At 47.4% G+C, this 72,089-nt stretch overlaps 1 long non-coding RNA gene across 1 annotated transcript; it reads left to right on the forward strand.

Moving 5' to 3' along the window:
* Nucleotides 1-34,494: 34,494 nt before the first annotated feature.
* LOC129060148 (uncharacterized) lies at nt 34,495-49,357 on the forward strand. Its single transcript, XR_008526597.2, has 3 exons — nt 34,495-34,758; nt 35,063-35,151; nt 49,033-49,357. It is a non-coding gene; the product is annotated as an uncharacterized LOC129060148 (long non-coding RNA).
* The last annotated feature ends 22,732 nt before the right edge of the window (nt 49,358-72,089 follow it).

Here is a 72,089-nt window from a genome sequence, read left to right on the forward strand (position 1 = left end):
CGGAGCTTTCTTAGTTTTTTCTCTGAGTTTCATGAATTCATCAGTGGCCAGGCATTGTTTTAACAGATGTGCCAAACGCTGATAAGGACACAGTTCGCCCTTTCTATTTGAATTTAAATTCTTTCTCTGGTCTCACTTCTTGAGCCAGCAGGATTTATTTCTGCCCTGGCATCTGGTGAGCTGTCCTCCCGGTGACTGCTGCCTTCCTGGGTACATTTCAGTCTCCAGGCTCTTCTAGCCACAGGGACCCTGGGGACATCTCCAAGGCAAGTCCTAATATAGCTCATTTCATCCCTCTGTCAATATCCTCCACGCTTTAAATAATTATCATGCGAAAACCTTTGAGAGCAGAGCACCCCTGATTCTGATTCTCCCCAGCTAGATAGATTCCCACGCCGTCTGTCTTTGAGCCAGCTCTGGGCCAGGGAGCCAGGCAGAATTTGCAGACAGGTTCTCAGTCACCCACGCTGTCCCTGAACTCAACAATGAGACCATCCACCCAGGGCAGCTGCATTCAGTCTCCAGCCACCTCCCATCTCCTGCCGCCACTGTCTTGCCGTTGTTTATAGTGTGACACTCTCCACAATGAATCTAATCCATAAAAAACAACACCCAGCTACGTACAGAATTTTACAAATAAATCCACAGATGCCCCTACCATGACATGAAAGAAAAATAAAATGAAAATAACTAATGAAAAAAATCCTGTGCTTATGTATTTAGTATGTAAATTCTCAAGCATGACTACCCTAGAGGAAAGGGCTCCAATCTTATCCGAAACCCCTGAGTGAAGATGTGTTTCAGAATTCCTATTTCTAAGGACTTTTTCATGGAAATGGCCTCCTTACATTGCACATTTGATCAACTCTGTTAGGGCCTGGGGCAGCGTCTTCTAATCAAACACATTAATGGTTCCCAAGCACAATGTGTAATCACACAGAGCAGGATTTTAGAAATTGGCTATTAATAGCCTCACATGAGCGCAGCACAGACTCCCCTTGGGTTGGGCATGCAGCCTCCGGCCCTGGGCCCTGGCCCCAAGCCCCTGACCACCACCTCATGGAAGCACGTGCTCTGATCTGCCGTGTCTCCGAGTGACAGGGCTGGTCCACACAGCAGTGCCACCCGGGGGGAGTAGCACCAGGAGCCCCACCTAAGCCCACATAGGCCCTGTTCCCATTTCTCCTCTGGGTGGACCCTCCGACCCTGTAGTCCATGTATGGGGCTGACCAGCTCTGGGACTTGACCCTGGGGGTTGTCCTGGGGCCAATGGCCGAGCCCTGTTCCAGGCTGACAGCCTGGCCCAGGATGGCTCCCACTGGTAGACACAGTATGTCTCCCACACAATCGTGTGAGACTGGGCTGCCAGAATGGGGCTGACGAGCTGGTTGTAGGTGATTCAAATAGTTTAAATAATCAGGGCTCTTCAGAAGAGGCTTTGCCTGGGGCCTTGCACACCCCAGTCGTGTCCTGTTGGTTCAGGTCAGATTTTGCCACCAAATGGATTAAGAAAAGAACTTTGGGTTTTCAAGGCTGTTTAGAATTCTGAGCTACAGGTAAGGAATTATAGATCAATAGACATATGCTTTTATTTCTGTACACCATCTTGTGACTGTGAGAATTACAAGCATGAGAGTACAGGGTACCAGCCACCAGAGGACTGCAGGGCCATTGACATCAACGACGTGATTTCCCAAGATGGTAAATGATTCCCAGAAAATCCTCAAACAAAACAAAGTTCAATCTTTATACTAGTTACATTCTTGGAACATTCAGTGTGTGCTAAAGCCATGCAAAAAATCCTTTATGTTTACATATAAAAAGGAGTCAGGTTCCAGTGCAAATAATTACAAGCCAACTTCTAGCTCCCTAGGGACCCAGTGAGACATCTGGAAGGTATGAAGGATATAACTCAGAGGCAGCTTGATATGATTTATCTGTGTCCCCACCCAAATCTCATCTTGAATTATAGTTCCCATGATCCCATGTCGTGGGGGGAGCCTGGTGGGAGGTAATTGAATCATGGGGATGGGTTCCCCCATGCTGCTGTTCTCGTGATAGTGAGTGAGTTCTCACGACATCTGGCGGTTTTATAAGGGGCTTTTTCCCCTTTGCTTGGCACTTCTCCTTCCTGCCGTCATGTGAAGAAGGACGTGTTTGCTTCCCCTTCCGCCATGATTGTCAGTTTCCTGAGCCCTCTCCAGCCATGCGGAACTGTGAGTTAATTAAACCTCTTTCCTGTAAAAATTACCCAGTTTTGGGCAGTCCTTTACAGCAGTGTGGAACAGACTAATACACAGCTCTTCTCTATTAGGTGTCCCCACTCTGTGGGACAAGCACCCCGGCCTCCACCCACTAAATGATGAGAGTGCACCCCAATCATCTCCGCAGCCTTGCACAGCCGCACAAATTCCCACCCAGCTCCTTATGGTGGTTCTGCCCCTTCCCCCTCCTCATCTGCATGGCGGAGCCCCTCACAAGATCCTCCCACGATGGCTGGGCTGGAGACCAGCAACAAATACCAGGCACCCTTGCACTGGCCCTGTTAGGAGTTAAACTGTGTCTCCCTAAAAAGACATGTTGGAGTCCTAAGTTACCCCAGAATGTGACTGTGTGTGAAAACCTGGCCTTAATGAGGAAATCAAGTTAAAAATGAGGTCATTCAGGCGGGCCCCAATCTAATACCATCAAAGTCCTCATGAGAAGGGGGAATTTGGACGCAGAGACGGGTGCACAGGGAAGGTGACGTGAAAGGGGTCAGGGAGAAGCCACAGCCCAGTGAGGAGCCTGGAGCAGACCCTGCCTCCAAGCCTCTGAGGGAGCCAGCCCTCCACTCTTGGATTTGGGACCAAGAGAGAGAATTCCTTTCATTAGACCAGCCTGCGGCTCTCTGTTAAGCATCCTGGGGACACCCCTGCAGCCCACTCACCCTCCCCACAGGCCTCCCCTCCCAGCACTCTCCTGGCCCTCCCACCCCTGGCTGCAGGTGCTGTGTGTGTTCACTGTTCTCTCCGAGGCTCCTGCTGAGGAGACAGGACAGCACCAGGCCTCCCGTCTGTTCCTGGTCCAAGAGAAGAGCTTGCACCCAGCCAGCAGGTCCTGGGCGAGGTGCTCCCAGGAACACGTGAACGAGCGCCTCACAGAAACAACAAGTGAGATTCAATGCTAAGGACTCTTTGTTAATAATAATAATAATAATAATAATAAAATACTTTTAGAGAAAATGTGTAAGTTAAAAAAATAGGTGAACATTTATAAAGATGATTTTATTCCATTATCTGTCACTAAGAAATAATATGTCATAACTGTGATCCTTGGACAACCGTCTCCTGCACAAAGTATCAGAGTCCAAGCTGCCCACGTTGCGTACACATTGACCAGTCAATCATCAGTCTGCACTTTATCCTTTTCAAGGTCACTGTGTACGGGCTTCCAATTTCAGCAGGTATCTGGGATATTATTTGTATAATATAATGAGTCAAATTCTGAGCGTTCTTTGTGCACTTATTTCATCTAAGCTTCAGTCCATATTCCCACTGCAGCTGCCCTTTCCTGCAGGCATCTGTCTGTCTGTGTTGAACCTTCCTGGCACAAGGAAGGGCAGTGCTATCTTGGGTTGGCTTCCTCCTTCCGGGTTCTGCAAGCCTCAGCTGTCATAGCCATTGCCAAACTGGACCCTGGATTACCTAGGGGTTGTCATTTCCCATAGCAGAGGAGGAGACAAACCCCAGTCATGGCAGGTGACACAGGCCACAGAGGCCTCCAGGTGCCATAGGTGGCACGAAACCTTCTCACTTCTGAGTGTCACCCAGACCTGTAATCATATGTGCTCCCAAAGATATTACCAGACATTATGGCTTTCCTATTTCCTGCTTTTCACCCCATTCCTCCGGAGTGAAGCAAACTTACTCCTCTGCTGATATGATGGGGCCTCTTTACTGCACACTGACAGGCAATGGGGAGAGGTGCTTCTGATTCTTCTAGGGCCCACCCCTAGAGCCCGCCCTGCTCACCCCTAGGGCCCGCCCTGCTCGCCCCTAGGGCCCGCGCAGCTCGCCCCTAGGGCCCGGGCTTTCAAGTGGAAACAGAAGTTGGAGAAGAACCAGTTCTCTGAGCTGCAGGGTGGCACAATAGGAGAAGGGAGTGGGGTGGAGAAACTGAGATACAGGATGCCTCTCCTCAAAGCCCTGCCCCTCCCCAGTCTCCAGAGTCATCCACATTAGCCCTGGGTCCGCACAGCCCCCGCCCATGGCAAACCTCAGTCTCACTGCTGAGACTGAGGATGAGGCCGACACCACCTCCCACGGCCTCCATGGCCAGGGCCATGGTCACCACGGAGCCTGGGGGCTGAAGTACTCAGCTGCTGGACTCCGGCCACAGACCTCCTGCCCTGGGTGCTGACTCCGGCCCCAGCCTTCGTGCCCCAGCTGGCACTGGTGCTCTCCTCCCAGACAGTGCAGTGCTATCTAAGGGAGAACCAAGACAATGCACAATCCTCCTTTTTAATTCAAAGAACACAAATTTGAGACCTCATACAAGCCAAAAATGTGTCTCCAGTGATTCCTGTCGGTGGGCAGTGGTAGGTGGAATAAAGCAATGACAGGAGGGCTGCATTCAGCTGAGCTGGCTGGGTCCCTTTAGTGGCTCATCCTGCCCTCCTTCTGGGCTCCTGTGTGCTCACACCTTGGGCACCACCAGTGTTTAGACTTTGGAGAGAGCAGGCGTTGTCCCCTCAAGCTTGAGAGCAACATGAACGAGACCTCCCATGTGGGAACCAACACATGCATTGAGTCAGATGTGCTGGCTGAGCACAGCCCACTATGTTGAGGGAGAGAAGGCCACGTGCACCGCAGACATCTGACCCATGGAGAAGAGAATTCGGGAAGAGACCAGCCATGGGGGGTTTGTTAAGACTGGAACCTCGGAACTGACTTTCTGTTGGCCCCACCAGGAGGAAGTAACTTTCTGCAGTGCCTGTGGCTTGGTCTGGAAGTTGCATCTCAGCAAAGCCCCCTGAGGTGTGGTTGTCAGCCAGCACATTTGACTCAGTGCATGGGTGGCAAATCCACATGACCCTGTAGCCCGCAGGTCCACAGGCTCCTCCTCATGAGCCAACTCCCTGCATCGGATGCAGCTGCAGGGAGCACTGTGTTGGGAAGAGATCTAGGACAAGGCACCGAGACACATTGGTGATGTTTGCTGTGCACAGGGAAGGCAGCGTGGGAAATTTTGTCAGGCACACGTCTGAAGTGACACTGGAATCTCACAATCAGAAGAACCCAGACTACGCAATCAATTTGTCTATCGTTGACTCAGAAACAGTTACTGCCACACACCGGGGTTCCCAGCACCTTCACATGAGTGCAGCAGGAGGCAGCAGAGAACAGAATCCAGGTGCCCATATTCTCATCTGCACATCTGCCAGTGGGTGAGGGAGGGCCACAGACTGGGAGGGAAGGCAGAAGAGAACGTCTCCGTGATTTCAAACAGCCAGCCCTCACCTTTCCAGCAGTCACCAAGCAGTGAGGTCCCGCTCACATCGACTGACACATACGTGCTTCTTGGGCATTCTTCTGTGGTGGTGCAAGGTAATTGTTGGGTTTTTTTCTTTAGTCTTTATATCCTTTCAACTGTCTGGAAGTGTCCTACAAATAAGTGCCTCCCTGGGCAGAACTTCCAAATAGTCACCCCTTTGTCCCCACTCCCCTCCACCCTGGGCCTGCCCTGACCCAACTCCCATGGTCCTGCTCGAAGCCACTAACAAGCCCAAGAGGATATTTCAAGCAGCCAGGAAACGTGTCCACACTGGGAAGCAGCACCGGAGGCTTCATTCGAGTCCATGTTGATGCACGAGCGCTGCACCCCTTTCAGCCTTCCACTGTTTCCTGGGGCATGGTGTTCATGGAGCTAATCAGAGTCCTCTGCCATCTGGAGCCCGCAGGTGCCACAGGTGTTAAAAAGTGGATTTACAGACTCTGCCATTGTCCAGGGCAAGCGCTGGCCTCCAGCTCCTGCTTTAGCAAGTATTTGGCAAATGTTTTAGAATGTTTAACTCCTTGCTGGTGCTTAAAGAACTGGTTGGAGAAACGTGATTCAAGATGCAGGTGTTCTGAGAGCAGTAGGAACAGCACAGGAGGGAGAGCCAGAGGACGGTTGGCGTCAACCTCGGAGCCCCACTTCCTCCAAGTCTCTTTCCTCACCTACAAAATGAGGATGGCCAGTCTTTTGGGAAAACTCAAATATCATAAATAAATACTTCTTCAATTCTTATCACCAAACTGCTCCACAAATAAATATGGGGGCTGTCGGCCCGGACTGCACAGGAACTGGTTTAATTCCAGCATCACCTGGATTGATCAGTCACATCAATGTGAGTGACAAGCCCACCAGCTTTGCTCCCTGTCCATGAAGACAGGTCTCTTTCCCCCTTTTCTTTTGTATAACCCACAGGCTTCTTACAATGAGTTACCACCTCATGTTCTGAAAATTACAGCTTCTGAAGGACAACTTCTTAGAAGCAAGATTTGTCACCAAGAAAAGAATGTGTTGTTGATAAAAACTATACTCCCAAGGATTGGTGGCCACCTGCCTGAGCAGTTTCCAGGTTTACCCCAAGGAGGCCCCAGAAGGTACTTGACAGTTGCGCCAGTTAAGGGTAAAGGGATGCTCTCATATTCTTTACTTTGAGATGAAGAATTTAAACTCGGACCAAGTAATTGTCAGGTGGGCGTATGCCCTGCTAAGAGAAGAGGTGGGCTAAAAACAATCAGCATCATCCATCTCCTTGTACCATACATGAAGCCTATAAGCACCAATCCCTCCCTGGGGTGGGGGCCGAGCAGGGATGCAGCACAGCACAGCCTGGACCTCACCATGCCACCCATCTCCAGCCACTGCCTCCCTCCACCCCTTCTCTCCCGGCTTATCTCTGTGAACTCGCATCTCCCGATGTCATTTATGTCGCTGCTTTTGGCACTTCTCTTCCAGCCCCCTCTGCTCCCTGAGCCACCCTCTACTCTAGTGCCTTATTCCTGAATGCAAAGCACAAAAACCCAGGAGCCGCTGCCTCGAGCTAGATGGGAATTCCTTGTGCCATCCTACCATAGACATATCTTGGCTTGCTCAGGGTTGAATTGACTTTCCTGAGACATTGGTTTTGGCCATGTCATAAATCTCCCTTTCTTGAAAGATTCTATCTCACGAATATTTTGGAGCCCCAGCACTGAACCAGGTACTTGGTTTGGTGATGGAGGCAGAGAGATCCAGATGATAGCTCCTGCCTGCAGAAAGTTCACCATGGGGCAGGGTCTAATCACGGATGTACAGGGTCTACTTTCAGGAGGAAGCTGATTCCAGGACCTTCCAACCAAGTGGACAGAAGCAATGGCATAGGCAGCCTCTCGTGCAAGAAAACAAAACAGGAAACATTGTGCTATGTTTGGAGACGTGGAAACAAACAGCTAGGAGACTCCTTTAAAAGTAGTGGACCTCAGTAGCAGACAATCAGGAGAATTGCTCATCCCAGCAGCATGAAGACGAGCAGAGGATGATGGGAGCCAGGTGGTGGGAGGGGTGGGGGCTTGGTGTGAAGAGCAGCAGCGTGGCATTTTTGAGGTGACGGTCCAGTAAAGACCCAAAGGAATTGGAGAAGCAGGCCGTGAAAACATCTGGAGGAAGCATGTTTCAGGAAGAGGAAGAGAACAAAGGCCTTGAGAGGGTCAGGGAGTCAGGACTGCTCAGACGGCGAAGGTCACGTCCACTCTTGTCTCATTAAGCAGAGCTGGTCATACAGTCAAGTCGAAAGTCAACAAGGCAGGGTCCATGCTTCTCTCATGGAGATGTTGGGGCCAAGACACAAGGCAGGGGTGGGGAACCATAATCTTATGACTCAGAGGAAGTGAACATTTGGGAACAACTCTTCCATCTGCCATTGCAGATGGCTTGGGCTGCCGACTAGACAGGTGGTACAGAAGCAAATGGTTGGAGGTGGAAGCTCAGGAGAAAGATTGGGCCTGGGTCCTAAATGATCAACTGGTAAATGGTATTTACAGTCATAGACCGGGTGAGATTACCCAGAGAGGAAAAAAAAGGAGAAAAAGCCTTCAGAGAAGATATTGAGAATATTGGAAATCATCATTGAAGATCTGAAAAAAAAATAGAAGTGGTTGGTAGGTGAGAAATTAGGTAAAATTAGAGCCAAGCTTCTCACACTGCAGTGCGTCAGAGCACTGGGAAGGCCATTACCCAACAGAGGCTCAGTTTCACCCCCAGAGCTTCTGGTTCTGTGGGTCTGGAGTGAGGCCCAGGTGACGCTGACAATGCTGGTGGGTCTGAGGATCTCAGATATGGAGCGAGTCAGATGGTGTTGGCCGACGTCAGAGGGTTGGACTGCAGTGGGTCTGGGGTCCTCAGGGAGTTCTGGAGCCCCTCGAGGGAAAGCAGAGCTCAGTGTAACACGCAGCCCAGAGAATTTGCTGGGGAGAAGATAAGGACCACAGGCATGGCTCAGCCCACACTCCCGCCAGCAGGCCTATCACAGGGATCGGCAGATTGTGCAAGAGCCTCTGACTTCACAGGGCCTGAGGTGCACAGATCTATGGATGGCAGGAGGCCCCCTGGGTACTGCTGGCACAGTGATGCCCACAGGCTGAGAAGGGCTCACCTGGAACTCAAACCATCAATACCGAATTCCTTCCACAGTTTGAAAATTGGCATGGCCACATCCAAAAATAACTCATAAGAATTCACATTAGCATTTGGCATTTCCAGCTTGCTCCTGTCAGCCCCATGAGCTCCTCAAACTAGAAATGTCTGTCCTACGTCTCTGCCCTTGCAGAGATCTTTCAGTGTGTCTGGGCCTCTGATATCCTCTCTTTCTCACATGCTCTTCCACAGCCCAGCCCCTACTGCTTCTCTGAACACAAACACCCGCGACATGCCACCTGTGCAGCTTCCTCCTGAGGGGACTCCCCGCGGAAAAGGCAGCCTTCTGAGCCCCTTCATCCTCCAGGTTGCCATTGGTCAGGGAAGGGTTTGTACCTCCCTCAGGGGGTGGGGCACACAGGGGCAGTTCACAGGCAGGGGTCAGGAGAGGTGCCCTGAATCCATTCCACTTTCTCTTTCCAATTCTCAGGGCATTTCGCCAGGTGCTCAGGGCTGGGTCCATTATTCCACAAGGCAGGGACGGGGTCTAATCCGTCCTCGCTGCCCCACATCAGGCAGCTGCTGAACGGAAGCCCAGGAGCCCAGGGGAGCTCTGGGGGTGCAGACACCAGCTCAGGCTGCACAGCCTCTCCCTGCCTGGTCCGGAGGCTCCTGCTCGGCCTGGGAGCTGCCTGCAGAGACTTGATCCTGAGTCTCCTTTCTGGGCGCCTGCTGTCACCATGGCACAGGCCATGTGGGACCATCCCGATTGCTTCTCCATCTTCCGGGTTGGTTATGGGGGAGATATGGTTGGTTATGGGGGAGATATGGTTGGGGCAAGCACAGCTTTGCGTTTATGAGAGCGTGAGACAGCAATGGATCTTCAGAAAGCTCTAGAACAGGTGGGCTGCTGTGGCTGGTGACCCAGCCTGGTTAGGACATAAAACCTGAGATGGGCTGCTGGAGGAGAGCGCACGGTCTCTGGGCATGCAGGGGAACTCCAGTGTGAGGGCACACCCGCTGACCTCGAGTGTGGGAACACTGCGGGCCTGTGTTCCCTCTGGACCATGAGTTTCCACGTTTTCATTATTTTCCCCTTCATCTTAAGACTCTCGAGATTTGAGTAGCCCCGCATGTCATAAAGAACCCTGCTTACGTGCATGGCACCTACCTGCCTACGTTCAGCAGGGCACCTCCAGGAATCACAGGGAAAGCAACTGTCTAAACAAGAGGAAAGGAACTCGCCCCTGGTGCACTTTGGATCTGGCCGGTCCCAGCTTCTGCCTACACATTGGGCTGGCTGGGGTGGGGCTGCGGTTTCTGGGGACACAGGGACCCAGGCTTCTCCCAGGTCCCCCTGAACTGCTTGGGGAGCCCGTCATTCCGCGTTTGTGTGTCACACACGATTTCCTTGAGACCTCCACCCCTCTCTCCTCGTAAACTCCTCTCCAACAGAGAAAGGAAGCCCTTGCTCATGAGATAACGGCTCCCCTCTCTCCAGTCAGGAACTGAAGCAGAGGTTTCATCAGCCTGGAGAAAAACAGCCCCTTTGGTTCTCAGTGTGGCCATCTCTCTTGATGGGCACGTAACCGGCCGCCAGGGTCCCGCAGAGCCTCCCAGACTTGCTCTCCACGCCCCACGCCTGCAGGATGTGAGCTGTGGTCCTTAGCATGGTCCTGGGCCAGAGGCGGATGGGGTGGTCCTGCGCTCCTTAAATGAAGGGTAAACAAAGGTGCTTCCTCAAAGTGAATTACTCTGCGTAAACACATATGAGTCTGCTTCCTTTGCTTTTGATCCAAGGACTTGGTCCCATGGAGTTGAAAGCATTTCTTGTCAGATCCGGCCCGATCTCAAAGTTGGAGGCAACACTGTGAAAGGTGTGTGACTATGCTTGGTTCCTTACGTTGTTCTCTGTCCACCCCACCTGCACCCCCATGACATCAGATCCCACCCCGAGTTGGTGGTCACTTTAGGACTGAGCCTTCTCCTCAGGCTGTGGAGGGTGGGGCCTCTGCCAGGAAGCACTGGAGCCATGTCACCAAGGGCCAGGCCTTACACTCGGCCTCCGGTGATCCTGGAGTTGCACCTGCATCCTCTGAGAAGCCAGCTTCCTCAACATAGCAGAATGCACACATCTGAAGAAAGCGGTCTCCCCTCCTCTTAGCATCCCAAAGAAACAACAGCTGCCAGGAAGCCACACCAAACCAAAGAAACCCTGACGAGATGACTGACCAAGTGTGTGGAGCCCCAACCTCCCCTCCCCGTCCCCTTCCCTCCCCATTCCCTCCCTTCCCCGTCCCCTCTTCTACCCACCCGTCCCTTCCCCTGTCACCTCTCCTCCCCATCCCCTCCCCTCCCCGTCCCCTTCCCTCCCCATTCCCTCCCTTCCCCGTCCCCTCTTCTACCCACTCCTCCCTTCCCCTGTCACCTCTCCTCCCCATCCCCTCTCCTCCCCGTCCCCTCTCCTCCCCTTCCCCTCTCCTTCCCCCTTCCCCTCTCCTGCCCTGTCCCTTCCCTTTCCCTGTCCCCTCTCCTTCCCGTCTCCTCCCTTCCCCTGTCAGCTCCCTTCCCCATCCCCTCTCCTCCCGATCCCCTCCCCTCCCCGTCCCCTCTCCTCCCCCTCCCCTCTCCTCCCTGTCCCCTCCCCTCCCCGTCCCCTCCCCTCCCCGTCCCCTCCCTTCCCCTGTCCCCTCTTCTCCCCACCCCTCCCTTCCTCTGTCAACTCTCCTTCCCATCACCTCTCTTACCCTGTCACCTCTCCTCCCTGTCACGTCACCTCCCTTCTCGTCGCCTCTCCTCCTCCACCCATCGCCTCTCTTCCCCATCACCTCTCCTCCCTGTCACCTCCATCCCCCGTCATCTCCCTCTCCGTTGCCTCTCCTCCCTGTCACCTCACCTCCCCCATCACCTCTCCTTCCTGTCACCTCCCTCCCCCTCACCTCCCTCACACACTCATGCACTCCCACCTACTTGCTCATCAACTATCCCACAGCCAGGTGCTCACACACCCACCAACTCACCCACAGCCACAGACACTCACACACCCCCCAACTCACCCACAGCCAAACTCACACACCCCCCAACTCACCCACAGCCACACTCACACACCCCCCTACTCACCCACAGCCACAGACACTCACACACCCCCCAACTCACCCACAGCCAGGCACTCTCACATCACAGCACTCCGCAGACACATCCCGCCGCCCGCACACGCACTCACACTCACACACGTGCACACACGTCCAGCTGCCGCCCCAAGTCTATCATGGGAACCCACTGATGCCCCGACTCCATTCATGTTCAGAGACGTGTGGGGCTTTTCTGTCCACAGGCGTGACCAGACGTCCTGTACAGCGTGGAGCTGTCCCCCACTTGGAGGTGACTGTCAGTTCCAGGCGGAGAGGAGAAGGGTTGCTCCGTGGAGAGGAAGCTGCAGATGGGGGTTCTGGTGCTGAATTGGGAAGAGAGCCTCTGAGCACGTCTGTCTCCGGGAACATTTCTGGGGAAGGGTGCACTCGGCTCCGTGCCTCTTCTCAGGTCCCAAGTGAGGTGTGGGGAGGCGCAGCCTGGCCCAGTTCTCACCACTGGGTCAGGCCTGGCAGAGGCACAGCCAGCAGGACTCAGGTGCTGGGTTGTGGACAGTGGCCTGCGGGGGCCCTGCCATGGGTCGCAGCAGCAACACACCCTTGGCAGCCACAGAAGAAGTCAGGAGGGAGACGCTGCAAGCCCCCTCTCCTTCCTGAGCCCAGGCCCCCAACACTCACACATTGTTTTGAGAGCCGGAAGACCCCTGAGTATGCAGGAGAGCCACCAAATGAAAAGGCCTTTGAAGAAAGAGGTTGGGTGCAAGAGACTTGGACACGCACAGCATCCACCCCATCTCACAGGGACACAGGGCCCCCACCCTGAGCCTGGCAAAGACGCCCCGTGCTTTCTGTGGTCTGATGTTTAGCAAAGGTACAATGGCTGTCTGAGGGGCTGTGATTGGAATTTTACAAAATGTGGTGCGAGCAGGTTCCGAGTCCCTGGTTTTCCTCCTCGCTCAGTCCCCCATGAAATTGAGAATGCTTTTGATTTAACCAGCCCCAAATGATCTCTTTATTTCTTTAACACCACACTAATTGCAGCAAAAGTGCATCTGTCTATCTTTTGGTAAGCCTTTGGTTTGTAACATGATAGAATCACTTGAAGCAAAATACTGCAGGGAAGGGAAAGCGCTCACAAACAAAGTTTCCCTCCCAGGCAGCACTTTGTCCTCCTGGCAGAGGCGCCCTCCACGGGAGGTTCTGCTTCCCACCAGGGCCCCTCCCCTCCTTGGCTCTGTAGTTCCTGGCAAAGGAGGTCCTGGGAAGGTGAGAGCATCTGCATTTATGATTCCTAGTGGGTCAAACAGCAGCGGCAATGGAGCGGAGGCAGTTCGGCCCTGGGATGGGCCACAGCTGAGCACGGCCCAGGGAGTTCAACAGCCTGAGGCTCGCTAATCCCCAGGGAAACACTCGCACTTCCTGGTGTTACCGTGTGCTTACTGGGCATGAAAGCCTTTTTTTAATGCCTATTTTTAATGATTAATTATATATCACATAATATATTCACAAATAAGAAAGAAATTATCAGACGACATGCTACACTTTTTTTGGTGGGGAAAATACAATCAGTATAACAACATTTACCACAATATATTTTGGTATAGATTTAAAAAAAGATTGTATGGAGGCATGTTTTGCATATCATATAATTTGCCTAATTCAACTATTATTTATTTTGTTTGTTCGTTTTTGTTTTTGAGGTGGAGTTTCGCTCTTGTTGCCCAGGCTGGAGTGCAATGGTCTTAGCTCACTGCAACCTCCACCTCCCAGGTACAGGTGATTCTCCTGCCTCCTGTAGATCCCACTGTGGCTTGGATTGCAGGCACCTGCCACCATGCCTGGCTAATTTTTTTGTATTTTTAGTAGAGACGGGGTTTCACCATTTTGGCCAGGCTGGTCTTGAACTCTTGACCGCAGGTGATCCGCCTGCCTCAGCCTCCCAAAGTGCTGGGATTATAGGTGTGAGCCACCACGCCCAGCCCCCAGTTCAATTATTTTTTAAACAATTTACCAAGTTGTGCAACTACCACCATCCATTGATTTTAGCACCTTTTCATCCCGCCAATAAGACCCCTCATGCCATTTCTAGGGAATCCCCGTCCTTGGCAACTGCTGATCTGTCATTTCTAGAGTGGTGCCCTTTTCGGTGGTTGCATGTGAATGGAACCATATGTCATGTGGTCTGGCTTCTTTCATTTAGTACAATTTTTTGAGGTTTTTCTTCTCATGTCATTACATGTATTAGTACTTTATCTAAATCCCAAAGTGCTGGGATTAAAGGCATGAGCCACCATGCCTGGCCAGGTATTTCTTTATAGCAGTGTGTGAACTGACTAATACAGTCATTATGCAAAGATGTGACACATTACAAAAAACGTGGCTTGTACAGAGCTGTTGTCACTTTTGTTCACAGCAGCCGTATTCTCCCGTCTGGCTGTGCTGCTGTTCCTTCCCCCCGTCCGGAGTAACAACAACAAAAAAGAGCCTCCTCTTCCCTTACAGACTAAACCATCATTTGGGAGTTAAAGAGTTTGATGACTGGCTGGGATCTGAGAAATTTACACAGATATATATTAATCCACAGAATCCAATGCGACGAGGAACATGCAGAATCACCCACATGGCACTGGTGGGTCATTTTTGGGAGGCAGGGAGAGGGGGTGGGAGAGACAGCTGGCCCAATAACTGAAAAGAAATGAAATGGGAAGATTTCAGGGAAGCTTGTCTAGGCCAGAGCACACATGTAGGTCCAAATTTGAGAACTGGCAGGAATCACAATTCCAATTTGTGCAGTAATAATTCACACCAAGTCACTTCCCTACGTGCCAGGCACCATTTGAGGGCGTGGGGTGCATTTACTCATTGAGTCCTCACCGTGGCCTTGTAGTAGGTGCCATCACTTTCCTGTTCACAGACAGGAAGACTTGGGCACAGGGGCTGAGTGCCCCATTGAAAGGGCACGCTAGCGAATGGCACGTTTGAAGTTTGAGTTCAGATGTCCAGGCACTTATCCACCAGCGACCCTAAGGTCTTTCTGCCTGTCCTAAGATGGAATGCAAAACTAGGCAATGCAAAGGCTACCACGACAACAGTGAGTCCTGAATAAACATGACTCCTGGCCTTCCTCAATCCTTACGGTTTGTGCCCCCTGAAATCTGACTGTCCCAGCTTGCACATCGGGCGGGCCTAGGTCACAGTTTTGAGCGGGAAAAGATGGTGCAGAGAGGCAGCTTCTCCTCATTACACGGGGCCTCCTTTCTTACTTTATAAAGGGCCCATGCACGTCATAATTGCCTAACATCAAATTCTGATTTGGTAAATTCTGCTGCTCCACAGGGCATGATCTAGCTCCACAATGCTGGCAAAGCATCGCATCACCTCCAAATGCTACTGCACTGTATTTATCTCTGCACCACTGAGCCCACGCATGGCTCCGGGGAGACAGGACAGGCCCTGGCCACAGCAATGCACAGCTCAGGATGCAGTCACTTTTATCAAAACAACTGTTGATGGCCTGAGATTTGATGACAGATGTCCTAAGTTCTTACCTCAGCTCTGACACTTCCTCATTTGGTGACCCAGCAGAGAAGTTCCTCTTTCTCTCCCAGCCTGGGGGTTTCATAATTTGTAAAATAGGGGGGAGTCATGAAACCTGCTATGTAGATTCATGACGAGGACTAAATCAGTCAGAACACTTGGCACGATGCCTGATGTATAGATGTTAGCAATGACAGCACTGTGTTGAATCTTGGCAGCCGTCATTTACATAACACACAATTATTTGGGTGCTGTTAAGGAAAGAAAATGCTGGAAATGAAACGACACTCCATCAACTATAAGACATATCCCAATTTTGGAGCTAGTGGAATGTGAGAAAAGTATATATGTTGAGATGGGTGAGACAGTACTGGGGTTGTTGGGGTGAATCACTCTGCCAGGACCTGGGGGCAGCAGACGACGGTGCCTGGCTGAACAGCATCTTTTAACATAATCAGAGGGTGAGGCTGGATATGAGATAGTAGGATAAGCAACAGAAAATAGCCCTCTGGTTTGAAGGATGGTAGCACTGCCTCCTGCATCATCTTATTTCTTTGTCCTTATTTATCTTTTGCTCCAGATCCCCCAATTATTTATTTTTATCTTAGTATGGCTGATGTATTTTTGTAAGCCTCTTTAAATATTTCCTAGGACAATGTGGGAAGATAATACATAAGCAAAACAAAATCACATATATCACAATGCTTTCTTCTAAGGTTGAAAAATGTCTCCCTGTATTCCTTCATTTCTATTTTTAAGAGCAGTGGTGGGAGGGAGAGGAAAGGAAAGAAAAGGACGCGACAGGGCCATGCTTCATTGTACTTCAGTAAAACAGCAGAATAACGTGTTATTCAGCTATTCTGCATAAAATTATTAAGAATATGCGGAGACAGGGAGCAGGAAACGCTTTGCATGTTTCAATTATTTATTGCTCCGTAACTAACCACCCCAAGGCTCAGCGGTGAAGCAACAATGGATCATTTCCCACCACTCTGGCTGGCTGGACAGCTTCCACTATCTCACCTGGTTCTTCAGTGTGACTGGGGGGTGGTGGGGGTGGGGCTGGGGGACTCGGGGGCCGGGAGCTGGCAGGGCTGGGGGAATGGGGGCCTGGGGGAGATGGGGGGCTGGTGGGTCTGGGGTGCTAGCAGGGCTGGGGTCTCAGGGGCCTGGGAGCTGACGGGGCTGGGGACTGGCAGGGCTTGGGGACCGGGGGGCTGGGGGAGCTGGGGGCTGGCAGGGCTGGGGGCCTGGGGGCCCGGGGGGCTGGGAGCTGGCAGGGCTTGGGGACTGGGGGCCTGGAGGGCTGGGAACTGGCAGGGCTGGGGGACTGGGGGCCTGGGGGCTGGCAGAGCTGGGATACTGGGGGCTGACAGGGCTGGGGGACTGGGGGCCTGGGGGGTCTGGGAACTGGCAGGGCTTGGGGACTGGGGTCCTAGGGGGCTGGAAGCTGGCAGGGCTGGGGGACTGGGGGCCTGGGTGCTAGCAGACAAGGCTGCACCTCTGTCCCAAGTCCTTTCTTTTCAGGCTTCTTCACAGCACAGGAGACTCAGGGTTCCAAGAGAGTAAGAACAAAGCTCAAAGCTCTGCAACCCCAGCTCCAAGATATACATGACATCCTTTTACTACATTCTATGATGGAAGAAACTCCAAGGCAAAGCGAGCCCGCCTGTCAGTCGAGGGGTAGCAAAGCACTGGGGTCATGGGTCATGTTTGTCATCTACCACGTGAGACAATGTGAGGGTGGTGAGCTAGAATTAGGTGAAAATTAAAAAAATTAAAATAGGCTGTCTAATACTGATTTTCTCCTCTTCACATTTCCTTCAACATATACAGGTTGAGCATTTCAAATCCAAAAATCCATAATTTGAAACCTGTGAATGCCGACATGAAGCTCAAAGGAAATGCTCATTGGAGCATTTCTGATTTCAGATTTATGGATTAGGGATACTCAGCTGCTAAGTATAATGCAAAATTCCAAAGTCCAGAAAAATCCAAACTCCAGAATGCTTCCGGTCCCAAGCATTTTGGATAAGGGATACTCAACTTGTACTGATAAATCATTTTTCTTGAAAAAAAAAAAGATTTCCCAAGATGTAGCTGATGTGAACACCATGCCCTGGCAGCTGGGCTGCCTCTAAGCAGTGGAGCTGCTCTCGGGCTCTGTGCTGATGAGAAGATGTCAGAGAGAGGGACATAGAGTGGGAGAAGGGGAAAGAGCTGCATGGCCTGGGGTACCTGTGGACTCAGGAAGGAGGAGTGATCCACCTGTTCACCAGTAACCAACATGATGTTCATGATGGAACAGTTTCACACTCCATTAACATAGAATGCTTTTTAAAGAACCTCAGTCATCCAACAGTAAGAAGACCCAGTCAGGCAGCATTTGCAGGGCCCCAGGAGACCCAGGCACTGAAGGGGTCAAAACGCTTTCACCATTTGGCTGGAGCGGGTTACCTTCAGAAAATGATGAGTCAAATATGGGCCATTTGAACTCTCTCAGAAGGGATTCTCTTTTTCCACCTCCCACATGGAGCCACTCAACATGTATAAATACCCGCAAAAGGCCCAAGCTTAGAGTTATGTTTAGAAATTCTGACAAATTAGGATTGATAAAAACAAGGGATCCAAGGAAAAGAGGATTATAGTCACAGCACCAAAGTCTCAAGCAAATGACAGATATTATATGCAAAATACATGCTATATAGAGTGGAAAGCATAAAAACAGACTTGTTAAAGGTGGTCTCTTTCCTTAAATAACTAGTTAGAAAGAAAAATGTATGCTAATAGAAAATTATAAATAAAAATGGCAACATATTGTCCTAACTCAAGACCTTGTACAGATGCTAATGCATCATCACCATCACCATCATCACTGCCACCACCATCATCATCATTGTCACCACCACCATCACTATCATCACCATCACTGTCATTATCACCTCATCACCATCCTTATCACCACCATCGTCATCATCACCATAATCACCACCATTGCCATCATCACTGTAGTCATCATCTCCATTACTATTATCATTATCACCATCATTATTATCATCACCATCATCATTGTCACCAACATCACTATCATCACCATCACTGTCATCACCATCATCATGACCACCTCCATCACCATCATCATCACTACCACTGTCATTATCACTTCATCACCATCATCATCATCACCATCATTATCACCACCATCATCAACATCACCATCATCACCACCATCACCATCATCACTGTCATCATCATCATCATTATCACTATCATTATCACCTAATCACCATCATTATCACCTCATCACCATCATTATCACCACCATCATCATCATCACCATCATCACCATCATCACTGTCATCATCATCATCATTATCACTATCATTATCACCTCATCACCATCATTATCACCACCATCATCATCATCACCATCATCACCATCATCACTGTCATCATCATCATCATTATCACTATCATTATCACCTAATCACCATCATTATCACCTCATCACCATCATCATCACCATCATCACCGTCATTATCACCACCATCATCATCACCATCATCACTGTCATCATCATCATCTCCATTACCATTATCATTATCACCGTCACTATCATCACAATCATCATCACCATCACCATCAACACCACCACCATCACAGTCATCACTATCACCATCAGCATCAGGAGCACCCCACATTCAAGTAAGCCTCCTGGGTGTCAGGCACTGTGCCAAGTGCTTTCACACACTGTTTCATATGAGCTTCACAAAACTCTTATAGCTTTAACCTGACCTTTTATAGATAAAGTCATATAGATTCAGGAAGCAACTAACTGGACCAGGATCACCAGCTGGCCAATGTAGTTATGGGACGTGAGCCAGGGGTGACTGATTCCAACACCTGTATTCCTAACCACTGTGCTTCCCTACTCTACAGCAGGCAGTGCCAAAAGTGCTCAGAGTTGGCAAAAATGAAAATGATAGAAAAAACTTATCCTCTAAATATGTTGTACAGTGTACATCTGTGCTGTCTTTTATTCTGCCGATGGTTTAGTTTTTGAAAAACAACCCATTTCATCTAAGCAACTTATTTTTAAAAATAAACCATCACCTATTCAGATTTAATAAGTGGCATACACAAAGTTGAAACTAAAGTCAATGGAAATCAGTTCAAAAAATCTTTGGGAAAAATTGAAGCAATCAGTCGTGACAAGGCTGGAACTGAAGATACATTTGGCTGGGTTGCCCTCACAATCCCACACTGCATAAATCATCCTTGTTTTCTGCCACCCTGAGTTTATCAGGGACATTCTTGCCCTGTAATTCACCCTGAACCATCAGGCTTTACTTTCAAAAAAGTAATTAAGCACTGCCCAGATAAGAGAGATAAAGATTTAGAATGCATTATACAAGCAGATTAGAATGTAGACACAGAAATCTCAATTAACCTTCTAATCTGTAGGTCAGAAGGAGGGGTCTCTGAGTTACAAGGAGAATACAATGCCAATTTCCTACAGACCCCATTGAGCTGGTGACAAAATTCAGGTCACAGCTACTAGTTATAATAACAGGAAGAAAACAAAAGATTGTGCGGTTTATTTCTGAAAAGAGTGGTGCCCAGACAAAGCCAACCGCAAATGCTGCGCATGAGGCGGGGTGGGAGACAGCCTTTTCAGCCAGCTGCAAAGTAACCTTTGAGTTTCCTAAAAATCACTTTCTAGAGGAAAGGAGGATCGGCATGAGCACGTGTGATAAGCAAGGGGAACTTCTCAAGCCCAAAGCGCAGTGTGGCGGTGGAAGTTCAGGTTCATGTCAAGGCGTGTCCTGCACGGCTACTGAAGACTGGCCAACCTGGGCACAATGCCACAGGACCTCTGTCTCCCAGCCTCCGTTTTCCATGTGCTGGGCGGTCAGGATCCCTTGAAGAACTGTTTGGTTGGTAGCTTGGGGAGGTTATTGTTTAGTTATCACAATCACTCATTCAAGGTCTTGGGCATTCTTGAGATGTGCTCGAGTGTCCTTACAGATCCCCACAGTGCCTTCTAAAGGTCAGCTGGAAGAGGGAAGCAGGCAGCCTGTCTTGGAGGTGAGGTGCTCAGATGTGCTCAGCAACAGGCAGCCTGCATTTGCCCCTAGTTCCTCCCACAGCCTCAGCCCAGAGGACAGGGCGAGTCTTTTCTTCTTGTGGGACCCTGGCCTGAGCTTTCTCTCACTCCCTCCCACTCTCCAGTAATTTACCAGCTCATCCCTGTCTCAGCCAGACCTTCAGAAAATGGAGCCTCCTTTACTAGTGTGTTCTTGAGCTTGGGTGAAACCGTGTATGTAGGTACTGGTTGAATAGTGTCCCCCAGACTTCACCTTATTCGAAAGATGTTGTTACGGATGTAGTCAGTTAACATGGGGTCACACTGGAGTTGGGTGGGTCCTAGGCCCGTGCACCTGGTGTCCTTGTGAGAGGGAGGAAGAGCACGAACACACGTAAAGGCAGCAGGAAAATGAAGGCAGAGCGTGGAGGGGTGCGGCCACAAGCCAGGAGCACCAAGCATCAATGCCACCACCGTAAACCGGGAGACACATGGAACAGGTTCTCCCTCGGGGGCCCCAAAAGGAACCCACCCTGACCCCACCTTGACTTCAGCCCTCTGGTCTCCAGACCTGTGAGACAATGCATTTCTGCTGTTTACAGCACGGCAGTGCAGCAGCCCCGGGAATCCATCACACAACTGAAAGCCAAGCATGAGAGTTTGCCCTGGCATGAGTCAACCTCAATCAGCCCAGAGTCCCCAGCTGCTTCACATGGAAGCTGGTGAGCCTGGCCTTCGCCGGTGGGCGACAGCCGGACTCAGAGACGTGACTGGGCCCTTGCAGTCCTCTGAGCAGGTCCCCTTGCCCACACACCATGCCCAGTGCTGCTTGAGAAAGCCCAACTGTCCCTGCAGCTTATTCTTGAACCTCTTCCCCTTGTAGGCAAGTATTTTTCACCTACATGTCCCTCGCTGCCTTCTTCTAACTTCCTGTCCAAAGCCATCAACTCCCTGGCAATTAGCCTCTCAAGCATTTTAAAATATCCTTTCAGGGGCCCCCATCTACTTGCAGTATTTATAGCACAGCATCTGGCCATGGTAGATGTTTTATTAGTTGAATAAATAAATGAGTGGATAAACAAGCAAATGAGAAATAAAATACAGTCATCCCTTAGTATGCACAGGAGATTGGTTCAGGACCCCCGCAATTACCACAACCTGCAGATATTCAAGATGACATTGTGTGTGTGGATGATCCGCTCACAGCCTCCCACATTTACATCATCCCTAGACGATCTTGTAACACCCAATGCAATGTAAACGGTGTGTAAATAGTTGCTATGCTGTCTTTTTATTTATATTATTTTGTATTGTTGCATTGTTATGTTTTCTGAATATTTTGGATCCAAGGTTGGTTGTGGATCCTGCAGGTTTGGAGGCCCAACTGTATTACTCATCTATTTATAAAATAAGTTAAAGTTTCAATATGCACATGTCATCAGCAGGGTCCTCTTCCCAATCACCTTCCTTTCCTCTGTCTCCCATCCACCCACCAACACCACCCATGTTCTGTCGAAGGGGACCCAAACCAACCAGTTACTGAAGCCAAGGCAGAGGGTGCAGTGGCCAGGAAGGCTCAGCCTTCAGAGGAAAGGGAGTTCCGTGAAAGGAGAACTCAGAGTGCAGAATTGTTCAGGGGACACCCCCATTTCTTTTTTCTTTAATTTTTAGTTGACACATAATAATTGTACATATTTATGAGTTATTTACTTATTTATTTATTTAGTTAGTTACTTAGTTGTTTTGAGACACAGTCTCGCTCTGTCGCCCAGGCTGGAGTGCAGTGGCACGATCTCGGCTCACTGCAACCTCTGCCTCCCGGGTTCAAGTGATTCTCCTGCCTCAGCCTCCCAAGTAACTGGGATTACAGGCACCCACCACCATGCCCGACTAATTTTTGTATTTTTACTAGAGACAGGGTTTCGCCATATTGGCCAGGCTGGTCTCGAACTCCTGACTTCAGATGATCTGCCTGACTCAGCCTCCTAAAGTGCTGGGATTGCAGGCGTGTGGCGCCGCACCGGGCCATATTTGATACATGTATACAATGTACAATGATCAAATCAGGGAAATTAGCATATCCATTACCTCAAACGTTTATAATTTCTTTGTGTTTGGAACATTCAAAAACCTCGACTCTAGCTTTTTGAACATGTACAATAAATCACTGTTAACTATATTTGGCCTACAACGCTGTAAAACACTAGAACCTGTTTCTCTAGCTGTCATGATCTGGCTGTAATTTCTTATCTATTAGCTAACCTCGCCCTATCCTTCTCCCTTTCCCAGCCTCCAATATTCATGGTTCTACTCTCTGTTTCTAGGAGCTCACACGTGTGAATGAGAACATGCAGCATTGATCTTTCTGTGCCTCAGTTATTTCATGTAACCTAACATCCTCCAGGAGTGTCTGTGTTGCTGTGAAGGACAGGATCTCATTCCTGTTTACGACTGAAATGGACTCTGTTGTGTATATAGACTCTGTGTTCTTTATCCATGCACCCATTACAGTTTCTTATTCTGCACTTATAATGGATTGTGTACTGTCACAGCTCTGTCCGAAAGAGCAAGCATCGTTGCATTCAGTGAATTTTTAAAATTTTCTGTCAAGCTCTATGCTATGCAGGAATGATCCTTAGGCCATAGGAGCACAGGGAGCTTCACTGCTGTCTCGCTGATCAGCCCGTCATCATCAATACTGAATTCAGGTGCACATTGTGCTTCCTTAGTATCTGTGCTGTTTCCCGGAACAGACTCCAAAATGACCCTAACAGTCGGAATTCTCCCCAGGAATGTTGCATCTGTATCTTCAACATTTACCTAAGTGTCTGTCGTGTGCTAGATGCAGGAAGAAATGTAAAGGCAAGGAATTTTTCCCCTTCAAAATGTGTTTAGAATCCACTTGGAGGGGTGTTTACAACCTAAAGATGAAGACACACACACCATCCACAATTATACAAGAGGAACTCTGGAAGGGCAGGGGTTCTGCAGAAGCACGGGGGGTATGCTGAGGAGGAACGTGGAGCACTGGCAGGTGATTTGACCACACCACACAGAATGACAGCACAAACTCACATTTCCTGAGAAGCAGTCAAATGCCCCCTTGATCTAAATCTCTCCCCTAGGAATGAGTCTTAGTGACTGAAATACCCTCATGAGCCTCGTTCCTTGAAGGCCATAATGATGAGTGTGTGATAGCAAACTAAAGGCAATGTGATTCCCATTACCAACAGGCCACTCACACCAGTGAGCTTGTCCGAGCACTTTCATGCAGACTCGCAGGGCTCTGGGGCCTGCAGCACAGAGCAGGTGACTTAGGACTGCAGGAGGATGCTGGGCTGGGATGCATCCCAGAGATCACAGGCTCAGAAGACACCCGCAGGGCTCCCTGGCATGCAGCACACAGCAGGTGACTTAGGACTGCAGGAGGATGCTGGGACGGGGTGGCTCCCAGAGATCACAGGCTCAGGAAACACCAACAAAGAAGAAGGAAGAGCCGAGGGCAGCTGTCTCCTGCTGCAGAATGCTTCCTGGAACCCCTTCTACCTGTTCTTCCCCATCCACAGCCAACTCAACAACATTCCCTGAGTAGAAAGTTTGCTTTTTCAGCCATGCTGGATGCTAATAGCTGGGATCCCTGTCTCAGGTTCCCTGCCCCTCAAGGAGCCACAAGAGCTGATCATTCCCATTCGTCCCTAAGCCAACTGTCCATTGAGTGGCAACATTACAACCAGTGGTACCTGGGAATGTGTGCCTTCCTGGTTTTTTAATTCCCTCAGCATCTCTTTAATGTTTAATTTTATGTGTTCACGGGGCCAGGCCATGGTGTCCTGTTGCCTGGTCAAGCCCCGGCTAGGTGTCGCTGTGAAGGTGTTTTTTAGATGAGATTGACATTGAAGTCAGTCTACTTGGAATAAAGCAGAGGACCGTCCATAGTGTGGATGAGCCTCATTCAGTCTGTTGAAGGCCTTAAGAGGGAAAGTCCACAGTCCTCCGGAGTGGAAGGAATTCTGTCTCCAGGCCACCTTCAGACTCCAGACTGCAATATCAGCTCCTGCTGGAACTGCCAGCCTGCCCACCTGCCTTACAAATTTCAGACTTGCCGGTCCCATGATTCCATAAAATAAGCCCTTAAGGTCCACCTCTCTCTGTGTGTCTTGCTCTTTATGTACAAACACACCCATATCCACGCCCTCTCTACTCTGTTCCTCTGGAGAACCTTGACAAACAGCTCAGATGGATGGTGTACAGTGAGTCTACTTCCCTCTTTGGCCTTTAATTTGCTCATCTATAGAATAGGGATAATATTACCTATCCCTGGCAGAGGAGACGGGCTCCCTGGCCCTGGCTTTGGGGAGCATCATATGAGAAGCAGAGATCAGGCCCCAATGAGAGGATGAAGAGCCCGAGGCCCTGTAACCAGCACAAGGTCACGCTGCTGGTTGGGAGACGACGCCAGCTCTCTAGCACTGGTGAGCAAATGCCTGCAGGGACTAAGCTACCTGGGGAAGACATAAATGCACTTTGTAATAAAACTTTCCCTAAAAGTTATGATTTTCAATGTTCAATTCCCCAGAACAAATGAATGGTTCTGTTGCTTTATTTAAAGCAAGGCGCAGTGGCCCCCGGGGCTGTCTCCAGAAGTCCTGATGGCTGCTCTCCCCTGTCCCTCACCTCCACCAGGCATGACACACTTCATCCTGCTGTTTTCAGTCCCTGCAAACATCTCTCAGGAAAACAAGCTGCATTGCACTTGAGGTAATGAATCAGGGCACAGTGACCTGGCAGGAAAGGCCCAGAGTAATTGTGGGCATATTCAAGCAAGCATATAGCATCCAAGACAAAGCAAGCAAGCACATAGCACCCAAGACAAAGCAAGAAAGCACATAGCATTCAAGACAAAGGCTTCTCGAGGTGGTGTTATTTGTTTGCAAGATGCTTGTCTGGGGCACCTTCGGGGTTGATCAGACCCTGAAGGTGAACATGTGAGAGCCTGACTTCAGCTTGTCAAATACAGACAAGGCAATTGAAGGTGGCTGAAGTGTGCTGGGTCCCGTCTCCCCAGCTGGCTCTGGGCTGGCCATCCCATTGCACACCTGAACTGTGGTAGACGAGCTCCTGTTTGTCCTGCTCAGCTGTCCTGGGAGCCCAGGACAGAGGTGGGCTGGACTGATGTTTTCCGAAGAGCTATTTCCCAACCAAATGGTGGGACAGCAATGGCCAGTTGCCAGTACATGGCTGGCATCCACAGATCAGCTTCGAATCAGTCTGAGTCCATACAGGAATCCATCATGACAGACGTTTTTGCACCGCAAGGATCATGGAGAGCAGACATAGACTCCGTGGCTGGGACAGAGCAACAGAGAACGCTGTCACCTGAGCACAGGAATCGCCTGTCCAGTTCATCTCACCGTTCACTAAGAACATTGCACTCCTGACCCAGGAGTGATTTATAAATAACAGGAGAGCCTGCTACGAACGCACATTCCTAGGTCTCCCGTTCAAGAGATCAGAGGTGGGTCTGGAATCTTCACTTTCCACCAGGGCTTCCGGTGGTAATGGTGCTGGTTGTCTGCAAAATCACCTCCAAAGACAGAAGCCTTAACCCTGTCTCCTATGGATGCACCTCTTCCGGTTCAGGAGGATGCAGTTAACACAGCGTCATGGAGTGTGAGGTTGGGAAGGGTCCTTGGAACATACCCAGGATGGTTTACTTCAAATGTGGGGAGAAGAGACCACAGAGTCCTGTGTTCAAGTACAATTTTCCCTGCAGTATAAATAAATAAAACTCACAAAAGCACTTTGAAAGTGGTGGTTGGCAGGTTGGTGAAGGAAAGACAGAGAAGAGCAGGGATGGGGCCATGCCTCCCACACTCCCTGGCAGTCGAGAGGGGCTCCCTGGCTCCAGCTTTGGGGAGCACCACCTGAGAAGCAGTGATCAGGCCCCAATGACAGGATGAAGAGCCTGAGGCTCCGTAACCAGCACAATGTTACACTGCTGGTTGGGAGGCGATGCCAGCTCTCTAGCAGTGGTGAGCCAGTGCCCGCAGGGACAAAACTAGCCTGATACACCACCCCGAGAGGGCCTCCCACCAGAGGGAGAGCACGCGCCAGCCCACCACTACATGGGAGATTCCCCTCCATTTCTGAAATGGATCCAAGCCGTCACTATAACGGGCAGATATTTGGGCAGAACTTCAAAACCAACACAATCAGAAAGTAACCATTTTTCCCTTCCTGAATGAGCTCCTCCCTCTGAGCTTCCTGTGTCTTTCGTCCACTCTCCTCGAGCCGGGATCCACAGAAGCCTCCTGGAAGAAGTGTTGTGTAGAAGTGAAGAGCATGGTTTAGAATCAGAACACGGGTTTTGAAGCTTAGCTGCACTGCTTATTGGCTCTATAAGCACTGTCAAGTCACCCAGCTTCACTGGACAGCAGCTTCCTCAGCTACAGAAAGGAATGAATAAAACCATGTTCATGGTATCCGTGTTTGGACACACTCCACAGATATCCGCCAAGTGCCTGCCATACGCCACGTAGCAATCATAGACACTTCATCAGCATTATCTTTCCTGCTGCCCCCTCCTTCCCCTGCAGCGTCCCTGGATCTTACCAGCCTCCGCCTTGCTGTCCACTCATTCCCTTGTTCTCCATTGTCCCTGCTGCCTCAATCATTCAGTTCCTGGTTATCCATTTTTATGCCAAAGGATAGCTCTGTCCCTGGCTTCAAGACACTCCATTTTCATCACACCTCCTCAATCATTATGCATTTTCAAGTGGCTCCTCATTACCTAGTGGTTAAAAACCAGCTTTCCAACCAGGCATTCAAGAATATCCATGATCTGATTCTACCTTATAGACCAGCGTCACCTCCCTTCCTCCCCAACACCACTAAGCACTAGCTCCTCCTCCTCCCTCCCGCCTGAGTCCGGGGAATCCCAGTGCCACGCCTCTGCTCAGGCTGACCCCTCTCCCAGAAACGCCCTCCCTGCCTTGTATCCAAATACCTTACCTCCTGAAATCAGCTCAGGTTGCATCTCCTGCATCCTCACTGATACCCTCTGGCCTGACTCCTTCATATGTGTATCCTTGAGACCTCATAAGCCGTATTTCACAACAGTGAGGCCTCCAAACCAATGGGCCAGTACTCAAATTAACATTCAGCTCCTCCGAGTCCATCCATGTCATCAAAAATGGCAGAATCTCCTCTTTTAAGGCTGAGTAACATGCCATCGTGTGTGTGTGTGTGTGTGTGTGTGTGTGTCTGTGTGTGACAATTTATTTTGGTAAGTGAAATATATAGGAAGTGAAGAAAATATAAACAAAAACACAGGAAGAAAAATGCCACCTGACCCCACTTATATGTGAAATGCAAAGAAGCTGAAGACACAGAAGCAGAGAGAAGGTGGGGACCAGAGCTTGGAGGTGGGAGATGGGGAGATGTTGGTGAAAAGGCACAGAGCTGCAGCTGCGTGGAGACCTACTGCGCAGCACCAGGCCTGCCGCTGATGACAGCGTCCATGCGCTCACCATGGTAATCCTTCCACAATGTGTCACATCAGCACATCATACACTTTAAATACATGCAGTGTTATTTGTCAATTATACCTCAGTAAAGCTAAAACATTTTTTATTTAATTTTAAAAATTAAGTTCCTATATTTATTAGCAGCTCTCAAAGAGCATTAAAGGGAATCCAGTTCATAGCTACAAACCTTCTAAACAATTCCTATTTCTCTCCTTCCCAATTCCCTTTCCTCCTGGAGTCCCCAGACCCTGCCACTCTCTGAACTCACTCTCAACTCTGTCCCGGGTCACCCCCGAGATTTCCCATACAGGGGTCTCTTCCTCCTTTCTGCCTCACACCTCTCCCCTGAGCCTGCACCAGATCCCCCAAGACAGCTGGAAGATCCCAAACCTCCACGATCCCTCTTGGGGTCTCACTCCACTGGAATGAAGCTGGGAGCTCCCTGGAAACTGTATTTTTTTCTGTCATCTCATGAGAAGCCCCCATGGTGAATTTCTAGTAAATAATATGCTTCGTCTCATTACAAATTTATTGTCTGTAACGTTCCCTTGTGACAGTGGATCCCACCCTGTCCTACGGTAACTGAATGGCCTCTTGCATAAGCCTTTTCTTCCCAAACACGCTGTGAGCTCCTGAGAGGAGCAGGATGAGTCTTGTTTCCTGGGAGGCCCCGTCACCGCCCACACCACACATCCGAGGCCATGGTGGAGTCCGACGGAGCCGAGCAGAAGGAAGTGGTGCCTGCTGGAGCCGGAAGGGACGCACACCTCGTCTTTACCACACCACGCAAGCCTACAACACTGCACGTTAAATCACATCGCGGCAAGACATGAGTTATTTCCAGATCACAAAAGAATGCCGGTGCAATTGAATAGTAACTAGAATAGGCTGTGTGATTTCCTTCACCACCAAATTCTCAGACTGTCATTAAACACATAGGACACAATACAATTCAGCGTGAATTCAGACATCTGTGAAAAATCCTTCGTGGGAGTGGGAGTGACTGGGATCCCGTATGTCGGGTGCACAGTATGTGCCTACACGTACAGCTGGAGCCCAGAATTTTAAAATAGCAACGTGAACATCTGGTGTAGGAATTGTGGCTTCTCCTGGATGAGCAGCCTTTAAATGCCATGCTCTGTTGGGTGCTTTCTGGGGCCAGAAATCTTGCAAATCAGGGTTTTTTCCAAGGTTCCCATTGAGTTACATGTCACAGGCCCAGTCAGCAGAAATTTATTGACCAATTAATGTTGCAGGAATATTTATAACTGCTGAACTCCTCAAGTCAGGCATTTCCCCATGATTACTATTTTAAAGTATAATCTTTTCAACATTCTTTTAAGGGAGGCTGACATTATGCAATTAAATATAACGTGACATGGTGCAATGCTGTTATTTTGTGGGAAAAGTTTTAAAAATGCTATAAAGGGAAAACATTCCAATTTGGTACGGGATTGCAGCAGATTCTGATAACAGTGTCTATCCTATGTTCCAAAGGCAAACCAGCGCATCTTACTCAGAGTTTTTTGAGGGCAATAAGCAAGACTGTCAAAATAATTTTGTAAAAAGTGAATCTGCACAGGAGGCACCAGAATCCCACTCAATAAACACCAAGAAAAGTCTTGCTGGCTTCGTTCATGCTGGGATTGGCTGTGCTTTGCAAGCAGCATGACAGAAGTTAGGGCAAGTGAGTCCACGAATGCATCCTGGTCTCTGTGTGGACAGCAAAGTGTGTCTCCTAGAAAGTGCTCTTCAGCTTGGATCCCCACGCACCTGGGGAAGGAGCTGGTGATTTCCTCAGGGCGGATAGTGATGGGCATCATGATTCAGAGCCTTGACAATCAATGTTGAATAAAATAGGTCCAAGGATTAAGCCCCAGGACAAGCCAGAAATCTTCAGAGTCGACATTCCCCTATCAGATATAACTGTTCAGCCAGCTCTGAGTTCAGGTGTGTGAATTATTTCTAGCCTACATTTCTCCATCTTGTCCTCAGGGAGACTGAGGGCCTGGCTGGAGTTAAGAGGCAGTGCAGCTCCCACACCTCCCAAGCCTGTTCGCACAGGAAATGAGGTCACCTTGGCACGGCTGTTTGTCTTAAGTGAGCCAATGCTTGTTCCTTTCTTTTCTAGAATTTTCCAAAACATCTTTTTTACATCTAAACTAAAATTGTCCACAGATAGACAGTGTTCACTCATCTGTGGTCTCCATGCAATCTTATTCCCATCTCGAAGGCCACGCCATCTGTCTGTCCATCTCTTTTGTTCTGCTGACTTCTCTCATTCCTCAAGATTCCACAGGGATTACCTCCAAGGGCTTGGCCATCTCATTTCTGAGATCTTTTAGATCTTCTGGGTCTGACAGCTTATACTTCCTTACAGACAGCAGATGTCACCTATTATTTTCTATTTGAGATTTCAGTTCTCTCAAGTTTGCTCTGTCCTTTCTGTTTGAAGATCATTTTTACATAAAGGAGATGGAAAAGAAAGTAGAAATTGAGTCATTCCAGCTTCTTCTCTGTCTGTTAACATCATACCATCTGCCCCCTGCTTCTTGCATTAAACAAAACAAAGCAACACAGAGTCTCAGACGATTCTAGACAAAAGCAATGTGGCCCTAGAAGTGGATAAGAAGAATACAGCCAAAGGTTTTATGAGTTCCTAAAGGCAGAAGACAGGCTAGGGTGCTGGCTTGGACTCCCTGCAGACCCCAGACACAAGGGAGCCTGTCTCACTCTCCAGCTCTCTCCACGTGCCTGCAACAGCTGCTGTGTTCTCACTAGATGGGAAGGAAAGAGCAGGAGACCCAGGAATGACCCTGGAGGACATGGCAGGACCCAGCCCAACTCCTTCACCTTCTCCACCGTGAAATGGAAGCTGCAAACTGCTGAAAGGGCAGGAAACTCTCCTCAGCCCCAGATCCCAAGCACAGACCTGTGCATCCTAGTGAGGGGAAAGCATCCACCCTCTGCCTCTGAGCATTCAATGCAGAAGCTCTGGAAGGGATGACTGGTGAGCTCACAGGTTACATACAATGGAATTATAAAAATATGCTCGATGAGTCCAAAAGAAGGCAGAAAAAGACAAAAAAAGAGCAAAGGACAAATAGGACACTGCCACAACAATGATCACACAAAACATAAATGGTCTGAATATTCCAATTAAAAGGCAGAGATCATCGGAGCAGATTAAAAACACAAGACCCACCCATACACCTCCTGTCAGAAACCTACTTTAGAAGACAGCTGGGCAGTGCCCTGGACAGTTAGATGCTATCTTTACATAGAACACAGCATACTATTCTAGGCATTCACCCAGGAAGGATGAAAACATATGTTCATGCAAGTCCTGCATATGAACATCTAAAAGCAGATTTATTCACAATAAAAACAAAAACTGAAAACAATGCCAATGTCCATCCACTGGGAGTGGAAAAACAAATTGCAGTCTCTCTACTGTGGAGTGCTACTCTGTAGTAAAAAGCAGCAGCTACTCTTGCACATGGTAGCACGGGTGCTCTCAGTGGCAGTGTGCCAGGACACCAGACACAAAAGAATACACGCTACATGATTCCATTTTCTTTTTTTTCTTTTCTTTTTTTTAAATTAATTAATTAATTAATTATTATACTTTAGGTTTTAGGGTACATGTGCACAATGTGCAGGTTAGTTACATATGTATACATGTGCCATGCTGGTGCGCTGGACCCACTAACTCGTCATCTAGCATTAGGTATACCTCCCAATGCTATCCCTCCCCCCTCCCCCCACCCCACAACAGTCCCCAGAGTGTGATGTTCTCCTTCCTGTGTCCATGTGTTCTCATTGTTCAATTCCCACCTATGAGTGAGAATATGCAGTGTTTGGTTTTTTGCTCTTGCTGTAGTTTACTGAGAATGATGATTTCCAATTTCATCCATGTCTCTACAAAGGACATGAACTCATCATTTTTTATGGCTGCATAGTATTCCATGGTGTATATGTGCCACATTTTCTTAATCCAGTCTATCATTTTTGGACATTTGGGTTGGTTCCAAGTCTTTGCTATCGTGAATAATGCCGCAATAAACATACGTGTGCATGTGTCTTTATAGCAGCATGATTTATAATCCTTTGGGTATATACCCAGTAATGGGATGGCTGGGTCAAATGGAATTTCTAGTTCTAGATCCCTGAGGAATCGCCACACTGACTTCCACAATGGTTGAACTAGTTTACAGTCCCACCAACAGTGTAAAAGTGTTCCTATTTCTCCACATCCTCTCCAGCACCTGTTGTTTCCTGACTTTTTAATGATTGCCATTCTAACTGGTTTGAGATGGTATCTCATTGTTGTTTTGATTTGCATTTCTCTGATGGCCAGTGATGGTGAGCATTTTTTCATGTGTGTTTTGGCTGCACAAATGTCTTCTTTTGAGAAGTGTCTGTTCATGTCCTTCGCCCACTTGTTGATGGGGTTGTTTGTTTTTTTCTTGTAAATTTGTTGGAGTTCATTGTAGATTCTGGATATTAGCCCTTTGTCAGATGAGTAGGTTGCGAAAATTTTCTCCCATTTTGTAGGTTGCCTGTTCATGCTGATGGTAGTTTCTTTTGCTGTGCAGAAGCTCTTTAGTTTAATTAGATCCCATTTGTCAATTTTGGCTTTTGTTGCCATTGCTTTTGGTGTTCTAGACATGAAGTCCTTGCCTATGCCTATGTCCTGAATGGTAATGCCTAGGTTTTCTTCTAGGGTTCTTATGGTTTTAGGTCTAACGTTTAAGTCTTTAATCCATCTTGAATTGATTTTTGCATAAGGTGTAAGGAAGGGATCCAGTTTCAGCTTTCTACATATGGCTAGCCAGTTTTCCCAGCACCATTTACTAAATAGGGAATCCTTTCCCCATTGCTTGTTTTTCTCAGGTTTGTCAAAGATCAGATAGTTGTAGATATGCAGCGTTATTTCTGAGGGCTCTGTTCTATTCCATTGATCTATATCTCTGTTTTGGTACCAGTACCATGCTGTTTTGGTTACTGTAGCCTTGTAGTATAGTTTGAAGTACATGATTCCATTTTCATGCCCTTCTGAAAAAGACAAAACCACAGAGGCAGAACTCAGATCAGTGTTTGTCAGGGGCTGGAAGCAGGGAGATGTTGATCCAATGCAAAGGGCCTGAGGAAACTTTGTTAAGGGTGGAATATTCTATCCTGGTTACCTAAGTACACACCACACTCATCAAATTATATACTAGAAAAGTGTGCATTGTACTGTGTGCAAATGATACCTCAATATGCAAAAATACTTAGGTCATTGTTTTGAAAACTTAGTGGGATTTACCTTTTGCTATCTTGCTGGTGTTCATGAAACACTGTTAATTGACTGACTATAAGGTAGTCATTTGAGGGCACTGGTTCTCTTAGACTAGGACACTGTGCATGTTCTGCTTGTACCTTCCCATGCGAATTCATCTTTCTGCAGAGAGTTAGCCAGTGAGCTTTTGTCTGTGGCTGTTACTACTAAAAGAAAAACCAGGAGCTGAGCTAGAGCACTCAGAAGCATCCTCTTGAAATGAAATCTGGGAACAAGAAACAGTCGTGAATCATTTGGCCTGTTTTCACATGCCATTGCTTTCAGTGGGAAGTTAAGCTTGAATTTGCAAGATCAAAGTCCTTTTCATCCTGCTGGTCCACCTGGAAGCTCTGGTTGCTAAGAGAGACCCAGACCCAGGAATCTGGAGCTGTGGAAGCAAACTATCAATCTACTGAGCTGGTCCCAAAAGCGCCCCGCATGCCCGGCCCCTTGGCTCTCACTCGGATGCATCCTTTTGCCCTCTGTCATCCTTCCTGCACGTGACACAGCGACAAAGAAAACAGTAATTTAAAGAGAACTAGAAGGACCTTTGAGGAATGGAGAAGCATCTGTCTTACACACATAAGCTGTTTGAAAATCAAACCTGCCACCAGGCTTGCGCGTTCTTGGAGAGAGAGACAATGTGGAAATGGCATCAGAGTTTCTGCCTCATGGATAAGCAGAGGTCTCGTGAAGAAAGGCCAGTGCCTGCCACTTTCAGATAAAAAGGAAGGTACTGCCGAAATACACTGTGGTTGTAGAGGTAATTTCTGGAGTGAGAAACCTTTTTAAAGCACTTGATATTCCTTATTTACCTCTTTAACCTGAAGAGTTTTCTTTTAACTAATCTCTTTTGTGAGCTTTTCTGTGGCTCTTACCTTTTTCATGGAGCACCCGTCACCTCCACATCCGGTCTACCTCATTTCCCAATCTTATTTTCTAGGATGAAAAAAAAAGTCTCAGATAGACCAAAGGAGTGCTAGATTCCACTTCAGTCTTTATCTGAACTGAAAAATCCATGTTTTCAAAATCAACCTAATATTGTAAACCAAGCACTTATCACTAATTCTACCTAATTTTCTCCCCCACTCCAAGGGAAAAAGGGAAAGTGAGACCTGTAAACTGCCTTTGCCTGTGAAAGAACCTCTTCTAAGTCCTTCGGTGCATGCAGAACTCAGACAGTGGACGCAGCCAGCAGCTGGACCTCTTAATCCACAGGCGTTGCCTCACAATAGCTTGCTGCCGAGCCGTTTCTGTACTGCCCAAAGCCGGGCAGCCATGGCAACCATAGGAGCCGCAGGTGCTCTGACGGTGGCCCATGTTAGGCAGAGGCACCGCCACAGTCCCCTCCCCCGGGAGCGTCAGGAGGCAGAAGCAACCAGCACGCCTGAGCCCAGAACCCGCATTCTGGGTGTGAAGTGTCTCCACCCTGCGCAGAGGGAAGGCGCCACCGCAAGTGCAGCCTGCATGTCACGTGGGGTCTGTTTTTCAGTAAAAAGTAGGTTTGCAACGTGAGATGGTGAAGGAAGTGATTTCTTACCTGTGTGGCTGCAGGTAAGTTAGTGAATCTCTCTGAGCTCAGCTTCCTCATCTGGACAGCAGGACCCCTTCCTTGATCTTGAGAGCTTGTGAAGATTCTCTAGAATGAAGCAGAGTCCCTGTAGGATGGGTAAAGTGCAGGGCAAAACCCAGTCAATTCCTATTGTGAGCTCTCCTATGAGAGCCTGTCTTGGTGTAGCAGATTGAAGCACAGATTTGGGGTTCGACAGACCTGGCTATAGGCCCGCTCTGTCATTCATTACGCACGTGCTCTTGGGGAAGCAAAGTAACTTTCTCATGCCTCGTTTTCTCCCCTCAGGAAAGAAGAACATTGACACCTGTCGTCCTGGGTTGTTGGGAGGACTAAGTGACTTGGGAAGGAGGCAGGAAAGTGCTGGGTAGAGAAAGGTGGGTCCCTGGCTAGAGCTCCACCCTCCGGCCTGTGTCCACAGAGCTAGGTGAGGACAGGCACTCCTGCCTTCATACCCAAATGTTGCATTTCCCAAAACCACCATGTCCTACCACGCCCCCATCCTGTGCCTATAAAAACCCCAAGACCCAAGCGGCAAGACCGCAAGAGGAGAACGTGAGCGGAAGAACACACAGGCAGCTGGACGGCCAGAGGAGCACATTGATTCAAGAGCCCGTGGCAGGCACTGAGACCCTGGCACGCCGGCAGGCTCTGAGATCCTGGCACGCCGGCAGGCACTGAGACCCTGGCACGCGGCGGGCACTGAGACCCTGGCACGCGGCGGGCACTGAGACCCTGGCACGCGGCAGGCACTGAGACCCTGGCACGCGGCGGGCACTGAGACACTGGCACGCGGCAGGCACTGAGACACTGGCACGCCGGCAGGCACTGAGACCCTGGCACGCGGCAGGCACTGAGATCCTGGCACGCCGGCAGGCACTGAGACCCTGGCACGCCGGCAGGCACTGAGACCCTGGCACGCGGCAGGCACTGAGACACTGGCACGCGGCAGGCACTGAGACACTGGCACGCCGGCAGGCACTGAGACACTGGCACGCCGGCAGGCACTGAGACACTGGCACGCCGGCAGGCACTGAGACCCTGGCACGCGGCAGGCACTGAGACGCTGGCACGCGGCAGGCACTGAGACGCTGGCACGCGGCAGGCACTGAGACCCTGGCACGCGGCAGGCACTGAGACGCTGGCACGCGGCAGGCACTGAGACCCTGGCACGCGGCAGGCACTGAGACGCTGGCACGCGGCAGGCACTGAGACCCTGGCACGCGGCAGGCACTGAGACGCTGGCACGCCGGCAGGCACTGAGACCCTGGCACGCGGCAGGCACTGAGACCCTGGCACGCGGCAGGCACTGAGACCCTGGCACGCGGCAGGCACTGAGACACTGGCACGCGGCAGGCACTGAGACCCTGGCACGCGGCAGGCACTGAGACCCTGGCACGCGGCAGGCACTGAGACCCTGGCACGCGGCAGGCACTGAGACCCTGGCACGCGGCAGGCACTGAGACACTGGCACGTGGCAGGCACTGAGACCCTGGCACGCGGCAGGCTATTCCTGCGCAACCACGCGGAGTTTGGCCAGGGTGGTGGGGTAAGAGGCCGGCTGCTCAGCGGCCTGACTCCAGGGGAAAACCTTCCCACTCCATCTCCCTTCTGGCTCCCCCATCTGCTGAGAGCTACCTTCACTCAATCAAACCTTGCACCCATTCTCCAAGCCCAGGTGTGATCCGATTCTTCCAGTACACCAAGGCAAGAGCCCGGTATACAGAAGTCCTGTGTCCTTGTAACAAGGTAGAGGGTCTAACTGAGCTGGTTAACACAAGCCGCCTAGAGACGGCAAAACTGAAAGAGCACACAGTAACACATGCCCACTGGGGCTTCAGGAGCTGTCGACATCCACCGTAGCCACTGTGGTGGGGTCAGAGCCCCACAACCTACCCATCTGTATGCACCGCCAGAGGTCTGGGCAGCGGGGCACTGAAGAAGTGAGCCACTCCGGCTCTCACACGCCCTGCGAGGGGACAAGGACTCCGGCTCTCACACGCCCTGTGAGGGGACAAGGACTCCGGCTCTCACACGCCCTGCGAGGGGACAAGGACTCCGGCTCTCACACGCCCTGCGAGGGGACAAGGACTTTGGCTCTCACAGGCCCTGCGAGGGGACAAGGAAACCTTTCCTGTTTTATGAGGATAATAATGAAAGCAAAGCTGTAGCGTGGCATCTACCAAAGCATAGAGCTCAGTAAATACTTGCTGCGATTGTAGGATGGCCGGGAGGTCTTCTGCCCACAAAACCGCAATATTATGTGACCAATACCGTGTGACAGGCCTAATCTCTCAAGGAAGATGAGAGAACGCAGTCATCTGACTACTGAGCTATTCTCCACTGACAGAGAGGCCGTTTATTCAGTAGACCTGAAAGACAGAAAAACAATCAGAAAAGTTGAAGTAGAATTGGAAAAACAATATTGTGGATCAAGTAAGCTGAACATTCTACATCTTTACAACTAGAAATGCTGAATGAAAAGCATCAATCATCTTTTCAAATATATAGCTTAGCTCACAAGCAAGTAAAATCCACAGAGGCCAGGAATAAAGGGACCAAACGCCAGAGAGGGAGTCTGGGCTGCCGCAGCCCCGCAGGAGAGGCGGAAACATCAGGAACTTGGTCTCTAAGTATCCACGTGACATTAGGTCCCTAGGGAGTTGGAAATTAAATCTGAAACCCTAACAGAAAGATGGGGCCCTCCTCAGTAGAAGAGCAAACACAGATGGCAAGCAAGCTTATCCCACTTTCCGTGGGCTCCAAAATGGGGAAAAAAAGTGTTCCCTTAAAATTCATTATTGCAGGCCTGTTCTCATCTGGGGTTGGGGTTCAGATTTTTATTATTTGATATAATAACCAACCACCACACTTATTGAGACTAAGTTATTTTTTATTGGAAAAAAATCAGCTAATAATGTAAAAAAAAAAAATAGAGGGAATTAGAAAGTCCATCGTCCATGAAATTATTGATTCAGGCGAGGATTATCAACTGCTGATACAATCATCAGATTTATGATTTAAGGAACAAGTACTCTATGGAGTGCCAAACTAACACAGCACACATTGCTCTCTAGTCAAAAGAGAGATGGGGAGGGAGATTAAGAAAGCCTAACCCCAGGCAGATGCAGTGGCTCACGCCTGTAATCCCAGCACTTTGGGAGGCCCAGGCGGGTGGATCACGAGGTCAGGAGTTCAAGACCAGCCTGGCCAAGATGGTGAAACCCCGTCTCTACTAAAAATACAAAAATGAGTCAGGCACAATGGCAGGCACCCGTAATCCCAGCTACTCAGGAGGCCGAGGCAGGAGAATCACTTGAACCCGGGAGATGGAGGTTTCAGTGAGCCGAGATCGCACCACTGCATTCTAGCCTGGGCAACAGAACAAGACTCCATCTCAAATAAAAAAAAAGAAAGAAAGAAAAAGAAAAAAGAAAACCAGACCCCAAACATGGAAAAGGCTGCATGTCCTTTCAAAGAAGTACTGAGCCACACTATCATGCCCGCCTCAGGATTATCTGATTCTCTAGGGCTGTACGTCTTTGTTGACTCACAGTTTACTATTGATTAGGATATTTAGCAACTCTGTAAGGGCAGGTGTTAAGCTGTAGAAAATTGATTCCATGCAAATGATTCTTTTCTTATACAAACGAGCCCATGTCTGATAGAGGTGCAAATGTTGTCACTCTGATGAAAAAGATAACCCCACGTTTACAGTTTTATCATCGTATAAAACATTAACCTTTCTTGTAGCTAATTTAGAAATCTTATCATAACATTATTTCTTTCAGGGGCTATAAATACTTCTGTATTTCCTGTAATTCTTTGAACCAAAATTGCCATGCTCCTTGTTCCCCAAGTCATGGGTTAAATAAGTCTTTGTCATGTGCTCACTTCCTATTTGTAAGAATCATCTTTTTGGCTTTTGAAAAATTATATTTGACAAAGCATAATTTTACATTGGAAACATCAGACAATTGTCATCTTAATTACGTTAAGTCATTCTTAGCATCGCATAGTATGTGTCTCCTGATTCGATGCATATGAAACTCACATCACCCTGATGTATTCAAGCAAATATTCTTAACTTCAATCTATCAAGGTGTTAAAAGTGACAGCCAGGTGTGGTGGCTCATGCCTGTAACCCCAGCACTTTGGGAGGCTGAAGCTTGTGGATCATGAGGTCAGGAGATCAAGACCATCCTGACCAACATGGTGAAACCCCGCCTCCACCAAAAATACAAAAATTAGCTGGGTGTGGTGTCATGTGCCTATAGTCTCAGCTACGCAGGGGGGCTGAAGCAGGGGATTCACTTGAACCCAAGAGGCAGAGGCTGCAGTGAGCTAAGATTGTGCCACTGCACTCCAGCCTGGCGACAGAGTGAGACTCTGTCTCAAAAAAAAAAAAAAAAAAGGGGACTGTGATAGATTAATAAATATTTAAGGATGTAATGATCAGATGCAGTTTGCGGCTCTGGGTCAGGTCCCAGTTTAGAAAAGCCAGCTGTAAATAACATTTCAGGACAATTGGAAAAATTTGAAATGGACAGTGTATAGATAAATTAAAATGTAATTACATGAAAAGGTGGAGATAATTAATGAAGAAACATTGATGACAAAATACTATTACAATAGAATGTCAATTTAGTAAAAAAATGAATGAATATTAAAAATATGGATAGAGAAAGGAAGAAAGAAAAACACCTAGAATACGTACACTATGGTGTTAACAATGGTGACCTCAACATTTTTATTTTTTTCTGTTTTCTACTTTCTAAATACACATTTACTGTTTTGCAATAATAAATGCTTTTAAAATAACAAACTAAAGCAAAAAATGATACTATTTGGGTAGCTGAAATAGCTTTAAGCTGAAAATTTTATAAAAGCAATCTAATGATGTATTGTAACTCTAGGTCTCAGGTCAAAAACAATTGCAAAATTTTCTAGGTAGACACATGCTCACAAAATTTGCAGTTTTTCTGCAGATACATTCTCAATAACAATGGATTTAATTCAAAATAATACAAATGTGAGAGTAAAAAAAAATGACGACATTTCAAAAAATTTAAGAAAGCATTTCCCAGGTAAAGAAGTCCTTACAGCTTGGGAAACCCTTCGTTTTGGGATACTGAGACTGCAAAGTAAATGGACACCTTGTCCACACACACACCTCAGAGACACTGCAGGTTCAGCTCCACATGACCCTAATGAAGCAGCTGTCACAATAAAGCAAGTCACACAAATGGTTTTGGTTTTTCAGTGCGTTTACAAGTTATGTTTACACTATAATGCAGTAAATGAGGGTGCAATTGCATTGTGTCTAAAAAAACAGTGTACCTGCCTTAATTTAAAAATATCTGATTGCTAAAAATGCTAATGATCACCTGAGCTTTCAGCAAGTTGAAATCTTTTTTACTGGTAAAGGGTGTTTACCAGCCTGGATGTTGATGCCTGCTGACTGATCACAGTGGTGGTTGCTGAAGGCTGGGATGGCTGTGGCAGTATCTTCAAATAAGACAATGATGAAGTTTTCTGCATCAGTGGAATCTTCCTTTCAGGAAGGACTTCTCTATAGCATGTGATGCTTTTTGATAGAATTTTACCCGCAGTAGAACTTATTTCAAAATTGGAGTAAATCCTCTCAAATCCAGCCCCTGCTATATTAACTAAGTTTATGGAATATTAGAAATCCTTCATGCCTGTAATTCTAGCACTTTGGGAGGCTGAGGCAGGAGAATTGCCTGAGCTCAGGAGTTCAAGACCAGCCTGGGCAACACAGTGAAACCCCATCTCTACTAAAATACAAAAAATAGCAGGGTATCGTGGCTTGCACCTGTAGTCCCAGCTACTCGGGAGGCTGAGGCAGGAGAATTGCTTGAACCCGGCAGGCAGAGGTTGCAGTGAGCTGAGATTGCACCACTGCACTCCAGCCTGGGTGACAGAGTGAGACTCCGTCAAAAAACAAAACAAAACAAAACAATAACTTTGTTTTCATTTCAACAGTGTTCACAGCATCTTCACCAGGATAGATTTCATCTCCAGAAAACACTTTCTTTACTCACCTGAAAGAAGCCACTCCTCATCCGTTCAAGTTTTATCCTGAGATTGCAGCAGTCCAGTCACATTTCAGGCTCCACTTCTAATTTTAGTTCTCTTGCTTTTTCCTCCTCATCTACAATTACTTCCTCCCCTGAAATCATCAACCTGTCAGAGTCACCCATGAGAGTTGGAATCAGCTTCTTCCAAAGTCCTGTCGTTGTTGATATTTTTGCTCCTCTCATGAATCATGAATGTTCTTAATGGCACCTAGAATAGTGAATCTTTTCAAGAAGGTTTTTAATTGACTTTGCCCAGATCCATCAGAGGAATTATTTTCTATGGTATCTTCAACCTTACAAAATGTATTTTTTAAATAATAAGACTTGAAAGCTAAAATGGCTCCCTGATCCATGGGGTGCAGAATAGATGTGCTAGCAGGCATGAAAACAACATTAATCTCTTTGTACATCTCCATCAGAGCTCTTGGATGACCAGGTGCATTGTCAATGAGCAGTAATATTTTGAAAGAAGTCTTTTTTTTAAGCAGTAGATATCAACATTGGCTTAAAATATTCAGTAAACCTGATGTGTAAACCTGTAAATATTCAGTAAACCTGTAAACAGATGTGCTGCCATCCAGGCTTTGTTGTTGCATTTCTGGAGCTCAGGTAGGGTGGATTTAGCATCATTTTTAAGGGCCCTAGGAATTTTGGAATTGTCAATGAGCTTTGACATCAACTTAAAGTCACCAGCTGCATTAGCCGTTAACAAGAGAGTCAGTCTGTCCTTTGAGGATTTGAAGCCAAGCATTGCCTTCTTCTCTCTAATTATGAAAGGCCCAGACAGCATCTCTTCCAATAGAAGCCTGTTTCATCTTCGTTGAAAATCTGTTTAGTGTAGTGATCGTCGTCAATGGTCTTAGCTAGATCTTCTGGAGAATTTGCTGCAGCTTCTCCATCAGCTGCTTCACCTTGCACTTTTATTTTATGGAGATGGCTTCATTTCTTAAACCTCACAAATCAACCTCTGCTAGCTTCAGACTTTTCTTCTGCATCCTTCTCACCTCTCTCAGCCTTCACAGAATTGAAGAGTTAGGACCTTGCTCTGGCTTAGGCTTTGGCCAAAGGAAATGTTTGGCTGGTTTGATCTTCTATCCCAGACCACTCAAACTTTCTCTGTATCAGCAATAATGCTCTATCTTTTCATGTGTCCACTAGAGTAACACTTTTAAAGTCTTTCAAGAGCTTTTCTTTCACATTCACAAATGTAATTGGCTAATTGTTTGAAGCAAGAGGCCTAGTTTTCAGCCTACCTCTGCTGTTGACAGCCTTTCACACTAAGCTTAATCATTTCTAGCTTTTGTTTTAAAGTGAGAGATGTGCAAGTCTTTCTTTCACATGAACACTTTGAGGCCACTGTGGGATCATGAACTGGAGTGATTTCAATCCTGTTGTGTCTCAGGGAATAGGAGGCCTGCCTGAGTACAGGAAGAGAGACGATAGAATAGTCAGCCAGAGGAGCCTTGAGAACACACATTTATTGTAGACCTCAAACTATGAGAATCCTAGAAGAAAGCCTCAGAAACATGATTCTGGACATAGACCTTGGGAAAGAATTTCTGACTAAGTCCTCAAAACAGTTGCAATAAAAGCAAAAATTGACATGTGGGACCTAATTAAACTAAAGAGCTTCTTCACGCAAAAGAAACTATCACACAGTAAACAACCTACACAATGGGAGAAAATATTCACAAACTCTGCATTTGACAAAGGTCCAATATACAGAATCTATAGGGAACTTAAACAATTGAACAAGCAAAAAAAACAAACAAACAAAAAAACAAACAAAAAAAAACAAACCATTAAAAAATGGGCAAAAGACACAAATGGATACTTCTCAAAAGAAGACACATGAGGAGCCAATGAACACATGAAAAAATGCCAAACATCACTAATCATCAGAGAAATGCAAATCAAAACCGCAATGAGATACCATCTCACACCAGTCAGAACAACTATTATTAAAAAGTCAAAAATAAAAATAAAAAAAAAAACAGATGTTAGCAAGGCTGCTGAGAAAAGGGAGCAATTATACACTGTGAGTGGGAATGTAAATTAGTTCAGCCACCGTGGAAAGCAGTTTGGACATTTCTCAAAGAACTGAAAACAGAAATACCATTCATCCAGCAATCCCGTTACTGGGTAGACATCCAAAAGAAAACAAATTATTCTACCAAAAGACATGCAGTCACACGTTCATCGTAGCACTATTCACAACAGCAAACACATGCAATCAACCTAAGGTGCCCATCACCAGTGAACTGAATAAAGAAAATGTGGTACATACCCACCATTGAATACCATGCAGCCATAACAAAGAATAAAATCATGGCCTTTGCAGAAACATAGACGCAGGGGGAGACCATCATCCTAAGCAAATTAATGCAGGAAGAGAAAACCAAATACTGCATGTTCTCACTTATAACTGGGAGCTAAACATTGGGAGCTCATGAGATACAGATGGGAACAATAGACACTGGGGACACTAGAGGGAGGAGGGCAGAGGGGCAAGAGTGAGAAACTAACTGTTGTGTGCTACGCTCAGCACCTGGGTGACAGGATCATTTGTATGCCAAACCTCAGCATTACACGATATACCCCGGCAACAAACCTGCACGTGTATCCTAGGAACCTAAAATAAAAGCTGAAAAAAAAAAACCCCACACATTTATGATTAAGTTCCCTGTCTTATATGGGTGTGGCTCATGGCATCTTCCAAAAATTACAATACTAACATCAAAGACACTGATCACAGATCATAATCACAGGTATAACAATGAAAAAGTTAGAAATATTCCAAGAATTACTAAAAATGTACACAGAGATGCAAAGGGAGCACATGCTATTGGAAAAATGGCATCAATAGACTTGCTCAGTGCACGGTTGCCATTTAAAAAACCCACAATATCTGCAAAGGGCAATAAAGTGAAGTACCATAAAGCAAGGTGTGCCTGAACCACATGCTGTGGGCAGAACAGAAAAAAACAAAAACAAAGAAATAAAAGATTATCTTGGAAAGGGGAAAAAAAAACCAAAACGATACTTTTTTACAGTCAGTATGTTTGTCCACACAGAAATTTTAAAATACTTTTATTAGAATTATTAAAAGACTTCAGCGAGATATTTGGAAAAAAATTAATAAGCAACAAAACAATTTAGGGATATCCTGTTCCAGAAAATATGGGGTGAGAGGAACCAAATTTACTGTCTTATTTGCAAAAACCAACATGTGGATAAAAAGATACAAAATATTTAAAACAGCAGCTTCCACAGGTGGGCACAGGCCATAAAGACAATGATCCCTGAGAGCCGGAAGCAGGTGAGGAAAGCCCTCACTTCCTCCGGCTTCCTGACCGGAGAGCTTTACAGCATTCAGTGCAGCAAGGGAGCGTCCGAGTGGATCTCTGCAGGTTCCTGAGTGAAAGGATACAGAGGGGAGAGAACAAGGCGGCTGGAATTCAAGGAGAGAGCGAGCACCCCAGAGGAGGGAGTGGCACCTTCACAGAACCCCAGAGACAGCGAAGGGTCCCCTGCACACGTTCAGCAGCATCCTGATCATGTGAAGGGACTGCACAAGGCCAGGAAAGAATCCTGTGAAAAGAAGAGGGGGGCCAGGCACGGTGGCTCATGCCTATAATCCCAGCGCTCTGGGAGGCCGAGGCAGGTGGATCACCTGAGGTTGGGAGTTTGAGAACAGCCTGACCAACATGGAGAAACTGCGTCTCTACTAAAAATCTAAAATTAGTTGGGCATGGTGGTGCATGCCTGTGATCCCAGCTACTCGGGAGGCTGAGACAGGAAAATTGCTTGAACCCGGGAGGTGGAGGTTGTGGTGAGCTGATATTGCATCATTGCACTCCAGCCTAGGCAACAAGAGTGAAACTCCAACTCAAAAAAAAAAAAAAAAAAAAAAATAGAAGAGAGGGAAAGAGGGAAGAGGGGCTGTGCTCACAGAGAGGCTGGAACAGTGCCTGAGAGAGCACCTCACATTCCACAGGACACTGGACGGAGCACTCAGAAGGGCCTTGGCTCTGTCACAGGGAAGAATTTGCCCTAAACTAAACATGGCTGTGGACCTGCCTGACAAATGTTGAAAAGCAAAACGGAAAGGATCGAACTGTTTCCAAGTAACATAACTATGCGCCAGGAAAAAAGCTCAAGAATATTTTTAGGAATGTAAAAATATCCAGCACCCAGTAAGCTAAAATTCGCAATGTCTGGGATCCAATCAGAGATTACCAGGCATGTAAAAGTCATGTACAAAAGCAGGAAAATACAACCCCCAGTGAGGTGAAAAATCAGTCTGTCTAAGGGGACTTAACACTGACATGGGTGCCAGAACGACAGGCAAGGGCCCTAACCAGTGACTGTAATCCACATATGCAGAAATCTAAGGGGAGACGTGTAGGATATAAGAAGGAAAACCTAATTCAAACGTCTAGAGACTAGACTAGGAACGTTAGGTTCCTAGGGTACAGTGGGTTAGACAAAAAATGCATGGATGGAATACATAGACAACGGAATTAATAGAAAATTGTTAGTGAACTGACAGATACAGCAATAGCAACTATCCAAAATGAAACATACTGAGGAAAACATAATTTTAAAAAATAGTGTCAGGGAGCTACAGGACGTCTTCAAGCAAGTTAACGTACACGTAATTGGAATCCATGAAGACGAGAAGAGAGAAGGGTACAGAAGAGATATTTGAGGATACAAAGGTTAAAAGTCTTCAAATTTGATTTTTAAAACTACATACTCACAGTTCTGAGAAACTCAATCACTCCCAGCACAAGAGATATGAGTAACACTACACCAGAATAACATTATAATAAATTGCCCAAAACCAGTGATAAAGAATGGATCTTAAAAGCAGCCAGAGAACAAACACTGAATTTTTGTTATGCATTACATGCAGAGGAACAAAAATAAGAATGACAGCAGATTTCTCTTTGGAAAGAATGCAAGCAAGAAGACAGTTGAGCAATGTCTTGAAGGTACGAAACGGAAAAGAAAACGCCCCTGCCATCCTAGAATTCTATACCCAGGGAAAAGAGCTTTCAAAACCAAAGGCAGAATAAAGACTTCTTCAGAAATACCAAAGTTGAAAGAATTCATTATCAGGATAACTGTGTTATAAGAAATGCTAAAAGGAAGTCCTTTAGGTAGATTGAAATTGACACCAGATGGTATCAATAAAGAATGAAACATACTGGAATTTGTGACTACATTTTTAATATACATTTTGTAAATATATATAAATATATATTTATGTAATATAATACAAATATATATTTAATATATAAATATATAAAATAATTTCCTTATTTTAAAATTTCTTTAAAACATAAATGAGTGTTTAACGAGAAATACAGCACAGTATAATAGGGTTTATAATTTCTATGTAAAACAGTAAAACATATGACAGCAACAGCATGAAAACTGGGAGGGAAGAAATGGAAGTATACTACTGTAAGGTTTATAAATTATCCAGGAAGTGGTAGCATAACAGGAAAGCAGGCTGTGATATGATGTGTACAATTAACCCTAAAGCAATCACTAGAATTGGAAAAAAAATAGTTATAGCTAATAATTCCACAAAAATTAAATAAAATGAAAAGTACACAATTTATTTAAAACAAGGCAAAAAATAGGAAAAGGTAACAATAAACAAATGAGATAACATGAAACAAATAGTAAGATGATAGAACTAAAGCTAACAATATTAATAATCACATTAGGCCAGGTGTGGTGGCTCACACCTGTAATCCCAGCACTTTGGGAGGCCAAAGCGGGTGGTTCACCTGAGGTCAGGAGTTCGAGACCAGACTGGCCAACATGGTAAAACCCTGTCTCTACTAAAAATACAAAAATTAGCTGGGCGTGGTGGCACACACCTGTAATCTCAGCTACTTGGGAGGCTAAAGTACATGTAAATAGAGGATAGGAAAAAATAAAGATCAGATCAAAACAATAAGATGTAAAGCAGAAAAACAATAATCAAATCTCTTGAACCTGGGAGGTGGAGGTTGCAGTGAGCCGAGATTGTGCCACTGTACTCCGGCCTGCGCGATGGGAGCGAGACTCCATCTAAAAAAAAAAAAAAAATTACATTACATGTAAATACTGTAATCACTCAATTAGAAGACAAATATGGGGTCAGGCACAGTGGCTCAGGCCTGTAATCCCAGCACTTTGGGAGGCCAAGGCGGGTGGATCACGTGAGGTTAGGAGTTTGAGACCAGCCAACATGGTGAAACTTTGTCTCTATTGAAAATACAAAAAAAAAAATTAGCTGGGCATGGTGGTGGGTACCTGTAATCCTAGCTACTTGGGAGGCTGAGGCAGGAGAATTACTTGAACCTGGGAGGGGAAGGTTGCAGTGAGCTGAGATCACTGCACTCCAGCCTGGGCAACAGAGCAAGAGTCTGTCTCCAAAACAAAATAATGACAGAAAGCATTATGAACTGAATGAAAATGAAAACATACATATCAAAACTTATGAGATGTTGCTGAAGCAGAAAGTAAGGAGAAATTTCTAGCCCTATACACATATTAAAAAAGAAGAAAGGCCTCTAATCAATAATTTTGGCTTTCACCTTAGTAAACTGGAAAAACGATGTGTAAATTAAGGTACATGTAAACAGACGATAGGAAAAAATAAAGACCAGATCAAAACAATAAGATGTAAAGCAGAAAAACAATAATCAAAGGAACTAAAAGATGGTTCTTTGGAATAATCAATAAAATTGAAAAATTCTAGCCAGATTGATCAGAAAAAAGAGAGAAGGTTTAACCCGCCAATATCATAACTGACAAGTGACATTGCTACTGATGCTACAGATACTGAAAGAATAATAAGGGGTTATATGAATGAATTTGTGCTAATAAATTCTAAAATGTAGATTACATGGCAAATTTTTTGGAAGATACAAATTCCCAAGGCTCACTCAAGAAATACAGGTAAATCGAATACTTTTATATTGATTAGAGAAATTGAATTTGTAGTTAAAAACCTTCCACAAAGGAAACTCCAATAGCTTCACTGGTGAATTCTCCCAATATTTAAGGAAGAAGTAATATCAGGCATACACAAACTCCTAAAGAAAATTGAAGGAGTGAGAATTTTTGCTGATGCATTCTCTTAGGCCAGCATTACCTTGATACTAAAACCAGACAAAGCCTTGACAAGGAAATGAAACAAAAATATAGATTGTTCACGTGACAGAGACTGGTAACACAAAAACGTCTTTCAGCAGGAAAAAAATGTGTGACTATGTTGTAGTATATTCTACATTTGAGAACTTTGCAGTGTTGCGATGAGTGAACTTAAGTACATAAAGCTACATAACATAGCATTGAGCTGAAAAAGTAAGTTTTGGAACTATATATACAGTGTAATTTCTACAAAGTTTGCAAAATACACAGAATAATGCTACATTGTTTATGCAATCATACACATGTAATACAAGAATATAAATACACCAATGGATGGTAAACATCAATTTACAGGGAAGTGGAAAGAGGAATGGTCTTGGGATGAAAGCCACCTAGAATGAGTGCTTCAACTGAATATGTGATGTTTTCTTTATTTTTTAAAAGATATAAAGCAAATATGGCTAACTGGTAAAATTTGATAAAGCTGAATGATGTGTAGACAGTTTTTCTTTGTATTGTTTTCTACAAGCTTAAAATATCTCATAATAAAATAATCATTGCTTGAAAAAGCAAACTGGCGAAAGCGTTCCACATAGAGGGATGTTGGGCCTTTAGAACCACTGGCCCAAGCTGGGGGTGCTGTTGCGTGGAGCAATGGGACTGCCTGTCAGGGGCTCCTGGGTCAGCTCCCTGATGGGCATTTGCCTTTAAGGATCCTCCCTTGGGCTGAGCTAGATTTTCCAAGGCTTTCCCAGGTCACACCTTACACAGGAAAACGAAAGAGAAGAACAGCACAGCTCCACAAAGTGAGGTTGATGCTCTGGAGTTTCTATTGCAGAGACAGGTTGGGAATCACAGAAGCTGATCCACAGACCTGTCGGAAAGTCTCTCTTCGTCAGAAAGTGAGCTTGAAGGGGGACCAACCTGGGGAGAGGCAAAATCCCCCTGGTGCTCTCACCATTCTCACCTCATGGAAAACTGCTTTTCTTTTTCTTTCAGCACTTTTCAAGGCCGAGCTGCATCAAAATACAAGCAGATGACTTCGTTAATAAGTCTCTCAACCAGCTGTCTTCATCAACGTTACCTCTACCACCGGGGAAAACAGAGGGACTTAAATAAACCTCCTAGAAAAAAACAGGATGGCAAAATGATTTCCTCTGTTCCCAATAAGATAAAAATTAAAAATAACAAAAATCACACCTTTTCTTTTTTCTGCCTGGCAGAAAACATAGATTTCAGATTGGCCTAATTTCAGTGAGTGAGATTCCTGTCTACTGCGTCAGCCTTTCCTCCCTGTCGCCAGAACTGCAAATAAATACCTTGCAAAGTTGTTTCTTTTCTTGTTTTATTACTGTTTTTTTAAATAAACAGTATGATTGGAGACATCAGGCAGAGCCTCACCAGACACACCCCAGGATGAGGCCAGAGCCACGTGCCTGAACCCCACTCCACATCTGGCCAAATCCCACGGGAACGTTGACAGGGACATGGTTCCCTAAGGGAAGACTCAGCAGGCTGTAAGTTGGAACAGCTGTACAGATATCTGAGATGATTTCATCTAAACTTCTTCTGGCTACTCCGACTTCCTGTCTATAACACTCTATGAGTTCCTTTAGAAAAACATTTATTATTTAATTTGCTATTGCTTAGATTATAGAAATAATATTTATTATAAAAATCTAAATTAGCCAGGCGTGGTGGCAGGGGCCTGTAGTCCCAGCTACTTGGGAGGCTGAGGCAGGAGAATGGTGTGAACCTGGGAGGCAGAGCTTGCAGTGAGCTGAGATCGCGCCACTGCACACCAGCCTGGGCGACAGAGTGAGACTCTGTCTCCAAAAAAAAAAAAAAAAATCTGTGAAACACAGATAATTATAAACAATATGAAAATTACATGCAGTGTGAAGATATAGATATGTTTCTTACATATGTTTGTTAAGACAGCTTTAAACATGTTTCTCTTCTTCACAAAATTGGTGGGAAGTTATCAGTTAACAAATGTTTCTTCTCCTTCCACCCTCGCGAGACTGCACTTCACCCTTCATGAGGTTTGATGTGGCCGTGTGATGTGCTTTGAGCAGAAGTGTCGTATGTCACTTCCAGATGAAAACCTTAACACTTAGCGTACCATTGACTACATTTGCCTCTCTTCTGCAGTGGTGATTGTAGAAGACAAAAAGCTTAATTTTTTGTACTGTCATCTTTATTTCAATTCATAAATGCATTAATATACTAGACTAAATGATTGGTTAGGTGAATTACAAATACATTAGAAATCAAAACATAGAACTCTTTGAAGACATTTAGCTGCAGGCCAGGCGCAGTGGCTCATGCCTGGAATCCCAGCACTTTGGGAGGCCGAGGCGGGTGGATCACCTGAGGTCAGGAGTTCAAGACCAGCCTGGCCAACATGGCGAAACCCCATCTCTACTAAAAATACAAAAATTAGCTGAGTGCAGTGGTGGGCCCCTGTAATCCCAGCTACTTGGGAGCCTGAGGCAGGAGAATCGCTTGAACCTGGGAGGCAGAGGTTGCAGTGAGCCGAGATCGGGCCACTGCGCTCCACCCTGGGCGACAGAGTGAGACTCCATCTCAAAAATAAATAAATAAATAAATAAAGACATTTAGCTTCCTATGTCCTTGTGCATATTTTGCACCAGTGGAAACGCCACTGCCTACTTGAGAATACTGAAAAAAAGCTGGGTAAATTTAGTGCCATGACCAATTTTGACATCACAGGCACTCTGAGGGTCTTTGGTCAATGGACCCTGTCTTTGGAGAAGAGGTCTTGTTTGCCCAGGCTGCAGTGCAGTGGCACAATCCTCACTCATTACAGATCTGAACTCCCGGCTCAAGCCACCTTCCTGCTTCCACCTGTCATGCAGCTAGATGGCTGGCATGCCCCAGCATGCCTGGATACCTTCTTTCCAGAGATGGGAAGAGGACTTTTTTTCTCTTAATACACCTGCCAACGTTGAGTGCCTTCTGGAATTGGGCATAAGGTCGAGCAATCCGTCATGTCTCTGGTTCTTAAGGTGTGAATATGAGGCGACACGAGCATGTGCATCCCTCACCAGTTCCCAAATTCCAAAGCCTTTAATACCAGAATAGCAGATGTTTCTGTTTAAAAGGGTGGTTTTTTTTAAAGAGATATCCAATGTGCCCCAAACTTTTCCTCCAAGTTTGCCAATGATTGTCAAACGCTTCCTGTTAAAAAAAAATCAGTTTACCAACTCTCCCTGCTATCTAAAGGATCCCAAAATTAAATGTTGGTGCCCAGATGTGACCTGCAGCTCCTCTTCTTTCCCCAAGCACGAGTTGCTTGGAATCGTTTACAAATCCTTCGGAGTCTCGGGAGTCCAGTGGCAGCCCTGTAGGCCCTGAAGTTTGCATGGCCCACATCTGGACCTGGCCTGTCTAACACTTACTTTAGTTGGGATGGATGCCACTGAAAGCAAATTTTTGAATGATATGATCCCAATAGGGAAGGCTGGTTGCTGATTTGCTGATTCAAGGTACTAGATGCACAGCTGAGGAAGCAGGTGTCTGAAAAATCTCACCGAGCTGAACAGCCGCCTACTATGAATCTTTCTCCCTAATTTCTAAGTTCACACTGAACTCCGGCAGGACTGAAATAATGCCATAAATAGAAAGTCCAGACTGAGTCACCTCTGCCTGGAGCAGAGCCCCTGCTGACCCTGGCTGGACATGGAGCATGGGTGAGAAAGGGACCCTGGCTCAGGTCCAGCCGCTGGGCGCCCTGGTCAGGCCAGCCTTTACCTTGGCCGGCACCCCTGCCAGAGCCGGCCTGATGGTGGCTCAGGTTCAGGCGGGTCCTCTGTCCTGCCCAGCCCTGCCTGGTGGAGCGGCCTCAAGAGCTGCTCTCCTTTTCAGCTCCCAAGCATGCCAGGAACAGAAGGACGGGAGGCAGCCGGTTGACAATTTAGGAATAAATGTCCACTTCACTAAACACCGCAAGCCCTTCTCCACTATGCCAGCCCAGTTAATATTTAGCCAGGTGCACCAAAGCACGCCACATGAAGAACCCACAGCCCTCAGGACGCGTTGTGTGCCGGGCGGTGAGGATTCGCCCAGTCTGCGGGGCAGACCCGACCATGTCCTCGTCTGAGAGTGGGAAAATGGACACTGCAAAGCGCTGGCAGTGGAGGGACAAACTGCAGCTGGGGACCTAGGATTCCATAGGTGGCACTTTCTGATGCCTTGTCAGAGACCGGCTGGCTGGTTTTGAGATGTGTTCTGAGTCATGTGAAAGGGCAGACACATTGGCTTTCCTGGCAGCTGCCTGACTGGCTGGAGTCCCCAAGTCGGTGGACATGAGCAGCGCAGCGGAGCGATGTGACCTCTCTCCTCCCTCCTCCCTCCTCCTGCCTGTCTCCTCCCTCCTTACCCCATCCCTCTTCCTCCTCCCTCCCTCCCAACCCCACTCCTCCTCCCTCCTCAATCTGTCCCTCCTCCCTCCTCACCCAATCTCTCTTCCTCTTCTCTCCTCCTTCCTCTCTCTTCTTTCATCCCTCCCTACCACCTGTCCTCCCTTCTCACCTTGTCTCTCTCCCTCCTCCCTCTTCACCCCATCCCTCCTCCTTCTTTGCCCCATCTCTCCTCCTTCTTCACCCCATCCCTCCTCCTTCCTTCCTCCTCATCCCATTTCTCCTCCCTCCCTTCTCCTCCCTCTTCCCTCCTCACCTTGTCACTCCTTGTATCTGGTTCTTAACCAAAGGACAAGTCCATGGCTCATGAGATCTGAGTTCTGCAGTTCTGTTTTGTTATGTTTTTGTTCTGTTTTTCAGTTTAAAAAAATTACAATCTGAACAAATTTCACTGAAACAGATTCCCAACAGACAGAACGCTCTGGTCCAAACAAAAATGCCTTAAAGTTGCCTGCAGCTGTAGATTTGGGAGAAAGCAGGCCTACGTTTTCCTTAAGAATGTGGCCACCACCTGAGGAAACAGCATTGCCAGGAAACAGCTGTGCCTCTGAAGCCCACATGACTTCAGATTCCATCTGCAGCAGATGGCAGGCTTTTGTGGCTTTCGTGGCTTCTGTGGCTTTGGTGGATTCTGTGGCATTTGTGGCTTTTGTGGATCATTTCTTCCCTGTTGGTCCCTGGTGGCCTGGCGCATGTTAAGGCCGAAATGCTGTCTTTATGTTTAATAATGTTTAATTTTAGTGGGGTCAACAGAGATCTATTAAAGGTTGTAAAAAATTTATTTAAAGTGATATTTGTGCAAGATACACGTCCTGAGCAAAAGAATGATTTTTCGACCCTCTGTTCTCAGATAGCATGGGATCTGAATAAAGTCAGGTCAGGTGCCCGCCCAGGAAAGCACTTGACTTTCAGCTGTGTCACTGTTTTCCGTGACTCCTGCTTCTAGGGGGGGAGGAGGGCTGCGGCCTTCCAATGCTCAGCTGTGGTTTGCAGGCATCCCTGTTGTCTGCACCTGCAGCCCAGTCTGCTGCCATGCGCACCAAGCCATCTTTCTGCACCTCAAACGATGCTAGGATCCTTCCTCTCCCCACATACAACATTGTGGCAAGGAAGCCCAGTTCTTCCTGGCATTGCTTGTCAGTCCACTGCTTTGAAAGTGTGTCCTTATCCAAGTTGTGGCTGTGTGGACCTGCTGTTGTCCAGGAACCAGGAATGCTGGCAGTGAGTCACCCCCAACCAAGAAAATGGACCCTGGCTCATGCGGCTCATCAGGCCTGCAGAAACCTCCTGCCGGCTACCAGGTGAGAGGAACCTCTGGGCTTGGCCAGCTTTCACACATGCCAGGGCAGCCTGGCTTTAGACACAAATCCCAGGCTGGGAGAAGCCAGCGGTGACACCCATGAAGACTGAGAGGCTGCAGGAGTTTGTCTTCCCCCCAGACCACTGCCTATCTACTCCCATCTGAGGGCAAGGACCCCCCACCTTCACCTGTGTGGCCCTGGAACCAGGGTCAGCAGCCACAGCCCACGGCCTTTTTCTAAACGGGCACAAGTTGAGAATGGTTTTCACACTTTTAAAAACGTTTTTATTTCTATGTTATAAAGAGGGACATACACAGCCCATCGTGTGCAGAATTCAGCATCCCTTTATTCCCGCGTTGCCTGGCCTTGTTAAGCACTTTTTTCCCTTAATTAAATATTTTTTCCTGGTTTCATCCATCCATATTGGGATGAGAGGGTTGTATTTTTCTAAAGTGAAATGTGCTGATTCTGTTTGACTTTCTAACACGAATGGCCCAGAGACTCATGTTTAAAAGATTGAAAAAATTTTTTAAAAATAGCATCTTGTGACACACAAAAATTATACCAAATTTAAATTCTGGTGTCCAGAAATAGTTTCATTTGAGCCCAGCCCCCTCTGCCTGTCACATGCTGTGCTCACAGGTCTATCACACAGGGCAGCTCTCGTGGTATGGCAGAGACCACGTGGCCCACAGAGCCCAGAACGCCTGCTCTCCAGCCCATTATGCAGCAAATTTGCCAGCCCCCAGCACAGAACATGCCAGGGACTCTCTCATCCACTGAAACGCCCCACAAGCGGCTGTGCTTTGAGTCTTTTTCTGTCTTGTTACTATTGTGACTGACTTCTGCTAATCATTGGATTTCTTTCTTTTCCTTTTTCCTTTTGAAAGTGATACATGTTGGTTGGAACAAGTAAAAAAAAAAAAAAAAAAAAAAAAACACAAGAGGTCTGTGTGCTAAAATCGTTTGGAATGTCCCTCCTAACCTTCTTCACGTCCCAGCTCTGGAGTGACCGATGTTTCCAATCTGAGGTGCAGCCTCCGTGGTTAATCTTTGCTGACATGTACAGGGTGCCATTATTGTTCTTTTTACAAAAAAAAAAAAAATGAAATGCTGCTGAACATGTTACTCAGCAGCTTGTTTTATTTCACTGAATAATGAACATCTCTCCAGATTAATTTGGATGTCACTGATTCATTACTTTTCATAGACGCAAAAGATTCCACAGTGGACCTTACAATAATTTTTTCACCTCTGCCGCTGTTGAGGAACATTCGTGTCGATTCCGTTTTTTGTGTTATAATTCTGAAAATGAAAGCCTCTGTATTCTAGTGTCTGTGTACTAACGCTTTTATTCTGCAGTATAGAAACCTAAAAGTGGGACTGCTGAGTCAAAGACTGCAGGTTTTTCTAATATTAAGATGCAGTATAATGCATCTTCTCTCCCCAAATTATAGCATTTCATGATAGCTGGCGAGGCCACAGGGAGATGGATGGTCTTTTCTTCAGAGGCTTGATTACTTTTAATCTTTAAAAAATCTCTAATAAAATGCCATTTCTTCTTCTTTATTTTTAGATAGATTCAAATGTTGAGGCTTAGTTGCCTAAAGAAAAGAGTGCAGGTTAAAGAGGGGTGTCTGTGCTTCCGTGGAAAGAAAGGGCTTGGATGGAATGGAAGAGCCACTGGGACACCATCTCCCCAAAGTCAGGGACTACCTCTGTCCCACTGACCGTGATGAGAGCTCACGGGGTGTTTGTGAAATGAGAGAATGAATGAATAAATAAGTGAATGAATGGATGGTGATAGAAAGGTCACCAGAGAGGGATGGTGCTGATCCATGAGGGTGATGACACACAGATCAACCAATCTCTGTCCCCCACGCCCTGCACGGGCACAAGTGCCGCTGTCCACAGACAAATGTTTGAGAATCCCTGGCTGTGGGACGGGAAGCTGAGACATTCTGCCTTCTCTGGGTTTCCCTGGGTGTGACAAGGGGTCCTCACTAAGCTGTCCTTTGACTATATTGGATGTAGAGAGAATACACATTATGTGTTTCTAAAATTCAGCAACTGCTTTTAAAAAAAGAGGGATTCTCCATTTTCAAGAGGTTGTCTCTGCTCAAATAAACTCCAAATGTTGAACTGGGCTGGTCTCACATTCCTGCAAATAATAGGAATAATAATATTTATATTTATTTTCTTTTTCTGTTAAAAAAAAAAAACAAACAGAAATCTTAAGTGATCTTATTTCTCTTCAAAGGGCAAAACAGCTTCACAGGCAAGCTTTGGAGCCAACTCTAAAGGGTCGTCCAGAGCACGGCTGCCTCCCCACACACACCCTGTCCTTGGCGTGGCTCCCGCAGCAGCCCTGGCCTCGCGCCTGTCTCCGGGCCTCCTCAGAGCCTGGCCTGGCTCCAGCCGTCTCCACCACTGTGTGCCTGGGTCTCCTCCCGCTCTGCGCCATCCCCCAGGGTGCCCCCTTGGTTCTCCTGCACACGTGCCGAGGGGATGTCCCCTCCCACTCTGGGCAGGTTCCTTAACCCTCTCTTTCGTAAATATAAAAATAGTTCCTGCCTCATAAGATGGTTCTAAAAATTAAATAGTAAAGCCCTTAGCATAGTGCCTGCTTAAGAGCAATCTCTCAGAAAATAAGTTTGTTCTTGTAATAATAAACAACAACTTGAGTCCATACTGAGCTTCCTGCTTCAAAGGCCACTGGGGTGGACCAGCCAACGTCTCCTCCCTGCGTTGCACACGGGCAGGGCTGCAACTGTCCCCACGGGGCCTGCACCATGGCAGGAAGGCCTGTGCACCCCTGATGCCCCAGGCTTGCTCCAGAGACGTGGCCATCAGCCTCCAAGGGCCCTGTGTTCACAAAGTCCCTTCCATTTTCCACCCCAAGCTGACAAAGACTCAGCTGGGGTGACCCCGAAGTGAGCAGTGAGATGCGGGATACCAGCCCCTCCCCTCTCCTCCGGGCCAGCGAGAGGCAAAGAAGGAAGCCAGGGCCTGTGGGGGTGCCCACGCTGGTGACAGGCAGAGGCCCCTGGGAGAGACGGGCTCTGTGTCAGCCTCGGGGCACGCTCCCCGCGAGGGTCCCCCAGGACCAGCTGGGGCGAGAGCCTGTGGCCGGCGCGGGGCACTGGAGGCCTGCGTGGAGGGTGGAGGGGGCCCTACTGATAATAGGAGCTGGTGGCCCCCCAGGGGCCTGCTCTGTTCCCGCCAGGCCGAGGCAAAGGGCGAGGCCCCAGAGATGGTAGCAGACACGGAGCTGACAGGAGCCCAGAACAGCTCTGCGGACGTGGACAAGGGAGGACAGGAGGCCCTCTTGAGCAAGGGCTCCCAGGAAGCAGGTGCTGTGGTGGGGGTGCTCCACCCTGCTCTGGCCAGGGAGGCCCCCTCGGTCCCCGTGCTTGGGACCGCATTGCACAGAGCACTCCGGCTTCTTTCCACACACAGTCTTTCTAAGCCTTCACGCACACTCGGCCTTTCTCAGCCTTCACGCACACTCGGCTTCGCAGCCCTCCTGTGCACACGTGGAAGGCCCACAGGTGGACAGCACACAGTAGGGCTGCTCCCAATCCTGCAGCTGCATCTGAGCCTTCCCTGCCTTTGCAAAATCGGTGCTCCCTCCTGGGCCCACTATGGCACAGCTGTAGGTCCTGCAGAGCCTCGCCGAGCCTGTCTCCTGGATCCAAACCTGAGGCTGGCACCCAAGGAGGTCGCTGTGCTGGTGCCGCAGCCCGCGTGGCCAAGAACTGTCCCACACCCACTGTCCCATGCTGTGCCCAAGCCACATGGTGTCTCGGGGGGGCTGCCGGAGGGAGGGAGCTCAGTGCATAGAACCTTCTTGATGGCAAGCGCAAGACCACACGAGCCAGCTTGTGTGCAAAGTTCTTGCAACTGGGAACCCCAGGGTGGGTCTGGTCTCAGAGCCCAGGGACCACTTGAGGTTTCCTCCTTTCTCCACCTTTCAATCGCGCTTTCTGTCTCTGTCTCTCTCTCTCTGTCTCTCTCCCTCTCTCTCTCTCTCTTTCTCTGTCTCTGACTCTCTCTGTCTCTGTCTCTCCGTCTCTATCTCTTTTTCTGTCTCTCTAGCTCTTTCTCTCTGTCTCTGTCTCTCTCTGTCTCTGATTCTCTGTCTCTCCCTGTCTCTATCTCTCTTTTTCTGTCTCTCTATCTCTTTTCCTCTCTTTGTCTCTCTCTCTCTGTGTCTCTCTCTCTCTCCCTCTCTTTCTTTGTCTCTGATTCTGTCTCTGTCTCTCTGTCTCTCTCATTCTATTCCTAGAGGAGGGGAGGGCACTGAACCACGGCCCAGCAGATCGTGGTCCCTGGACTGGCCTAGCTCATTTTCGGAGCTTTTGAGCTGGGCTCGGCTCCTCCCGAGCTTGCACTGCCCTGGTGGTTGCAGGTAACATGAAACTACTGGACCTGCCTGGGGGAAGGAAGAGGTGTTGCATTTATTGGGAGAATATTAGGGAATCTGATGGATCCCAAGGCCAGATAGGAGGTTTGCTGGGATCAGGGTTAGAGGACCCATGGGACCTTCCTCACTCTGTCCCCTGTGTCTAGCCCCAAGAGTCTGGCTCTCTCCCAGCTCTGGGGTGGAGAGGGCCCCCAAGACCCCCCGAGTTCTTCCCGTTACAGATACATCACCCAAAGCGGCAGTATCAACCTTGTCCGGTCCCCAGATCCACATTTCAGGGAGGGGACTGTTGGCTCCGCGCTCCCTGGTTGGGCGGCCTGTGCAGCAGAGAACACCCAGGCACCGGTCTGTGGGCAGCGGCCAGGACAAGGTGAGGTGACTCTGCCGCCTGAGCCTGTCTCCAGCCACAGCTCCCGCAGCCACCAGAGCAGTGGGCTGAGGTTCCCTGACAGCCTTCTTGCAACCCCTGGGCCTGAGAGGGGCTGAACCCCTAAGCGTGCATGCTCCCAATCATAGCTGGTGATGAGGAAACCACAATTCTTCTACCTTACTGAAAGGCTATAGCACAAAAATGTGCTGAACTATGGACTAGAGCAGCGCTTGTCAAACTTAAGAAACATCTGCACCTACCTGAAATGGAAATGTGTCCTCCCATCCCTCCCGGGGCCACTGGAGGCCGAGTGCTGAGGCCTCACCACCAGGCTGCAGCGTGCCTTGCATGGTTTGGAGATGACGCAATGCATAGTTTCCGTTTGGCTGCATGCGTTGTCTGAGCAGGGGTCTCTCTGGCACGCAGCCCTGTGCTTGTTTGCCCGAAAGGGGAAGAATGTCACCACTTTCAGGGGAACCTGCTCCATGCTGCCAGCAAAGCCATCATTGAATCCAAGACCTCTCACAGACGCTCCGCTTGGCCACAACTAAAATCCTACTCTCCACTCAATAATGGGAAAAGTCACCAGTGGGTAAACTGTGAAAAGTCACCAATGGGTAAACTGTTGTTGGAATTCAGAAAGAAATATTTTTAAAATTTTGAACTCAAAGTTCGGGATAGAATCAACCTCTAACATCAGGGTGTAAGTGTTTGGTGTGTGTGTGTGAGTGATATGTAGGGTGTGCGAGTCGTGTGCGTGTGGCGTGTGTATGGTGAGTGTGTGTTTTGTCTGTGTGTGGTGTGTGTGGTGTGTATGTGTATTGTGTGCATGTGGTGTGTATGTGGTATGCGTACAGTGAGTGTGTGTGGGGTGTGTATGATGTGTGTGTGTGTGAAGTGTGTGTGGTATGTAGGGTGTGTGAGTGGTGTGCATGTGAAGTGTGTGTGTCTATTGTGAGTATGTGGTGTGTATATTGCATGTGATGCATGTGTATTGTGTGTGATGAGTGTTATGTGTTATGTGTGTGGTGTGTGTATTGTGAGTTTGTATATGTGTGTAGTATGTGGCGTGTGGGGTGTGTGTATAGTGAGTGTGTATTTGTGTTGTGTGTTGTGTGGGCATGTCTTGTGTGGGTGATGTGTGTATATGTTGTGTGTGTTGTGTGTGGTTTGTGTTATGTGTGTGATGTGTGTATATGTTGTGTGTGTTGTGTGTGGTTTGTGTTATGTGTGTGATGTGTGTATATGATGAGTGTGTGGTATGTGGTATGTGTGATCTGTGCCTATATGGTGTGTGGTTTGTGTGTTTGGTGTGTTTGTGTGTGGTATGTGTGTGTAGCATGTATGTATACAGTGAGTGTGTGTATGGTGTCTACGTGGTTGTGTTGTGTGCTTGGTGTGTGTGGTGTATGTGGTATATGTGTGTGTGGTGTGTGTGGTGTTTGTAGTGTGTGTGGTATGTGTGATGTGTATGGTGTATGTGTGGTGTGTGTGGTGTGTTTGTGTGGCATTTGTGTGTGGTGTGTGTTGGTGTATGGTGTGTAGTGTGGTGTGTGTGAGGTTGTGTTGTATGAGTGGTGCGTGTGCTCTGTGTGTGGTGTGTGTGGGGGTGGTGTGTATGGTTTGTGTGGGGTTGTGTTGTGTGTGTGTTGTGTGTGTGCTCTGTGTGTGTGGTATGTGTGTGGTGTGTGTGGTGTATGTGGGGCAGTGTGTGGCTGTGTTGTGTGTGTGGTGTGTGCTCTGTGTGTGTATGTGGTGTGTATGGTATATATGTATGTGATGTGTGTGGTGTGTGAAGGTGTGTGGTGTGTGTGTGGTTGGGTTGTGTGTTTGGTGTGTGGTAGGTGTATGGTATGTATGTATGGTGTGTGTGTGTGCGTGTGGTGTGTGGTTGTGTTGTGTGTGGAGTGTGTGTGTGGTATCTGTGTGTGTCATGAGTGTGGTGTATGTGGGGGAATGTGTGTGGTGTGTGTGCTCTGTGTGTGTGTGGTGTGTGTATGGTATATGTGTGTGTGGTGTGTGTGTGGTATATGTGTGTGTGGTGTATGTGGGATGTGTGTGGGGGTGTGTGGTGTGTGTGGTGTGTGTGGGTTGTGGTTTCTGTGTGGTTGTGTTGTGTGTTTAGTGTGTGTGTGGTATATGTGTGTGTGGTGTGTGTGGTGTTTGTAGTGTGTGTGGTATGTGTGATGTGTATGGTGTATGTGTTGTGTTGTGTGTGTGGTGTGTGTGCTCTGTGTGTGTGGTATGTACAGCATGTGTGGTGTGTGTATGTGTTGTGTGTGTAGTGTGTGGTGGTGTGTGTGGTATGTACAGCATGTGTGGTGTGTGTATGTGTTGTGTGTGTAGTGTGTGGTGGTGTGTGTGGTATGTACAGCATGTGTGGTGTGTGTATGTGTTGTGTGTGTAGTGTGTGGTGGTGTGTGTGATATGTGTGGTGTATGTTGGGGTGTGTGTGGTGTATGTGAGGTTGTGTTGTGTGTGTGGTGTGTGTGCTCTGTGTGTGTGGTGTGTATGGTATATGTGTGTGGTGTGGGTGGGAGGTGTGTAGTGTGTGTGGTGTGTGTAGTGTTTGTGTGTGTGTGGTGTGTGTGGTGTGTGTGATGTGTGTGTTGGTGTATATGGGGCTGTGTGGTGTGTGTATGGTATATGTGTGTGTGGTGTGTGTGGTATGTGTGTGAGGAGGTGTGGTGTGTGTGTAGTGTTTGTGTGTGATGTGTGTGGTAGTGTGTGTAGTGTGTGTGGTGTGTGTGTGTGATGTGTGGTGTATATGGGGGTGTGTGGTGTGTGTGGTAGTATGTGTGTAGTGTGTGTGTGATGTGTGTGGTGTATGTGTGGGGGGTGTGTGTATGGTAGATGTGTGTGTGTGGTGTTTTAATCACTTACTATCTTCTATCTTCCGTCTTCATTTTCTTTTCTCTTTTTTTTTTTGACAGAGTCTCGCTGTGTCGCCAGGCTGGAGTGCAGTGGTGCGATCTGGGCTCACTGTAACCTCCGCCTCCCCAGTCCAAGCGATTCTCCTGCCTCAGGCTCCCAAGTAGCTGGGATTACAGGCACCCGCCACCATGCGCAGCTAATTTTTTGTATTTTCTCTGGAGAACTTTGGGGAACAAAATATCTGCACCCTTTAATCCATTTATTCAACGAATCATTTCCTGCCTACCACGTGACTGCAAACTATTCCTGGGGGCTGGAGCTCCTCACACGTATGACACCTGCTCCAGGGCCCGCTAGTCTGGGGCCCTCTTCCCAGTCCACCCTGGGAATGTGTTGATTCTCATGACAATCCTGTGAGAAGATATACGCATCCCCTGTTTCACCAGCGAGGAAACCAAGGTACAGACAGGTTGAGGAACTTGTCCGGCAGCACACAGCTGGTAAGCGGCAGTCAAGATGCGACCAATGTATCCTGGTGCCAGAATCCATGCTCTTAAAGCTCCGCCAGCAGACTCGGCTGCACCTGCGGGATGAGTGGATGTGTTACCGAGGGTGGGTCAGTACAGGTCTGCAGCAACCTCGATTCTTGTCTCCTCAGAAGAAAGAATTCGATTGAGGGGCGTAAGGCAGAAGAAGAGACAGAGGCAAGTTTTGGAGCAGGAGTGGAAGTTTATTACGAAGCTTTAGAACAGGAATGGAAAGAAAGAAAAGTACACTTGGAAGAGGGCCAAGCAGGCATCTTGAAGGACAGTGCGGGGTTTGGCCTCTGACTTGGGGTTTTATACATTGGCACGCTTCCAGCGTCTTGCCTCCCTTCTTCCTTGATTCTTCCCTTGGGGTGGGCTGTCCGCATGCGCAGTGGCCTGCTAGCGCTTGGGAGGTCACCATGCGCCTGTTTACTGGTGTTGTGCGCATGCTCATTTGAAGCGCTCTTCCCTTATCAGTCAAGTGCTCCTACAGGAACGTCATATACCAGTTAAACTCTGCCATTTTGCCTCTTAGTGTGCATGCTTGAACCCACTTGCCCAACTCCGAGATCTTATTGGGAAGCTGCTGATCACCAGCTTCAGGTTTTTTCTATCTGTAGGGAGACTGCCTTTCTCTGGCACTGGCTGCAACCAATTATTATTTTAGACAGGCAGTTAGCAACCACCTGACCATCCCCTGATGGCTGCCTGAAGTTCCTGGTTGGGAGTCCCTCTCCTGCCCTGCTCATGCCTGACTAGTTACTCTAACAGATGTCAGTGAGGGACAGATGAACCAGGAAGCAATTTGATTGTGATGTGCTCTGTTATGGTTTGGGTTTTTTTTACTGTTTGGGTATTTTGAAGTTCTTGGACTTGAGGGTTTCTAGTACTGATTAATTTGGAAATTTTGGGGTCATTCAAAAATTATTCTGCCCTCTCTCTGTGACTCCAATTTCATAAACAGTAAATAATTATTTATATTAGCCTGATATTGTTCCTTAGGTCACTGAGCTCCTGTTCGTTTTCTTAAATCTTTTTTCCAGTGATGCTTCATTTTAGATAGATTCTATCAATATGTCTTCAAACTGAATGATCTTTGTTTCTGCAGTACTTAGCCTCCTGTGAAGCCCATCCAGGGACTTGTTCAATTCAGATAATGTATTTTATAACTCCAAAAGTTCTATTTGGTTCTTTATATAATCATTCTTTTTCTTATTATGTTCAAAACTAAAAACGAATCTTTAAGCATATTTGTAATAGATCGTAAAGTTGTTGCCCGCTAATTCCATTCTCTCTCTCATTTCTGGGTGGGTATGGATTGACTAACCTTTCTCCTGGCTATGGCTCATTTTCCAGCTTCTTCATTTTTAATAATTTTTTATTGGATGCTGGACATTACAGTGGTATGTTGTTAAGCATCTGTATTTCATTGCCCTCTTTTAAAGGTTGTTGTATTGTGTTTGGTAAGTATACGAGTAACTTGCTTACCAGATCTATTCTTTTGAGGCTAGTTTTTAAGGTGTACTAGGGAAGGTTTAGGGTCACTTCTTTTCTAAGTGTAATTTAGCTTCTCTCCTAAGGGGTGATCCCTTTAAAATCTTTAGTGAATGTCTCAGGTTTTTCAATGAGGTCTTTTTACTCTGGTTTGACCAGAATCAAATGTGTGATTCCTGGGAAGTTTTTACTTCATAGCTTTCTGCTAGTTCTTTGCCACATCTGGTAAAAATTCATCCTACTTATGCACAGTTAGCATTCAACAACAGGCTCAATGGTATTCTTATGTAGATTTCTAGGATTCTTTCTTTCATGGCTCCCTACTCTCTTCTCTGAAAATTACAGGCACCCCAACCTCACCAATTCCCATTTCTGTCTTCTCAACTAAACAAGACCCCCATGTTCTGCTTGGGCTTCTCCCCTCTGGGGCACAATGTAAGAAAGCCAGAGTAATCTTAATGCTCACCTCATTTTTATTCTCTAATTGACCACGGTCCTATGCTGCCTATTGCCTACTGTCTGAAAACAGCTGTAACATATATTTTTTCAAGTTTTTTCGTTGTTTACTGTGGAAGGACAAGTCCAATACCAGTTATTCCAACATGTCTAGAAGTCGACTTCTCTGCTTCGCTCATTTTCCAAAAAAATTATATTAGTTTTAAATCAGAAAAACACAACAATGATATAATACATATACATAAAGGACAATCTGGTGCTCAATTTCTCCTAAATTTATCTGAAATAAATGCTCTTTATTTTCAGCCTGGATATTATAGTTTTAAAAAGAAACTTGTTCTTTTCATAACCCCATATCCCAAATCTTAAAGTTAGATTCTTTTTTGCTGTAACAACTAAGGCCAATCTCTTGGCATAGTCTTTTCTCCATAGCATTTTCATGTCACCCACATATACTCTGGGGTTCCAAGCAGCAAACGGTAGGTACTCAATAAGTATCAGCTTCCTTTTTAGTGAAAGAAACAATCTTTTGGGGCCTTAGTTTCCTTTGCAGAAATGAAAATTATAATAGCTTCTTTATAAGTTATGGCTCTGGTTTGAATATTTGTCTCCTCTGAAACTCATGTTGAAATCTGATCCCCAATGTAGCCATCTTGAGAGGTAGGGCTTTTGGAAGGTGATTGGGTCAGGAAGGCTCCACCCACATAAATGGATTAATCTACTCATGCATTTATGGATGAAAGGGGTTAATGGATTAGTGTCTTATCCCAAGACTGGGTTTGTTATCATGAGAGTAGGTCTGTTATGAAAGTCAGGTTGATTCTCTCGGGGGCTTTCTCACCATGCGATGCCCTGTCAGGGCTTTGTAGAGAGTCCCCACCCACACAATGGCTCTCCCCAGATGTGGTCCTTTGACCTGGGTCTTCACAACCTCCAGGACTGTTAAGAAATAAATTTCTTTTCTTTATAAATTACCCAGTCTCAGGTATTCAGTTATAGCAACAGGAAATAGACTAAGACAGTTACTATGAAGAGTAAGGATATTTCTTGGTAGATATATCACAGTCTAGCATACAGTAGACACGTAAACAGTACGTTTAACAAGAATTTGTGAAACAATTAAAACTTTGGCTTTGGTATCCTGCTGTTCCTTTAAACACTATGCAGTAGAGATCACTGTCTCCTGCTCCTGATGAAAACTCAGACAGGCTCATGAATTCTCTGTTCCCTCCTGGGTAATAGATGGTCCTACCATAGCTTTAAATCACAACACTGTCTCAATTCAGACGTGCGAACGTCCAGCCTAAGACATTCATCAAACTCTGAACTTGATTTAATAGCCAGTGTTCTCTCCTCCCCAGTACCCGTCTCCTCCCCAGTACCCGTCTCCTCCCCAGCAGCCTGCAGGATGTGCTGCATAGATACACGTGGGTATATATTATTTTTCTTTTCTTTAAAAAAAAAAATCACCAAAATATTACTTTGCTGAGGACTTAACTTAGAAAATCCAAAATGTAAATGGCCAATGATAGCCCTGGGTGTTTTCTTTTTCTGTATGAATTTTAATGCTTACTTTTAGGCCTGAAAATCCACAGAAGCATTCATAAGGGAGGGGTTGCTCTGTGGCCATTGGACAAACACGTGAATTTGGGGCTCATTTCCAGACAGTGCCTTGTTCTATAGGATCTCTGACCAGGTGAACAGGACTCCGAGTGCAGCAAGCAGGCAGGAGCACACCGCCACAGGGGTCTCATCTGTGCTGGAGAAACGGGACCCGGAACCACAGCAGACAGATAACTGCTGGTGGGAGGAACCTCACAGGCCATGAGACAATCCCTCCGCTCAGGGAAGGGCAGCTGAACTCACTTCCCCAGGCCACCCAGGAGAAACCAGCAGAGCTAGGGGCAGAAGTCAGTCTTTAGCTACAGATGAATCACTTCATTTAAAACACCAAGTGGTCTTCGAAGTCTACACCCTTTCTAAGTCAACAAAAATCAAGTGAGGTTCCCAAGTGGTTATTTGGCACTGCTTTTTATACATTCCATGAGTAATTTTTGATACTTGCAAGGCTTCCTTCCAGGGAGAAAAAGGCGAATTAAGTATTGTCTCTGCTTTTAAGGAACTAATCATCTTGACAGGATGAATGATGAGATAAAATTTAAGAGAAACTGACTAAAATGCAGTATTAATTCCAAAAATAGATAATCGTAGGATGAAGAGGGCAAAATTAATAGCAACAAACATAAGAAAGACTTGAGGTGTGGCCTGAACACAGGATCAACCTACAGCCTCACTGGTGCGTGCGCCTGACTCTTGGTTTGTCTTACTTGGAACAAGGTTCACAGACAAGGACAGCTGCGGCCTCCCTTCCCCCACCCTATGAGAGGAGGTCTCCTATTTTTAGTTCTAGAGCCTACTTTTTAGCCACCCATAAAAGGCAGCTAGGGGAGTATGTCTGGGATTGATAAGGGACTGAAGTCTATGTTTACAAGGGATTTTCCCACCTAAGAAAGAGTTATGAGGGGCTCTGCTGCTCTCTTCCTGGAACTGGGGAGGGACTGAGGGCAGAGGGCATGGCCTGTGTGGACCTGAGGATCAGAACTTGAGCTGGCGTGGAAACATGCAGGGTGTTTTGTTTTGTTTTGTTGTTTTGTTTTTTGAGATGGAGTCTCGATCTGTCTCCCAGGCTGGAGTGCAATGGCAAGATCTCAGCTCACTGCAACCTCCACCTCCCCAGTTCAAGTGATTCTCCTGTCTCAGCCTCCCGAGCAGCTGGGATTACAAGCGCCCGCCACCACGCCCCACTAATTTATATATTTTTAGTAGAGATGGGGTTTCACCATATTGGCCAGGCTGGTCTCGAACTCCTGGCCTCAGGCAATCCTCCAGCCTTGGCCTCCCAAAGTGCTGGGATTCCAGGCGTGAGCCCCCACGCCCGGCTGAAACATGCAGTTTTTAACGCAACATTTTCCCCTAAATTTTAATGTCATGTCTTTATTGATAATGTCTTGACATATTTCAAAATTCAAAGAATACAAAGAGCATTTTTGTATAAATCCCCACCCATCCAGTTCCCCTCCCAGGAGACAAGAATACTGTGTCTCTTGTGCATCTGTTCAGAGATAGAAGAATCTTCTCACAGGTAAAACAGTATCCATGCATGGAATGGTCTGATGCAAGTGGTAACGAGGACTTCATCATTGATGGGTTAAAGTTCACTTGGCAGGGGTGACGCTGAAAGGATCAGATAAAAGCACACAAACGGACCTCCAAGTCCCTGCCAACCCTGAGACTCCATGGCATGATTCCCATCGCCCTGCTGTGAATGTGGAAACTCAGAGCCAGGCGGTGCCGCTCTCCCAAACCCCTGCACCTGTTTCACATCTAAATCCACATGGTGCAAGCAGGGGCAGCAGCCTGTCACCCAGCAGATGCTTCCTCTCCCTTTCAGCACGGCTTTGCTTCCTGAAGGCGCTCTGATGTTCCATACGGTGACCCTTGACCCTCCGCAGTTTCATTCCAGCCCTTCTCCCAGCATCTCTGCAGCTGCCCTCCCTCCCTGCTCTCCTGTAGTCTCTACCAGAGTTTCTGCTCCTCCTTTTCTGTTCCTGAGGCCCTGGGTCCCATCGTATGCAGCTGGCTTTCTCTAGTCCTCCTGGACCCGGCTTTCTGATCCCCAACGGGCAGCATCTGGCAGGTCTCTGAAATTCCACCACAGGAGGAAGCCCAGAGATAAAGGATATCGACCTGGGAGACACAATGTAACTGGTCATCCCAGCTTGTTCGGATCAGCATTGGTCTTTACAACACTATTGAAGATGGCCTCATAAACTAATAAAACCACATTGTCTTACTAAGAGTAGCCACAGAGGTATGAGTTTTGAGAAGCTATTTTTCATATGGTTTCATTTGAAATTAAAATTTTTAGCACCAACATTTCTATACTGTGGCCATCAATTAAACAGTCCACAAAAGATATTACAGCCCTCGCCTCTGTCAGCTGGAGGCTGCCTCACCTCCTCCCCATCCAACCCACCATGTACCCCCAGAAAGAGCCAGCCCGGTCGTTAGAGTGATAGCCACACAGACTCACGTACTATTCACCACAACTCCACAAAGGTGGTGCTGAGGTTGGCTCTGTTTCAGAGATGGAGACCCGTGGCACTGAGGTGGGTGTCATCCTCTGAGCAGAGCAGGCCTCAAGCAGCACGGCCAGGATCTCACATCCCACAGCTTCCTGCCATTGCTTCAGACTCCCGGCGAGTGAGGGTTCAAGCACTGGCCCATCGATGGCCACATCCCAGCTATTTCAAAGAGGGACAGGCTCTGGGTGTCCGCATATGGTACAAACCACAGATCAATGTAAATGCCAACAAGATCAGGGTCTTGGAAGAGAAGATTCTGACATCTACTTCCTGGTTTGGATGTGACTCTGCTAGCTGTGCAAACCACAGCCACTTCCTTCCTCCCTCTGTGCCTCAGTTTCCTCATCCATCGCAAGGGGTGAGCATCACCTGCCCCGCAGTGTGGTGAGGACCCAACGAAGGAGTGCGCATTTTGCATGGTGCAGTGCCTGGCACGTGGCCTGAATTCCACAATGTCAGCTGTGGTTCCTGCCATCCTTGCTTTTTGGAGGACTTTGGATTCATTGGGCTTCTATATTCTGGGCCAAAATATTAGAGTCAGAATGAGGAACTTACTGCAACCATTAAAACCACTGTGGAAGAGAGGAATACGCAAGAATTACTGTGCAGGTTCCCCAAGGCAGGACTGGACCCAGCGGGGCAGAGCAAGTCGCAGTCAGGCCCATGAATGCAGGCCAGGGAGAGCCGGGCCAGCCCCACATGGACCAGCCATTCCAATTTCTGCTTGTCATTGTAAAGTTTCTGACTGAGGTGAACAGTTGAAATTAGTTCATTTAATTTTAAGTTCACCCATAAACAGCATGAATAATGAATTAAGGCTCTGGAGAGGTTGCAAATATAAGGCAGTAGCGGCAAGACACAATTCAACCCAGAAAACAACCAGCTAATCACTTGATGGAAATAACCCACAAGAAAAGTCCGTAGCAGGGAGGCATCAAGGCAGCAGCAGGATTTCTAAGGCTGTGAAGGAAGTGTGGAAATGAAGGGGAGATTTCGCGTGCTCTGAGCGTTATCTGCGTGCAGGGGCCTGGCAGACCTTGACCGTGGATGGTGGCAGCTGCCAATCTAAAACTGCACGGATACAATCTCACTTCTGCCCTCCTGCCTTGCTCCACATCCCTCTGCACTCTGGATCCCATTCCCTCATTCATGAATTCCCTCATTCCCTCATCCACGGATTCCCTCATTCCCTCATCCATGGATTCCCTCATTCCCTCATCCAATGATTCCCTCATTCCCTCATCCATGGATTCCCTCATTCCCTTATCCATGCATTCCTTCATTCCCTCATCCACGGATTCCCTCATTCCCTCATCCAATGATTCCCTCATTCCCTCATCCAATGATTCCCTCATTCCCTCATCCATGCATTCCCTCATTCCCTCATCCACGGATTCCCTCATTCCCTCATCCAATGATTCCCTCATTCCCTCATCCATGGATTCCCTCAGTCCCTCATCCATGCATTCCCTCATTCCCTCATCCACGGATTCCCTCATTCCCTCATCCAATGATTCCCTCATTCCCTCATCCACGGATTCCCTCATTCCCTCATCCGTGGATTCCCTCATTCCCTCATCCGTGGATTCCCTCATTCCCTCATCCATGCATTCCCTCATTCCCTCATCCAATGATTCCCTCATTCCCTCATCCATGGATTCCCTCATTCCCTCATCCATGGATTCCCTCATTCCCTCATCCGTGGATTCCCTCATTCCCTCACCCATGCATTCCCTCATTTCCTCATCCATGGATTCCCTCATTCCCTCATCCATGGATTCCCTCATTCCCTCATCCAATGATTCCCTCATTCCCACATCCATAGATTCCCTCATTCCCTTATTCACACATTCACTCATTCTCTCATTCATGCATTCACTCATTCTTTTTGCAGCTCTTCATCCCATCCCTGCCGGATGCCAGGCCTTATGCCAAGACCGCCTCTCCCTTGTGGAGCTTCAGTGTCAAGCTCCAGTCCATGTGACTGCTCCAGGCCACAGCAACAACTCCTGTTATGCTTGAAGGAAACTCAAACATGCAATTTAAGCAGTAACTTGGTGTATTTATTTCTGTGGTACCAGAGTGGGTAGAGTAGAAAGGAGAATTTCTATTAGCAGAATTTTATAGAAAGAGAATGATCTTAAGTTTGACAAAACACTTAAACAGACCCTTAGTTACACAGAAGAAAAGTCTCAGGCTTGGAAAAGAGAGGCTTAGATAATGAAAAGAGAAATATGTATATATGTGTGTTGTGTGTGTGTGTGTGTGTGTGTGTGTGTGATTTAGACATGCAATTTATATATACAGGTCTATGCAATGTATATGTATGTGTCTGTGTGTGGATGGTGGGTGGATAGAGAGAGAAATGTCACTATGAACCCCCAAGGATGGTGTGCCCATGTGAAAGGTGCTCAAATGGCAGGGACAGACAGTGCCAGCCACCAGCAGTGATGGGCGCTCTCTGACTTCCAGCTTTTCCACATCTTTGCTTCACTTCTCCTTTGTCCCTGGCAGAGCCGTGTGCACTGGTGGTTCCGGGTGGGATGGTGTGGAGGGGGCTGTCCGTGCAGGGTGCTTTGCAGTGTGGGGTGAGGACAGCTGCCCAGAGGGACAGCAACCCACCCCTACAGGGAGGACTGAGGGGAAATGCACCCACAGGACCCAGAGCTGCATGGTGCTGAGCTGGGGAGGAAGGGCACATGCACAGAAACCCTGGGGAGGGCGCTGCACAGCCATGGCCTCACCAGGCGTTTGGCTGTGAGATATTCAGAGAAGAGGCGACATGGGAGGACAACCTGAGCTGGGTGCAGAGTCAGGCATGTGTCCTCTGTTCCATGGGGTTTCAACTAGCGAGTGTCCCTGAGGTAGAGCCATCCCAGTGGTTGAGCTCTGCACCCTCAAGTCTCCATGCCCTTGGATGCTCTTACCATCCAAGGTCAGTTGAGGCATATAGAACCCCCACCCCCAACTGTGGGCAGTGTGCAGGCATGGCAGGTGCTCAGCATGGTGGGCAGACAGGGGGACCTGCTTGGCTGAAGTGCAGCAGATGTGTGGGCACTCAAGCCAGGGCCAGGCTACAGGGAGCCCTGTCTGCTTCTATGCCTGCAGAGCCCATGGACCCCACGAGCCAGCTGGATTAGTCCATTTTCATGCTGCTGATAAAGACATACTTGAGCCTGAAAAGAAAAACAGGTTTAATGGATTTACAGTTCCACATGGCTGGGGAGGCCTCACAGTCATGGCAGAAGGCAAAGAGGAGCAAGTCACATCTTACATGGATGGTAGAAGGTAAAGAGAGAGCTTGCGCAGGAAAACTCTTCTTGATAAAACCAACAGATTGTGTGAGATTTATTCACTATCATGAGAACAGTGCAGGAAAGACCTGCCCCATCATTCAATTACCTCCCACTGGATCCCTCCCACAACACATGGGAATTCTGGGAGTTACAATTCAAGACGAGATTTGGGTAGAGACACAGCCAAACCATATCACCAGCCAAGGGGGTTGGAGGCTATGGGGAGGGGGTCTAGACTGTGGATAGCCAGTTCTCAAGCAGGCCAAGACCAGCAGGACCACTCGCCTACCCCTCATCCAGCTGCAGATGCACAGCAGCCCAGCTGTGGCTGGAGGTCATGGCCACACATGGCCATGGAGCCCTGGAAACCTGCTTGTGCCAACAGAGATGCACTGTGCTAGGAGGCCCACACTCAGCAGGAAGGGAAAAGCTGCCCATTAACCATTGTTTATTTTGATAAATATGGAAACCGATGGGTTGAAATGTTGAAATGATACTTTGGATGTAGTAGGTTAAATAAAATACATTATTGAAATGAGTTGTATCTGTTTCCTTTTGCTTTTTTTAAGGTGGCTCCTGGAAACATAAACTCACGCAAGAGTTGCATTTCTTTCTCTTTTTTTATTTTATTTTATTATTATTATACTTTAAGTTTTAGGGTACATGTGCACAATGTGCAGGTTTGTTACATATGTATACATGTGCCATGTTGGTGTACTGCA

The sequence above is a fragment of the Pongo abelii genome, chromosome 5 (assembly GCF_028885655.2).
Source record: "Pongo abelii isolate AG06213 chromosome 5, NHGRI_mPonAbe1-v2.0_pri, whole genome shotgun sequence".
Classification (NCBI taxonomy): Eukaryota; Metazoa; Chordata; class Mammalia; order Primates; family Hominidae; genus Pongo; species Pongo abelii.